This window comes from Ictalurus punctatus, chromosome 6 (assembly GCF_001660625.3).
Source record: "Ictalurus punctatus breed USDA103 chromosome 6, Coco_2.0, whole genome shotgun sequence".
NCBI classification, from domain to species: domain Eukaryota; kingdom Metazoa; phylum Chordata; class Actinopteri; order Siluriformes; family Ictaluridae; genus Ictalurus; species Ictalurus punctatus.
In genome coordinates, this window is record NC_030421.2 from 22,169,704 (window position 1) to 22,230,651 (window position 60,948).

At 38.4% G+C, this 60,948-nt stretch overlaps 2 protein-coding genes across 4 annotated transcripts; one reads left to right on the plus strand and one right to left on the minus strand.

The window, feature by feature from the left end:
• Nucleotides 1–16,314: 16,314 nt before the first annotated feature.
• On the plus strand, nucleotides 16,315–25,615 carry serp2 (stress-associated endoplasmic reticulum protein family member 2). Its single transcript, XM_017470397.3, has 3 exons — nucleotides 16,315–19,396; nucleotides 22,406–22,478; nucleotides 23,583–25,615. The coding sequence occupies exons 1-3, from the start codon at nucleotides 19,313–19,315 to the stop codon at nucleotides 23,621–23,623; spliced, it is 198 nt and encodes a 65-aa protein (XP_017325886.1). The 5' UTR covers nucleotides 16,315–19,312; the 3' UTR covers nucleotides 23,624–25,615.
• On the minus strand, nucleotides 24,563–59,747 carry tsc22d1 (TSC22 domain family, member 1). Of its 3 annotated transcripts, none has more exons than XM_017470396.3 (3): nucleotides 56,453–59,747; nucleotides 27,103–27,154; nucleotides 24,563–25,991 (listed from the first exon to the last, which is right to left on the minus strand). In XM_017470396.3, the coding sequence occupies exons 1-3, from the start codon at nucleotides 59,005–59,007 to the stop codon at nucleotides 25,731–25,733; spliced, it is 2,868 nt and encodes a 955-aa protein (XP_017325885.2). In that variant the 5' UTR covers nucleotides 59,008–59,747; the 3' UTR covers nucleotides 24,563–25,730. The 3 variants fall into 3 exon arrangements, with proteins under 3 accessions (XP_017325885.2, XP_053536989.1, XP_053536990.1); XM_053681014.1 differs by lacking the exon at nucleotides 56,453–59,747 and adding an exon at nucleotides 30,740–31,295; XM_053681015.1 differs by lacking the exon at nucleotides 56,453–59,747 and adding an exon at nucleotides 27,669–28,346.
• Nucleotides 59,748–60,948: the final 1,201 nt, after the last annotated feature.

Genomic DNA, 60,948 nt, shown 5'->3' on the forward strand with positions numbered 1-60,948 from the left:
ATATCCATTTTTTCTTCAGGCTTAGAAACATTACAAAGTACAGTTAAGATACAGTTTAACTTTTGTCAGTACATTTACATTTACTTCAGATGAATGTACTACTGTCTATTTCTATATACAGTCAAGGGAAAAAGAAAGTATACCCCCCATCATGGATGTCGACTCCACCATCCGTTTGAGGATGCCCCACAGATGCTCAATAGGGTTTAGGTCTGGAGACATGCTTGGCCAGTCCATCACCTTCACCCTCAGTTTCTTTAGCAAAGCAGTGGTCATCTTGGAATTGTGTTCGGGGTCATTGATGCTAGTGCTGAGACAAGCCATGCTCATCAAAGGACACTGGCAGAGTGCACCCAGGGCAAGCTTATCAACAAAACAACAACAGAAAAATTAACTAGTGCGATTGCTATATGGATCGCCACAGACTGCAGGCCCATCAACATAGTTCAGGAAGGGGGGTTCAAGACAACATTTAGATCGCTCCAGAGGACCCATCATACAAGCTACCGTCGAGGGGAACTATTGTTATGAGAATACATGAACTGTATGACAATGAAAAAGCTATGAAAGTGAGGCAGTTGGCAGAAGGTACTTTTATTGCACTTACTGGAGAACACTGGACATCAGTAAGTATCCATAACTACCTCGGTGTAACAGCACACATAATCGATGACAATTGGAATCTGCACTCATTCACTTTAGGCGTGTTAAAAACAGAAGAAAGGCATTTTGCCAACACATGCGCTAGCCAGTTTCTCAAAGCTGCAAATGAGTGGGAGATAACGAGCAAGGTCACAATTATAGGAACAGACAGACTTGCAATATGATTGCCGCTGCAAGGAGTCTACCATTTGAGCATGTGCCGTGTGTGTCACACATGATTCAAAGGGTGATCACCGTGGCTCTACAGGACAACATATTTGACAGCATTTTAGCCAAGTGCTGTAAAATAGTCGGACACTTCAGACACAGTCCCACAAACACAGCAGAGCTGAAAGTTCAGCAAGCCTCTTGTGGACTAATAGAGTAGTCCCTCATCCATGATGTACTGACGCACTGGAATTCAACTCCTGAAATGATAAGTCAGATTCAACACAACAAAGATAGACTGAAAGCAATGCTGGCACAGCAGAAGCACAACTTAGAAATGCTAACCTCAGCTGAATATGACAGAATATGGAGCCGTGCAGGTAATCTAATTTCTTCTCCAATTTTACTGATAAAAATAAGTCATTTGTAAGTCATCTAGACATAATTTAAGGCTTATACCCTAAATAGATGCCATCTGAATGAAAACTGTAGTCATTAAGTCAATTGTCTGGTGCTATGTTTGCACTGTAGGTACATTACTGAGCTCCTAGGTGGTGGAAAGTATGTATCCTGCTCCATGGTGCTACCTGCACTATGTCATCTCCTGTGTACAGTAGAGGTCTCTGATGTTGACCCTGCCTACATAGCGCGCTTCAAGGCAGCATTCACAAAGGACCTCAATGGGTGAAAGGAGAACTCAAACCTGTGGTGGTTAAAGGTAGCAACTCCTCTAGATCCTAGGTTCAAGGACCTTAGGTGCTTGACCAGAGCAGAGAGGGGAAAGGTGTGGCAAAAGCTGAGTGAGATGATGAAGGATAGAGATGAAGGATTTTCAATTTATTTGTATAGCGCTTTTTACAATAGATATTGTCTCAAAGCAATAAACCTGCACCACAGAACTCTGGAGAAAAAGTGGAGCCAGAGCCACCAAAGAAGAAGATGGTCAGAGTCTGATGAAGATGTACTGTCCACAGATAAATCTCTAGAGAGGTACAAGGCAGAGCCCTGTGTCAGCAGAGAAATATGTCCACTACAGTGGTGGTTGTCACAAGCAGGTTCATATGGTAAAAGCTGGCCCATATTGCAAAAAGGTACTTGGCTACACCTGCCTCAACACTGTCATGTGAGAGACTGTTCTCTTTGGCAGGCCACAGAAGAAGAAGAAGAGGTCAGATTAGAGTAGACTGTATGATTGGTTGACAGGAGGTATGTTGCACAGATGCACACTGACTGAAGTAATTATCTTTAACCAAGAATGTAGAGACTGTTCACTCTGTCTCTTCACAGACATTGTGGCATTCCATTTCTAAAATAGGACTACTTAGTATTGCATTCATTTGAGTTGATGTTACTATTCAAAAAATTCACAGGTAAGCTATTCGTGACTTTGTAGCAGGCATTACTTTGTAACAGTTGTTGGTTTCTGCTAAAAATGTCTGCAGTTCATATGGATGCCTCAACAAATTAAGAGATTATTATGGAACACTGTTAAATAAATGTTAATGGTTAAGATAATAAAACTGAAGAATCTGTTTCATTTAAACCAGTTTGTCATGCATTTATTTATTTCAACACTGCATCCTACAAGTAAATCCTGGTATTTTAAATTTGCGATTAAACGTGATTAATCACAGCCCATGACTGTGATTAACTGGATAAAATTTTAAATCGATTAACAGCACTACATATATATATATATATATATATATACACACACACACACACACACACACACACACACACACACACACACACACACACACACACACACACACACATATATATATATATATATATATATATATATATATATATATATATATATATATATATATATATATATATAGTGTGTGTGTGTGTGTGTGTGTGTGTGTGTGTGTGTGTATATATATATATATATATGTAGTGCATTTATATATATATGAGGCATTTATTTGTGATTTCCCAATTTTCCTTTATAACGTTAGATCTTTCCTCTGTCTTTTAGGAGATTTCAGTATTACACAGTAGTGCTTGAAAGTTTGTGAACCCTATATATATATATATATATATATATATATATATATATATATATAGTGTGTGTGTGTGTGTGTGTGTGTGTGTGTGTGTGTGTGTGTGTGTGTGTGTGTGTGTGTGTATACATATAGACAATTAATGATAAAGTAGACAAGTGTACTGTAACTGGGTGTCTATCTAACCTGTAATAATGCTTGAAAGTTAAACCTATATATAAGCATTGCATATAAATGCACAAATACATGGTTGATTAAAAAAATATTTTCACTTCAAATGACTCGGTCTCTGAAGACTGGTTTAAAGTTTCTTTGCATTCTAACAGGAAGTAGGCAGGGGAGGCAACAGCAGCCAATTGTTTTGGATGCAGCTTTCTCCTCCGACTTGGAGCACAGGCAGGAAGTGCCAGTGTGGTGCAGGTGATCCCTGCTACGGAGCTGAATAGGTCGTTTGTTGGTCAAGTCTCAGTGCTGGCTCGCTCTCACTCCTGCCCTAATGCAAGCCTACAGAACTAATGAGTGTTAACAAGTAGAGAGTTTTTCTTCACACTTTGCAGGTTGACTAGTGCTGGGTAAGGCTGCAACCACACTGGGGGGGACCAAACCATTTGGTGGGGGTGGGGTCACAAATGTAGTGGTCCTTTTTAGTTCTGTATGTAATAAAGGCCCAAATATTTATATATACATTATTTATATATACAGTGCAAGCCCTTTATATTTAGGACCACAATAACTACAGTAAGGTCAGTGTGTATTACAATACAAAAATACGTTTTATGTTTTATGAGTTTTATGAATCATTTTTTAAGATAAGTGAATTTACTGAAAGGCTACTAGTAAAGCCAGGTAACCATGTTCATTATATTCAATCACAATATGCACACAATCATTGTACATCTTCTGCCTGATATACTGAAAATGGCTCAGTTAATGTTTCTCGTCTCATCACATTGACAATAACACATTACATTACATGAATCGGGTAAATGTTTGCATCCCTGGATATTACTGTCGGTCGTTTAACTTTTCTGTCGTAAAACAGTTGTCAGATATTAAACTTTAGCTAGTTAGCTTACATAAAGGGCCGGTTCTAGACATTTGGAGGCCCTAGGCAAAATTTATGTTGGAAGCCCCACGCTCCCCTCCTACTGTCCACCTTTCCCTTCCACTATTCGGGATAACGAACAGTTTTGCCTAGTCTATACAGTAAAATGAAAAGAAAAAAAAAATACAAGACAACATTACATTGCCAACAAATAATTACAGATGAACACTTCCTGCACACCACTTCAGTAAATGAACATCAGTGCCTTTAACGTTTTTTCAATATCGTTTTTATCAGTATGGACAGGATTTCCCCCTCTTACTGAACCAATTTAGACTATAGGTCTAGTCATATTATGTGTTGCAGTGCAATACCTTAAATATTCCCTATATACACAAATCAACTGCTAGTTGAAGTGAAAGAGACAAACTACTAAGCAGAAAGAATAGTTAATTTCTTCATAAAATTGTAGACTTATTTTTAAATAAATATAACAGTATTCATGTTGCCCTGGTGCTGGTTATGAGGAGAAGGACTTTTTTTTGTTAGCATGGCAGCACTGACCCATATTCCAGCATGGACTCCTGTGAGGGAACGATTAAGATCTGTTTTTTCTCTCTGGTTTTCACTCTGCATTCCAAACCAGGCCATTGAAAGCAATGCTGAGAAGTCATCCCTCCCAGCATCACAGTCAGTGGCATATCCACTTCAAATATTTTTGTTCACGTGCAGAATGCACACACATGCAAATACAGTGTGTGTGCTCTGTTGTGTGTGTGTGTGTGTGTGTGTGTGTGTGTGTGTGTGTGTTTGTGTGTGTGTGTGTATGTGTGTGTTTGTGTGTGTTTGTTTGTGTGTGTGTGTGTGTGTGTGTGTGTGTGTGTGTGTGTGTGTGTGTGTGTCTGTTTAAACAGCCTATTTAGTTTAGCTGTGCAGGAATTTGTCTCTGTGATAGATTACCCTCAGAACACACTTCTCTTCTCTTCATACCACATTTGAGGATGAGCCCATGTGACAACACCAGATATAATATATATATATATATATATATATATATATATATATATATATATATATATATATAGATAGATAGATATAGATATATATAGATATAGATATAGATATATAGCGCACTTAAAAAAAACAACAACAAAAAACAAAGGCCTAAAAAGAAACTTGTGATCTTGAGTGAAGTCCAAAATATAGTACTCTGACCTGTGCTCTCAAAGAATTACAATGATATTCTGGTGTGATACAATATCAGAGTATAGTTTACAATTGGCTGCTGATATTCTTTAAGAAGTCTAATACATGATATTACAACACATTTTGGGGGGGTTTCAGTCATCACCAAACTTTAAAAGTGGTTGGCGATGAAAAAGTGATGAAAAAGGTGATAAAAGTGGTTGGTGATACTTAAAGCTGGTTCAGGTTTCTGTTACCCTGGTACACTCCACCACAGTTCCTCACAATAGCTTCAACAAAGCTATTTTGTGTCTGTAAACAAAACAGCTGTGTCTGCACAGCTGGGACTTCATTACTAAGCTCAGTAATAAGCCTGGTCTTGTTTGTCCAAATAGAGCAGTCTCAGTTGTAAACAGTGTTGGGAAAGTTACTCAAAAAGATTACTTATTAGTACTTTAAAATTGTAATCTGATTACATTACTGGTTAATGCATGTAAAAAGTAATCAGATTACTAATTATTTTACTTTCATGTTACTTTCAAACCTACAAAAATACACTATAAAATGAAACGCATAGTTCCTTTAGTAATTTTAGTGTGCGTTAATGTATGACATGATCAGAAAAAATTGGATTTATCATAAAACCTCGGGTGTTGTCACTGTTTGTAGGACTACCAGACCAATAAATTATAAAACTTTTCTAACTAGGCTTTCTAACTAGTTTGGTGTCACTAGCCAAGGGGAGGCACAATTAAGCTATGGGTTTAGCTGCTACAGTGCCATGCAAAGTACATTATCTTTCCTTATGCTCTGCGCATATCCTGTTCATGTAAACTGGAACTCATAAAGACATTTACACGCCTTTTTTTCCTGCTCAGTGTCAGAGGATGTTCCTGTTTCAGTTTCAACCCCTTTACTGGTTAAAAATAAATAAATAAATCAGCATCTATCCATTTTTTCCTCACACTAGCTGTGAGCTAGTGTTTGGCAGAATTGAGATGTCAGCCGATAAGACACGAGTGTTTCCACGTATTTTCCTGTAAATCCTGTCTGATTGGTCTCACCTCCGTTCACTGAAGATATAAAAGCACAACACCGCCGTCATCTTTTACTGACGTTCAGTTACGTACAGTGACAAACTACAAAAAGGTTATGCCCCTGGCAGCCACACAAACGTGATTTATTTTAAAAATGCATTTTTACTTAATATTGTTTTCTTAACAATGAATTTGTAATGCAAGTAACAGTTTTATTGACATCAGTAACTAATCAAATGATATAAATTTAACATATGATGTGTTACATTACTGTGTTATCAGAAAAATGTATTAGTTTACAGTAACACGTTTTATTTTGTAGCGTGTTATACCCAACTCTGAGTGTAAAATAGAAATCCTGTCCTCAATGATACTCTCACAGACAGATAGCACTGCGAACTGAACACTACAAAACTATATATTAGCATGTGAAAATATCTTGAATACAATTGAATTTAACTAATATTTCTCATTATAAAATTAGGTGAAAGCAAATGTAAGATTACTAATCTAATTTCAAGACATTTCCTTCATATGTCAAGCTTGAAATTGTCTTGTTTTATTGGCAGATGGAGCATTTATTTCTAGAAAGAAGAACAATTATTTGCAAAAAGAAACAATTTCAAGACTGCAAAAAAAGTCTAGAAATAGGCTTAGAAATATTATATTTGTTTTAGAAAGATCAGATAGATAAATAAATAGATAAAAAATCAACTGTATTCAAGATATTTTAACTTTCACTCACAAACTGTATTTTAATATGTTTTGAGATACATTTGCAGTAAAATATCTTTGCATCTTTGGAAGTGTAGGTACATAAGTCATAACTTAATTTACCGTGTGGTTAATTGTGAACTGTGAGGTAAATGATTGAATATAAAATCCTATTACAGTCCATTATTATGGCTTAAAGACTAGTGATAATGAGCCGTAACTACTGTTTTCGATGTAGTAAACATATTTAGGATTCTCAGAATGTTGTTCCCAGAAGAGGGGTGAGGGAAGCCCTGCATGCTGGAGTATCATGCAGTACCAGGAATATTCTCTCTACCTTTATTAATTAGCTAAAAGATCACGGTAACTGATCCAGCCTACGGGCTATAGCTTTACATCACCTTCTAGAAAGCTCCTAGGTAGTCCGGCTATTCCTGGGTTTACCTGTTTTTCCTCATACAGATTGGTTCACTTTTACTGTTACATGGGATTTGTGCTATTTGTGCTAAGTCACTGTCAGCAGGAACATTGCAAAGATGAAATTGTGGTGATTGAAACATTGTAACTTCCCACGCCAAAGCATTCATTACTCCATCAGATCAGTAACAGCATCAGATGACACATAGGAGAACAGTAAAGGGTGTGACGGAGCAGGCTAGAAGCAAAACAAACCTAATCTGTTGGCCTTGTATTCTCCTCTTATGCCAGCCTGACTCAGGTGTCACTGCTCTCTGTTTTGCAAATCTCTCAGTTGCATCTCCACATGGATGTCACGACATGGTACATGCTTGCAGGAATATGTGGCTATTTGTTAAACTCTATATATGTCTGAGGTAAATATTATAAAGGAATACAAGCTTGACTGAGAGTTGAAATACAGTTGAAATGTTGTGAATCTCTTCTGCTTGGTATTTTGAATGGAAAGTGTACTTCTGTCAGTCTCTGAGAGCACTGAGGAGAATCTCTCTCTCCCCAGCTCAGTGTAAGCCAAGACTCCTTAAAGGAGTGTTGATTGTCTGGAGTGTACTTGCCAGCTATAAAGTAGAATAGACGTTCTCTGCATTCCTGAGCCAGAGAGGTTATGAGCTGTAGGTTGCTGTCAGTGTGGATGACAGCTCTCACGTGCTGCTGTGAATCCTACTTGCCACCTTGTCCATATCTGAGTGACATTTCACTCACACCCAGATGGGGAATGTCCTATTCGTACATTACATCATCGGGCAGATGTAGAATAGAAACAGAAGGGACACAGATGCAGCATCATGCAGCATCTAGTAAAGTACATCAAAGTGTGACTTACTGAGACAAGAATTAGTGAGACAAAGATTTATAGAGTTATACTGTGGGACACCCAAAGCAGTCTCAGTTCTCAAAAGCAAACTATGCCACCAACCAAGTCGTCCTCAATACACAAAACCCAAAGTAGATAAACAAGAAACTGCATGGGTGTTATCTCACTACCATTGCAGCTTGTATCTGCTGGCACAGCCTGCCGTGTCTATTTATAATGTGTTGTTTATCTTTATAGCTCACCACAATTCTTTCATCCCCACTGGGTCCCATTATTCCCCCTCACCCACCCACAAAGGAGTTTGTTCATGGAGACTATGACTAACTATGTCAGCAATGCACCTGTGGATGAACACAATCCCTGCTCTGCAGATGACGTCACAGGGATCAGATACCTTTTCCTGGAAACACGGCTCATGGTGTTAAACTTTCAGTTGAAACTTCACGGACTGGTCCTGTACATCATTAAGGTCCTCTTCTCATTAAGGAACATTTCTTTCCCCAGGTAGTATAGGAGACAGGAATACAGAACTGAGTTCAGTGGGATATCCTACTCACTTTTCTCTCTTGCCTTTTTTTTGCTGGATTGAAAAGATGTTAGTGCTTCTATATCCAATGGCCTAGAAAGAAAAAAAAAGAATAACTGTGGTGCATAAATATGATTCACAGTAGCCGTGGGAGATGGGCTTAGATGGTGTTAAGTTAGATAAGTAGGACGCTGCACTGCTTTTTCCTCTCTTCGTTTTCATGTAGTTGGCAGGGACCTCAGTATGTGTTTGGTCTGTCATAAAGTGTGCTAGTTTCTGTGGCCTGGTCAACAGTAAGGCACTAAGACTGGCAGCATCAGTAGATGGACTTTGGCTCATTCAGACAGGTTAGCGCCCCAGCTCACACATCTGCCATTTTATGTGGCCTAGTTCTGGCCTTCTAACACGTCTTTGGAGTCAGTGGAAACCTGACTTGCATGTTTTGTGTTGATCTTGGCTCTGTGAGAAACACCAAGCCTTCCTTTGAAAAGCACTCAGCATTAACGGATGCTGGGACACTGAAAGGAAGCAATTTTCTCAGCTGTTTATCCAAATAAGAGGGACAAATGTCCCTTGATTGTGGTACACCTCCTTGGGGAAGACCCAAGTATGCAAATGTTTATGTTTTGCCATGAAACATACTATTGTAACATCACCTACCACACCCTTTTGCAATTGCATGGTCTAGTGAAAAAATATACAGCGTCTGGTGAAAAGCAATGTCAACATATAGAGTCAAAACAACCTGTATTGCTGTGACTGGATCATAGTGCAAAAATAACCTGACATTTTTATGAGGCTTCTGTTACTTGTGCCTTCTTTTTTAAAGGAAAGAGATCTAAATTTAGATCTTCCTATCTTGATAAATAATAGCATTTAATTGTAGATAATTTAAATTATTAACACCACAGTGTCATATATTTTCTCTGATAATTTGACATTTATAGTGACAAATACAATACCTGTTTATTGTCAGCATGGTGGTGAAGTGAATAGCATTTCCACTTCACAACTCCAGGGCTCCTGATTTGATCCTGAGCTCTTGCTACTGCATGTATGTCTCTGGCATGTTCTCCGTCTGTTAAGATGGGTTTCCTTTGGGTTCACCAGTTTCCTCCCACCTCTCAAAAGCATGCGTGTGGGTGGAATGGCTATGCTAAATTGCCCCTAGGTAGGAATGAGTGCACACCCAGACTTTGTGTGTGCGATGCCTGGCATTTAATTCAGGGTGTATTCCCACCTTGTGGCTGGGATAGGATAACTACAGTGAATATGACCAACATAAGCAGTTACTGAAGATGAATGAGTGAATACATGTTTACATAAGTATAAGACAAAAAAAAAAATCCATTTTAGAATCTAAATGCACATCGATGCCTCAGTACATAACTGTTCAGAATACATAATTCTCATGAATTCAGTGTGCCCTCTCACTGATTATTACTGCTGTGCTCAGTGGGTTTTGTGGGATGAAGTAGAATGAAGAAAATTGCTAGTCACTAGCTTGCCAAAAACCTAGTAGTGAAGCAACTGCAGTTGAGAAACATGGAAAATCAGTACACTGATGCAGCTCTGCCTCTGTTTCTCTCTGCTACATCCATCCCTGTGATGAGCATACCACAGCCTGGCATATTCTCTCAAAACAAAACCTCCTGTTAGTTAATTTGCTCCCTATATGACACCTATCAAAACAACTTCACTCAATTACTCACAGAGTGACTGTGTCTGGAATCCGAATTTCCATCGTTACAAATAACTTCAGTTAAAGGTGAAACTCCTCCACCCAGTGCTCAGGGAAACACTCCTATACAGTACACTGTGTGTTGTGTGGTTGCTATAGGGTTAAGTTCTAACCCAAAAACATCTCTGGACTACATACTGTGAGTGCCTGGATTTCTTTTGCTTTTAAATACTAATTGCAGTTCAGCTTTATGTTCAGACTTGCTTTGCATGCCCAGACCAAATCCACTAACAGGCCTTTCGTTTCTCGTGCTGTAATATATTAAAGCACATATTTAATAACAAGTACCACAACTTGTTGGTTTTGAAAAAGTTGGCAGACATCACATTGGATGTCAAAGTTTTTTTTTAATTATTATTTGGTGCGGTTCTATATTATACTGATCCAGCAAGTTCCCAAGAAGGGCGTGACTGCATACTAGCGTGTGAACTCTGCTCTGTTCCTTCAATCCACAAACACAAGAGTCAATCAATAATGCAAAACCTTTGAGTGACATGTGGCTCTTTTTTCATGCCTTCAAGTGTCTCTATGTCGTCTATGGCAATGACTGAGCACTTGGCTATGCGTGAAACCACACAATTACACTCTCTAGGTGGACCAGCGAATCAGAGCAGCCTGCCTATGATAGCAAATACACAAGTACCGACAACTATTCTATAATAGACCTATGTATGATTGTGTGAAATAATTGTCCTAATTGAACAGGGTTTGGAATGAAAGACATGTAAGTAACACTTTGGGTGAAAATCCATTTTAAATAATATATCCAAACTCAAAAGATTAATACAGCCAGGTCTAAGTAAGGCCAAGATTAGTTTAGCCTATCCTGTAAAGTTTGTCAAATGGCACCTACATCCCACTTCCAAGCCACTGATACATGCTGTATGTGGAGATATTATTAGAACATGATCTGATGGTCTATCTCCTGGGTTTTAAGATCAATATCATCACGTTTCTGAGATCACATTACATTTATGGTATTTGGAAGACACCCTTATCCAGAACGACTTACAGTTATCTTATTTATACAACTGAGCAATTGAGGGTTAAAGGCCTTACCAGGCCCAACAGTGGTAGCTTGGCAGTGCTGGGGCTTGAACACCTTCTGATCAGAAACCCAAAGCCTTTAACCACTGAGCCACCACTGCCCCACAAAAACAAAAACAAAAAAGCTATTGGTTTATTGAAAGAGAGCTATTTGTCTCTGATAAACCCAAACTCATAAAAGAACAGTGTTTTATCATAAACATTCATTTAAGGAGACTCTTCTAAGAGGTTGTCTTCTGACTCAATACATCAGAGTACTTAGCCAAAGACAGATGTTTATCAGACAATCCACTAACTCAAGCGGTGTCAGGTCTGAAACTAACTCTACAACTGAAAAGTGGCACTTCCACAAATATAGCACCACATACATGCAAAGGTTCCTGCAGAGATCTCATGCTCAGCTCAAGCTTGGGGACTAATTTATTCCTACCACATGGCTCAAAGGACTATATTCATTTTCTCTTGCTCACACTAGCGTATACCTCACAGTCATGCTGTGGAATCCGAGAAACATGTGTCTTCATTCACACATGCTGTGTTTTTTCTCCTCCAGTATACAGATCTGTCTGGCCTTGTGGGATTAAGGGGACGCAAAATGTCTGGAGGCTGCAAAGCATACCTGAGATAAAACTATACAGCACCATGACTGCTGCAAAACAAGAAGCTAAAAAAAACAGACAAGCTTTTATGATGCAATAAGACATACCCTACCCTTTAGTACTCTTTAGTAAACTAGTAAACTATTTTACATTAAATAGATCTGTGTGGCTATCTTACATTACTGAGTCTTAAAGCACAACTATATTTAAAATATCATGCAGCCTGTCTCAGCTGTCTCATTAAAAAGCAGGCTCTTTAAAACTATAGATATACCTATTAGGTCATTTTGCCTTTGTCACCATGTTGTAAAATTAAATGTCTTTGAACAAAATGTAGCATTAAAAAGCTAAGCTGAGCTGAGCTGTAGCAAGACATTTCAGGAGCAAAACATATATATATTTTTTTAGTTACTAAAGTAACCCATGCTATCTTGTGCATGCATTGTTCAGTATTATTTAATGTTTAACTATCTAATTTTCATTATAAACATTAGCTAGCTATGTTAGCTTGATGGATTATACCACATACAAGTCAAGTGTCAAGTCAAGTGGGTTTTTATTGTCATTCCTCTACACAGCTTGTATACATTGGAACGAAATGACGTTTCTTCAGGTCCATGGTGCAATATGGAACAGTATGCAAGACTACATAAAGTGGAAATACACAAATGTGAGATGAGTGGAAAACAATAAATACACAGAACAATAAATACACAGGACAACAGACACAAACATGGACTGTAACTGTAGGCTATTGTGTAATGTAGCAGCACAAGTATAACAGCAATACTGGCAGCAAAAACGAGTTCCATAATATAAAGTGACTGATGCAGCTTTGTAAAGTGCAGTGTGCAGTGGTACCTGGGTAAATGGATTGCTGAGTCTTACTGGTTTAGGTGTTTGACTAGCCCAGGTGAGCGTTCGGAGGTAGCAGGGTGTTGAGTAATCTGACTGGGTCTGAAACTGTTGCAGAAACTGCTCATGTACCTTCTGCCAGATGGCAGGAGGGTGAACAGTCCATGACAAGGGTTTGTGTGGTCATCCGCAACACTGGTGGCTTTGCGGATACAGCGGTTGTTGAAGGAGGTGTCGATGGTGGGTAGAGAGACCTGATGATCTTTTCAGCTGTCCTCACAATTCGCTGTAGGGCCTTGCAATCAGAGTCTGTGCAGTTCCCGTACCACACAGTGAGACAGCTGGTCAGGATGCTCTCTATCATCCCTCTGTAGAAGGAGGTGAGGATGGGAGGGTGAAGCTTGGCTCTCTTCAGCCTCCACAGGAAGTGGGCATGCTTCTGGGCCTTCTTGACTAGATAGGTGGTGTTGAGAGTCCAGGAGAGGTCCTCAGTCATATGCACACCAAGATACTTGGAGCTTTTGACTCTCTCCGCATTTGTTTCATTGATGTGCAGTGGCGTGTGCTCTACTTGGGTTCTCCTGAAGTTCACAATCATCTCTTTAGTTTTATCAACATTAAGAGATTGATTGTTGTCTCTACACCATTCTGTGAGCTGGTTCACCTCCTCCCTGTAGGCTGACTCATTATTGTTACTGATGAGGCCCACAACTGTAATGTCATCAGCAAAGTTGATGATGTGATTAGTATTGAACTTGGCAGCACAGTCATGAGTCAGCAGGGTAAACAGCAGTGGACTGACACACAGCCCTGTTGACACCTGTGTTCAATGTGGAGGTGCTGGAGGTGGAGTTGCGGATCTTGAAGGACTGGGGTCTTCTGGTCAGAAAGTCCAGAATCCTTATGAAATTGTCCTTTTTATCTAGGTGGGTCAGAGACAGATGGATGGTAGATATGGCATCCTCTGTTGAGCACTTGAGATGGTATGCATACTGAAATGGGTCCAGTGTGGTGGGAAGACTGCTCTTTATGTGTTTCATGACTAGCCACTTGAAGCACTTCATGATGATAGATGTGAGTGCAACAGGCTGGTAGTCAATCAGGCAGGACACAGATGATTTCTTTGGCACAGGGATGATGGTGGTTGTCTTGAAGCACACAGGGACAACTACTTCAAACAAATACTTGAGTTATAACATGTGATGCCTTATAGTAAAATCTTATAGTCCTCTCTGGAAAAAAAAGATTTACAAGTTGATTTTCTCACATATGTATATATATCCCAGCTTTCCAGGAGACCTTCAATTATGATATCATTTATTGGAAATCAAGCCATACGTAAAATGGTGGTTAATTGAATGTGATCTACTCAACAAGTCCTGAGCTAGCCCAGCCATACATACATAGACACAAGACATAATGGAAAGCCTTATAGGATAATGTTCTTTATGACACTTTAAAACATTAACTGTATTGCTTCTAACGAAATATAACTAACAACAACAACAACAACAACAACAACAAAAACATATGGCTCTAAGGATTCTTGACCAGGCATTTCCTGCCTTTTCTCTTACTGGAATCGGGTGATTGAAATTCCACGTGTTGGTGTCTTTTGTACTGCGTCAAATGAAAGTTTACTAAATTCAGTTGACTTTTGGGCCACACTATTATAATAACATTCTTACAAAAGGTAGAACTTAATGGAGGAGTGGTTGCATATTTAGTTAACAAAGCATGTGCACAGGCAGACATGCCTATTTACTTCTAACTTTACATCTTATCCACACCAATCAGTATTCCACAAAGAAATCAACTCCTCTCTCAGACTGCCCACCCGTTATTCGACTCTCTTAGTCCTCTCAGACCTATAATTTCCCAGACAGCAGGTACACAATAGCCCCCTAGATGGCACAGCTGGTCACAAAGACTCAAATGGTGCTGGGAACAGAGCTGTGACAGACTTCTAAGGTTCAATGTGTTCCAGAGGGACAGGTCTATACTATCCCTCCACAAAGCGTTCAGTGAAACAGTGCCAAGCTTACAAAGCTCCTACACCAGCTACAGAGAGCAAGAAGTGTGGGAGAGACGTGAGAAGTGAAGAGATACTCCAGAGATGAGCAGAAGCACTTTAGCCCACAACCTAATATATGCCTGAGCTTTACATGTCCAAATCCCAGAAGGCTGAGCAGGAAGTAAGTTTGTGCTTAATTTAGCAAGATGAGGGAGGTACATGTCTCACAGTATGCTCTCAACTTCAAAAATGCCCATTGTTGCTGTGATTACTGCTAGTTTAAGAGGATGACAAGCTGTCACATCATGTCCTACAGCAGAACAGAAAACTTCACATTTATTTGCAATCATAATCCAATCACTGGTTCTCTTATTCTTTGTGATCTTTGACATTTTTTTTTATAGTAATATCTTTACCTGTTTTAACAGTTTTAATTTCAGTGGCTGGAACATTACTCTTCCCTATTTCTATTGTCACTTGGTAAACTCAGTAAACCTGAATTAATGATGCATTCTGAACAGTTTAGAATATAATAGGATATAATAAAGAATCTTAACAATATGCTTGGTGCACTGATGTTTAAATCTGATTTAGGTCTTCATGCACGTGTACTGTTTAACATGTACTGTTTAGATGTTTATTTTAAATCATGGCACGTTGACCTGCACACCAAACATCCATCTATTCATAATATTTTTTCAGTTTTGGCAAGCTGTAAATTTAAAAAGCCTTATTCCTTTTGTTTACCCACTTGAATTTGCAGGTGTCACATATTTCTTGCTGAGGACACAGACTTCCCTCACAGAGACATAATTAGGGAAGTCATGTAGGAGTAAACAGATTTGAATCTAGGTCTGACCTTTCTGGCCCAAAAGCAATGTTGTTAAAATATCCATGAAAATTTGCCATTAACTCACAGTAGGCGGAATTTCAGTCAGGTGACTAGTTCATGCTGCAAGATAGTACACTAAATGAAATGAAAATTAACTGCGCTCAGCAGAATTATTATGTTTTGTTGCTCCCTAACAGAGAATATTGCTGAGATTTACAAAAAGGTAAAATTATCTTATTTTGATGCTTGTGCTTGGCTCTGAGATAGAGGGCTACTGTGCAGAGTGCAGCTGTGAGGCTGAGAGGAGTGGGAGCAGAGGTGGGAAAGGGATGCTCGTCTGTTTACAGTGAGCTTTTGAACCCTGTGTGGAGGTCACACTGGCTAAAGGACACTTATGCACTCAAGCTTCTTCGTGTCTGATTGAGTTTGTACTTTGCTGAGAACTGTACTTTGCTGACATGCAACAGTGAGACAACAATATATATATATATATATATATATATATATATATATATATATATATATATATATATATATATATATATATATATATATATAGATATACAGATATATAGATATATAGATATATATAGATATATGGTTTGAGTATTTCTGAAACTGATTTCCTGAGATTCTATAGTTTGCACAAAATGGTGCAAAAAACAAAAAATATTGAGTAAGTGACAGTTCTGTGGGTGGGAGCACCTTGTTGATAAGAGAGTTCAGAGGAAAATGGCCAGATTGGTTTGAGCTGCCAGGAAGGACATAATAACTCATATAATCACTTTTTACAACTTTGGTAAGCAGAAAAGCATCTCAACATGCACAAAACATCAAACTTTGAGGTAGTTGGGCTACAACAGCAGAAGACCACATTAGGTTCCACTCTTGTCAGCCAAGAACAGGAATTTGAGGCTATCATGGGCACAGGAGCACCCAAACTGAACAGCTGAAGAATAGGAAAAAAAAATCACCTGGTCTTTTTCCAGTCTTATACTGGAAGTATATGCCCATTATAGCCTCAGATTCTTGTTTTTGTCCATAACATTCCATGTTTTGGATCATGAGCAGATTCATTCTTCATCCACTTTTAACGCTTTGGCTGAGGTTAATCTTGGTTCCAGAACATTTGTGGCTCATCTCTGTATTTCTTCTTTATTGGAGCATTCCAATCTGACCTTCTGATTCTTACTGCGCATGAGTAGTTTACATCTTGAGGTATGGCCTCTAATTTCTGTACTTGAAGTCTTCTTCGAATTCTGGATTGTGATACCCTCACCCCTGCTCTGTGAAGGTTGGGGATGTCATTAATTGTTATTTTTGGGTTTTTCTTCACAGCTCTCACAATATTTCCATCATCAACTGCTATTGTTTTCCTTGGCTGACCTGTTCCATGTCTGGTTGTTAGTACACCAGTGGTTTCTTTCTTTTTCAGGACATTCTAAATTGATGTATTGGATATGCCCAATGCTTGTGCAACGGCTCTGATGGATTTTCCCTCTTTTCTCAGCTTCAAAATTGCTTGCTTTTCTCCCATACACAGCTCTCTGGTCTTCATGTTGGTTTATACTTTTTAACAACAAATTCAATCTTCACTGATGAAACCTAGGGCTCAAACCAAGAGAAGATATTCAGAGCTATTAATTATTTAAACAGACAATTTATCAGGGCACATCTGGGCAGCAAGAAACACCGATCAGTCACATGTTCCAATATTTTTGATCACTTAAATGAATGGGTGGGTTCAACAAAAGATGCCATGTTCTAAGTTGTTTAACACATCTATATGTAAATATAAGGAAATGAAAGATGAGATTCTGATCTATCATCTCATGTTTATCTTATGATCTCAAACCCAAATGTCTTCAATGTATAGCGAAAACAACAGAATTGGTTTTATTGTTCCAATACTTTCAGAAGAGATTGTATATACCTATGGCCGCAGCTTGAAGCTTAAGGTGAAATATTGCATTTTAAATTGCCTATATTTACATTTTCAAAACTCTACTGCACAATGGAATTGGTTGTGGGTAGTTTATATATGTATATATATTTTATAGTATGCAGTTTACTTTACCGTATAGTTTATAGTCTATTTTATGTATTTGTTGTATTTATAGTCATTGCACTGATTGTCATTGTAGTTACTTATCCTCTTACATGTCACTCTTTCATGTTAATTGTAGCACCATGATTTTGGGGGAACTATATTTTGTTCCTAACATTACATCTGTCTGTGATGAGAGGAATGACAAATAAAATTCACTAAGCAGAATACAAATGAACAATAAACAAACAAACAAACGAATAAATAAATACATTGGTGTGCAGTGCTATCAGATTGGCCTGGTCTATCACATTAAACTGGTACACACTCCCCTACAGCACACCATGAATTGTTTGTTTGTAGGAATGCACTGATCCCACATTTTCCAATTTAAATAGAGCATCAATATTATCTCTGATGAAAAATCCAGATGGATCTGACCATCTACCATCTGCCAACACAGGCTGAGCTGGTAGATCATCTTTGCCAGCTGCTAAGCACTGATATAAAGGAAACAGTTTCTGAATAATCACAGCTAATGCAACACTGTAGACAAATCGTTTTAAAGAAAATAACACAACAGTAAGGCAATTAGAAATCCCAATCATGTATTTATCAATTTAGTCAAGTAATAAGAAAGCTGGAAAATAACTTTCTAGCTGGTAAAGATCATCTTCCAGCTCATGGTCTGGCAGCTGCTAACTGCACAGACCTGGACTATTCAGCAGGGATTGCTCTGGATATTGGCTGATATTTATTATTGATCTGATAAGTTGTCTAAGACTCTTCTCTGCAAGCTTCTGTTGCCAATGAGTGCAAAACATCATACATGTTCATGTAATAAAGTATGTCAGAAAATCAGATTTAAAAATAAATAAATAAATACATTAAACAGAATCTGATCCAGTCCAAATATTAAATACTGTATTCTTACTTAAATACCATTAAAAAAAATTCACTCTACATAATGTGGGAAAATTTTCTTTTAAAAGCAGATTATAACTTATTTTTGTAATGGGAGCAATATAAATGTCTAACATTAGTACCCCAATATAGGAGAACCTCACCCAGACACCCTACTATATGCCAAGAGTAATGCTAAATTAAAGTTATAGTGTGCCCTTAATTCCAGGCTAACTAACTAACTAACTAGCTCAGTGGTCCATGAGGAGATGGCATAAACAAGTCATTCACTGACCCATTTATCCTGTTTCATCACATCATAACTAACAGCCGGATGGATAAAAGCTGAATGGATACGTCCTAAACCGCATACCGTGTTAAACATTAGGTTATATCAGAATCCTACGCCGTTATATGTTATGGAGGAAGCTATAGCTAATAATCAGGAGCTCCATGCAAGAAAAGAAGGAGCATATCAGCAGCGTCCTGCTCTCTCCCTCAGCCGTTATTTTGATGGAGGCGCCCTTCACTCCGTTATATTCCGGCTTTAAGGGAGCAGGTGCAGGGAAAAGAGGTTAAGCATCACCACGGATAATTAGCAAAACGACCTGATTTTAAAGCAGCGAGGCGTTTATTTTCCCGTGTGACAAGAAGATGGTCGCCAAACAGAGGATCCGAATGGCCAACGAGAAGCACAGCAAAAACATCACGCAGAGGGGCAACGTGGCGAAGACCCTGGTAAGACAGACACGTTTTTATCCTGCGGGAAATGAGAATTAACAACGAATATTTGTAAAAGCAGCTTTTCTAAACGAGCATACCCCCTCCCCCCTCACGAAGATGTCTGGATATATATATATAAATATATATATATATATTTTTCCCCTCTTGCCGTTATCTCTAGTCAGTCGTTTGCCACGTCAGCGGAGAAACAATACCCTCCTTATCAGTACCATCATTTTCTGTTGTGACTGTTTACTACTGTTAGCTTTCTATTATAATAGAAATCATTTCGACGATACACATGGGTTCCCGAGTAACCTACACCGTGTTCTTCCCTACCTGTAAAGCTATGTAAGCTATTCATTAGTCCTGGGTTAATTATGTATCCAGATGTCAGATTAAATTCTACGCTAATATATTATATTTCTCATCCAAAATAGGAGCCTGGGTTTCTGACAAAACCACCAACAGTATTTAAGCATCAACACTGTACTGGTGCAAACCTTTACATTCAGTATATTCAGGTGTGTTTATAATATGAAATAAACGGATGTGACATATACAAGCGTTTCACCAACTACTATAACGCCCAGTGGTCACACCCTCTCATACATGTGGCTATAAATAATTCCATATGTACATTAGGCCTACACATCTGGAACCACATCATGATTCAGGGCTGAGAATGCAGGATTGTCCCTTAAGACCTTTCTTTATTTGCTAAAGCATTTAATTGCCTTGTTGTCACTGGCTTTACCTCGACTGCTATATCACGTGAACTGCATGTCCCATCTTGTTTGAAGTCATGTCCAAAAGCAGTTAAATTTTGATGTACAGTATATGACTCCCATGTTGTCAAAAAAATCAAATGAGATGCATATGCAATCCATGTAATCCTTATTTAACTTTAAACTGCCCTTCTTAGGTTGAACGTTCAAAGGACAACAAGACAGTCCTTTGTCTCACAGGTATTTTTATGCTAGTCCTGTTTATAAATTAATAGCAGAGTGATTTATTATTGCTGTATGTGCTAAATACTGTACTTTTTTTTGCTTATAAATTAGTAGTTTTCCTTGTTGCGGTGTTGTGTTCTTGTCCACCCTAATCTATCCTCAATTTACTGTCTGTGTGGAGTTTCTTATGTTCTCTCATGTACATGTGGGTTTCCTCCCAATTCCCAAAAAACATGGCAATAAATGGATTGGCTAGACCATGTTGCATTAGATGTGTGTGTGTGTGTGTGTGTGTGTGTGTGTGTGTGATGTTCGCCGTTGACAGTGCTATATTCATCAACACCGAGGCCACCAATATCCTTTATGATATCGCTCACATCACCCAGCCATATAGCCTGAATATCAACCCGGACAAAACCAAAGTCCTGACAACGGATGGTTCACAGGCCACCAGTCACCTCGACAGAGTCCAAATCAAACAAGTGCAAGGATTCAAATATCTGGGATCAGGAGTCCACAGCAGAATTGGCCAGGCATCAGCAGCATTCACTTCGCTTAGGTGGTGCCTATGGAAAAAGGCTAATGTCTACATTAAGACCAAAATTCGCCATTTCTGATGCTGATCTTGCTAATTCTCTTGTAAGCATCAGAAACGTGGACTCTGCTGAAACCAGAGCTAAACAAACTTGAGGTTTTCAAAATGTGATGCCTGTAGCAGATCTTGGGTGTCTCCCTTCGTGATTGACTTCACAACAAGACCATCCGGATAAGATGCGACAACCAGCGTACAATCGAAGAGACAATTCAGTGGAGACGACTGAGGTGGTTCAGGCACATCTGCCGAATGAACGTCACTCGAATACCATATCAGCTTCTCTGGCGGGACTGACTAGTGGACTGAAAGGTGCAAATATCTGCGCCAAAGAAGACATGGTCTAAGCCAGGGGTGTCCAATCTTATCCGGAAAGGGCCGGTGTGGGTGCAGGTTTTCATTCCAACCAAGCAGAAGCCACACCTGAGTCTATTGAAAGCCAAGATCAACTGATTAAACAGGTGGAATCAGGTGCATCTCCTGCTGGGTTGGAATGAAAACCTGCACCCACACCAGCCCTTTCCGGATAAGATTGGACACCCCTGGTCTAAGCAATTCGGTCTCCATGACGCCAAGGCTATTGCCATGGATCGTATAGGCATCGTGAATGAAGTTCAAAATCCAGCATACCCATAGCAGTATACTGGCTCCAGAGGCAACCGTGTCCTTTTGCCAGCTAGGGACTAAAGAAGAAAAAGAAATGTGTGTGTGCATGGTGCCACTTGTGTCCCATCCAGGGTATATTCCTGCCTTGCACCCTGGGATAGGCTCCAGATACACTGCACCCCTGATAAAGTGGTTACTGAAGATGTATGAAGCACCTGCTACAACCTACCACTGAAGATGTATAAAGCACTTACTAGGTGATCTCACTATAAACACAATATTTTAATTGGGCAATTGACTAATGAAGTAAGATACTGGCACTTTCCAGTTACTGGAAATGGTTAGATAATGGAGAATAGTAATGTTATATAGACAATGTCTAATGTACCCTGGACCAATACAGTGAAAATGCCTCAGTTCCACAGACATTTTAGAGGTGAAGATAGTTGGACTCCAGGTTGTGCATGTAAGACATGCCATGTGCTATTTGGTTATGATCAACTCATCAATCAGTTGATTATGTGAATGTAATCAGGAGTATTCAGCTTTGGTGGTATGAAAGCATGCAGCCACACTGTTCCTTTGTGAATAAGACTGCAACCCCTGTTTCAAAGATGTTACAGTGTCTTAATTAGTTGCCTCATCTTGAGCCACTGGGATTATTGTGCAATCATTTAAACTTTAATGGCTAACTATGTGTGTTATTTGCTGGTCTTCTGTGTCAGTGAACTCATCAGAAGTATAACATTTTCAAAATGTATGGCTGTTTTGAACTGACAGTAATGAACGGGAATTGTATAATTCTTAGTACTTGTTAGTGCTACTTTTTGAAGTAAATGCAATGCAATTTCTTGTTTTCTGATTATCTTGCAGCGACCACAAGAGGAGAAATATCCAGTGGGACCATGGCTTTTGGCACTTTTCGTATTTGTTGTTTGTGGATCAGGTAACTCTTGTATTTACCCACATAAAAATAGGTGACACATTAAAGTAAAAAAAACAAAACAACCTGCCTTAAGGAAGTTTTGGGCCACCACAAGCTGCCAAAACAGCATTAGTGTCCCCTGGCACAGCTCTCTGGAAATGTCTGAGAGGGATGAACACCATTTTTCCAAAATATATTCCCAGAGTTGGTGTTTTGATGCTGGAGTGCGCTATCTAACCCCTCACCTCAAAATCTCCCATAGATTTTCAGTTGGGTTGAGATCTGTTGACTGTGAAGGCCATAGCATATGGTTTACATTATTTTCACCCCCATCAAACCATTCAGTGACCCCTTGTGCCCTTTGGATGGGTTATTGGCATCCTGGCAGAGATGACTCTTATCAGGATAGAAATAGACCCAAGTGATGCAACAGAAAAACGATTATAGCCAGGAGATCACAAGTTTGAATCCCAACGATGCCATAAGCATCCGTGGCCAGGATCCAAGGGAGCAAAATTTGCCATGCTTTCTGGGTGGGATGGATGGCATACTCTCCCCTGTCAGTCACAGTGACACTAGCCAATTGTGGGCATCTATGAGAGTGCACATAGTGAATAGTTCCTCTGAGTGTGTGCTATGCTGCCTTGTGACACACCATGAGCCGAAGGTTTGGTTGGCTAGCTTCCTGCTTCTTGGAGGAAGCAAGTGTTAGCCTTCATCCTCCCAAGTTTCTAGCTGTCGTATGATGGGGGAGAGCTGGCTGGTGGGTGAGAATTGGCAGGAGACTGAATTACGGAGAAAATGGTAGAAATACAAAAAAACAAGAAGGAAAAAGGAAAAAAAAAAGATCAATGCTTCATCATAGATTAAAAGCCAGAATAATTTATTGATTTGCAACGACCTTGCAAATCTCAAGGGACAAGTGGAGACACACCTTCTAGTAAAATTTCCCACACAGCATATCAGAGCCAATGATTTTACCTTTAATTTGTCACTCATCTGTATTGATCCAAATTTCAATGCCATATGGATATGAGGGAGAAACAAATACTGTACTTTAGTTGTAGATCTCAAAACTCTATATCCCAGGCTCTAACCACTGACAATCTGTTTTTTCCTTCTTAGCCATCTTTCAAATCATTCAGAGCATCCGAATGGGAATATGAATCCTGCACCTCCTCTACACATCCATGAGATCTGCGCCTATTAGGCGCAGTAGTAAGGAAAACTGGAGGCTGCAATAGTGATCGTCAGCTCTACGCGAAGGAGCCAAGTCCTGTGCACAGTATATGACATTGCCATTCACTTGTTTACAGTGTACCTGGATGACAGGAACAAGTGCTTTTCTACTGAACCATTGTGGCCGGCTTTGCCACCCTCATGTCCGATTTGTGCAATAGAATGTGTGCTTTTGTAACCATTAATGTTGTGCGACATTTTGTTTGTATATGTTGTTTATTCTATTAGTGTCGTGTATGACGATTTTGAAAATAAATTCTACACATTTGGGAAATGTCTGTTTTAGCTTTTGGAAATATACAAAGCCTGATATCATGCAGAAGGTAAGAAGAGAGAACATTTAATTATAAAGTAAATAATAGAATTATAAGCACGATAGTGAGAACACTTTATATCCCCTTCTTTGTTTTGTACAGCTCACAGTCACTATAAGGATTGTCCATTTGAAATAATGAAGTGCCAGTTTGGTTATCTGATTGCAGTCAGGTTTTAGATCTACTTTACTAGAAGCCCAATACATGATGATTCGTAAGAAAGAAATTCTAAGTGGTTTGAAATGTCAGGGCTATATCAATCTTGCTCCCGTTCTTGCAAGGACACCTGACCTAAAAGATGGGCAGAAGGGACAAAAAAACAGGCAAAACAAGTAAATTGTAGAGATACTGAAGTAACTGGTTTTGTGTGAAGCAGCCTTGAGATAACAGATTATTAATCCTTAAGTTAGATGACACAGTAGTTTACTGCACCTTTTCTTCTTGGTCTCGCATGCATGCATACATACATACATGCATAGACACACACACACACATACACACACATACATACATACACACACAACTACTTAAAATAACACAAATGTTCTCAGCCAAGGTTCCTTAAACATTTTATTGAGAGTTGTGAAGTGCAATTGAACTATTTTACACCTTATCACCGGTTTTGAGAGACATGCACGCAACGTAAGCATACAACTTATATATAAAATGCAGCAATAATGCATATTAGTTATTAATGATATTCAGAATAACTAAGTTGAAGGTTTGATCTCCAGAGTACTTCACTGTCAAAAACAGAAACAAATCACATGGGTGCAATATACTTCAAATAACTTCAAGTGAACAAGGTATACAGTAGGTGTTAACACAGCCAGGAAGTTGAGTAGTTGTCTTTTGTCCTGTAAATATCCTAAGACTGAAACCTCCGTTCTTGTATAACAGCATAGAAAAAGTCAAATATCTCAGGCAAACCAACAACCCTGTCTTTAGTTTGTACAACCTAAATAGTGTCTCTTAGTTTTTCTCACAATATCACTATTTTACAGATTACTTACACTAAATATACAAGGATATACAGGAGCCCACATTCATTCTTCCATCCATTCTCTCAGCTCAACATCTTTTTCCCCAGATTCTTTTGAGTCACTGCAGTGAAACAGCAGCTTTTATGTCGCAACAGATCGAATAAGGAATTCAATGTTAAATACTGAAAATCAATACCTCCCTCCTAGGCAACTTTACTCCCTTCATTCACCCAGGTATAATGATGACCCTAATGCAAACAATTGAGACACCATCTCGTACACCTTCCACATAGTTGATGGTGCACTGATTAGTTGTTCAACAAAGAATTTTCACATTTGTCATCATTAAAGTGCTTGCTTTTTGGAGTCTTCAAAAAAGACTGATCAGCATTTCCACTACAAAAGTGAGGTATGGAAACACCATTACAAAGCCAGAGTTACCACTGAAAAATGACATCGCTTAAAATCCTTTAGACACAGGCACAGTGATTTGAGTTGTGTCCGCTTCGAATTTTCTTTCTCCCAACAGTCACAATCCATGGAATTTGGCAATATCCAACATGTCAGCAAACTACTGGACTGTCAGCAGTGTGTACAGCAATGCAGTGTAGCCTTTGTCAGGTTCTTAGACTTTAAATATGTGCAAACTTTGACATAATCCTCTTGTGAAAGAGGCATACGTGTTCTATAAGTGAATTTTGCCTTAGCTCAGTTGACCACTCATTCCTCTTGACATGTTACACTGAGGGTCCAGAGTTCTGTGAAGGGAGCTGCTGCCCCGTCATCGCTGACTGCTGTGTTCCCTGCGTGGACGATTGTGGAGAGCCACTCTGAACCTGGGCCTGAAACTGTGCCAGCTGCTCCGGACTGGCTAAATTCTTCAGTAGGTTGTTTTCCTGTTCCAGTTGAGAGTTTCTTTCTATCAATTCTTTGATTTGCTCTTTCAGCACCTCCACTTCCTCTCGAACAGCATACATCAAGTGACTCTTCACTAGATCCTGAAAACAAAGAATACACAGCATATACAAGCTGAGATAGAAGCAGAAAATACAAGCATTCAGAGTTAAGCATAATGTGAGGATTAAAAACCCACGGTCAACACAAGGGAATCAAGTAAGATTTGTATAAGCCTGAATTATCACAGCATTATTTACAGTACTGGTCATGGATTTAATGAAGGTTTCGGTCATGCACCTAATTTTTGTCATGATCAGTCTTCATGTTGATGACTGGAAATATTTATTTAAAAATAAAGTTTAAAAAAAAACAAAAAAAAAACTGAATTGCAATGATTAAGTTCATTTCTAGCAGCATTCATGAGCCAATCTGATGCAATGCTGAGGAAAGCAATGGGCATATGCTCGGTTAGGGAATACCTGCATTCAGCACTACATGCGCTTGCTACACTCCGCGTCACTGAGGGAACAAAATGGCCGTCCCACACAGAGCTCAGCCAATCAGAGGCAGAGATATTTATAACCGCCTGTAAAAGCTTTGTCCTTTGCCTAGCAACAGTAACGAGGCACAGGCTCGCGTGAGGCCGAGTACTGCTCCTGATCACAGTTTCATGCAGGAAATATGACTCCACATTCAAAACGCTAGCACAGGCATGAGTATTATTTAGGTTTCTGGAGACCTCGGTATTGAAAATTAGTATTCGGTGAAAATATTAACAACTCGTAACGTGAAATACCACTGTTCGTTTATTATTTGCGTTATAATTACAAAGGGTGAAAGCTACAAAGATCTAACTGTAGCAACTCTAAACAAGAAGAGGAGCAGGGGAAAAAAAAAAAAAAAAAACACATTAGAGCTGCACTATTTCTAACATCTGTTGTAACTAACACAATAACGGAATGAACTGAAGAATTAAGGGAGCTGAAGCGACACTGCAAAACCGCCATAAGCCAAAGCGTTTGCCTGTGCTGTGCACCACTGTGTCCATTTAGTCATTATGTAATTCACTGGACAGTTAGGGGATGCTGATGCAGCTCTGTCATCAGCTCTGTCCTCACTCATTACTATTCGCTTTACTGGTCAAATCCACTCTTATTCTGTCGCTAACATGGCCTCTTTATGTATAGCAAGAAAAGAAACCCACACACTTACCATTGCTTGCTCGATTTTGTTGTCTATGGCCACAACACTGGCACCTGAAGAACTGAAAAATAAATCCAAGACACAGCCATGATTAATCAGAGTGTAAAAATAAATAAATAAAAAAAACACACCAAAAAAAAAAAACAGCAAGGTACATAAGATTAAATACGTAGGCAAAATACATTTGTACATTCAATTAAATGCGCAAAACATTCTATTACAAAAAATTAAAACCGCTTTTTGAAACAAATAACTCGTTAAAAACGACACTATTTTGGAAGAGCAGAAACATGTCCAGATTTACAGAGCAGTCCTCTATGCAGCATCTTTTTCTCCGAGAACTGGATCGAGTGTAAATAAGCAAGCAGATTTCAGACGTTATTAAAACGGCATTACTACCCATAGGCATGGTAACAAACAAATATTCTGTGTTTTAAATCTATATTAAAGAGCTATGGATAGGACCACTGACTAATTACAGAAAACAGAGCATTTCTAGCCATACTATTGTGTGCTGACGGTTCTTGCTCTAAAACGCATAGGCTTGTCTTTTTCTTTTTTCCCCCTTTTTTTACCTATTGTCGAGCCTCACGGAGGAGGTTTCGGTTCCCAGCAGCGATGACAGAAAAGATATTGAAAAATTTCTTAGCTGGCATACACCAAGATCCATCGCCACCGAATAGCATTGAGAATTCATGCTATTTCGTCCATATACACCAACACGGAAGCGAGAAAAATGTAACTCTTAAGCGATGCGCGAGTGTTATATAGTCTCGCCGAGGTTCACATTGAATCGGCGGGTGAGAAAAGTCGACCTTCGCAAAGAAAGGCTGGTTATCAGCAGAGCGAACATCCACCTCCGCCGCACAAAGGATCTCCAAGGTCAGCTCATCTCCGCTGTGCTGAAAAATCTGCAGCCTGCACTATTTGCATAATATATCCGAGAAAAACAGCGCAGCGCTGCACCCTATTGGTGGAGGAGGAACCAGATTTGACTAATCTATGTGGTAACGCCCCCACTCGAGCCTCGGCAGCGCCACCACGCATAATTTATTTAAAACGCCGCTTCCTAATAAGGAAATTCCGGCTTAACCAGAACAATGCATTTTGAACAGCAGTGTAAAAATATTCGTGCTAGACATAAACGACTGGATTTATTTAAATAGCCAGGCGTACACCAAAAACGATACCAACACTAAGAATTTACCTGATAAAATGAATATAAACTATCCACACATTATCTAAAATTTTCGCTTAAAAACAACCTTCACAACTAAAGTTCAATGGCACCAAACCCATACAGAGCTTGAAATGCTATCACAGATTCAGCATACACAGGCTGACACTTGTATGTAGTAAATGGGACAACAGCTGGCTGTCAAATAACATTTTCTAACAGGTCTAGGAAATAATATATACATATATACACATACACTATATATATATATATATATATATATATATATATATATATATATATATATATATATATATATACACATACATACATATACACACACACACACACATATATACACACACATTTATTTATATATATACACACATTTATTTATATATATATATATATATATATATATATATATATATATATATATATATATATACATACACACACACACACATTTATTTATTATAATATATATATATATATATATATATATATATTATAATAAATAAATGTGTGTGTATGTATGTGTGTGTGTGTATATATATATATATATATATATATATATATAAAAATAACACATTAGCTTTTTTCGATAGCCAAGAATGTGCCATTATTTTATTTAAGAAGCAAATTAGTTAACCACTTTCACACACGCTTCATTGTTCATACATGTACATGTTCTGTAGATGTCATGTCTGAAGAGAAAAACCAAAATAAATCAGCAAGGACAAGTTTTTAGTTGAAACCAGAGACCAGTTTAAAGTTATAGTTTGTGTAAGCTGTGCAGTAATTCAGGCAGGTATAAGATCCGAACCAGTCCTGTCCACAAATAACTGTCTTTCATTAGGAACCCCATGTAAAGAGCCTGCCAGGTGAGAGCCAACAGGCACAGTCACTTATGAAAAATTAAATGCTTTAACCAGAACGACACACCAAAAATCAAATTAAAGTTGTCTGATGAAAAGTAAGATACACTTCATTAGAATGTTCCTTTGGAAAGACCTGCTTGGTTGTTAGAGTATTTATACCATGTCACATGACCATCAAAAACTAGGTTCACAACACGAACCATAATTTAATTACATTATACACAATATGCATAGTACAGAAACAGTGTAAGCAGATTAGACTCTTTGTTCTGGATAAGATCTTATCGTAGCTGGTATTGTACTAAGACTTTGTATATTGTTTACACTAATAATTATTGATAGTTCAAAGCTATCGATCATGAAACCTAGCATAGGAGCCAGATTAATGAATTTGTTTTCCCTCCAGTATCAAGTGAATAGTGACAAGTTACAGGACAGTTGATGACTCAGATCAAAGATCACTTTACTAATACTAACCCATGAGTCCTGTGCAAGTCTGAACATTATACTGCTGCTAATCTTCACTATGCAAAATCATAGTGTGTAGAGACTTTACTTTTATACTTAAAAAAATAAAATAAAATTATATATATAGCTAGCAATCCACTTTCTAACAGTAAACTGAAATGGTGAGTCAAAGGAACATCATCAGCAAATATGACTGATAAAATGTATTATTTACAAGTATACATTCTGCATACCAAGAATGCATATAGGGAAGGGAATAAATACCACTAATATAGGTCTCCGCTAGTTTGACCCCTAGATAGACCTGGAGACCTACTTCTAGGCTTCTACTTTAACCTGTGTGGAAGCTCCAAATGGCAGAAAAGAAAACATTTTGCCATGGTCATATCATGGCCACATCAGATTACACTACACATTTAATATTTTAAAATACAACATATCTGCAATTATAGAATGTATAAGACTGCCTCAGGATTACAGTGGTAGACTAGTAAATCTCTTGGTTTCTAGTAAATATATACCAGTTATCCCAAATAAACACTGCAGCACAACAAACAAAAGGACAGATTCCAAGTAGCTCAATGAACAAAAAAGCTCATCCAGAGTTCTTACCTGGAAGAGGCTGTAAGCACTTATAGTGCCCAAATATACATCATCTCTCTGTGGCCTGACCTCAGTGCACAAATGCAGTCTCCCTTAAGCTAATGTCATTTAAACAACTTACAACACACCACTGCTCATTCATCCCAACAAGGTGACTTTAAGGCGACCTTACTGTTTTGGTCCAACGACAACACGGCAAAAAAGATAATGATCCAAATGACATCTTCCATCTTGCCAACACGGACAATAATCTTGACTATGAAAGCGTAGAACATTACAATACATGCATGCTTCAGAATACAACCACATTAATTATAATATGGTCCTGTATTATTACTGAACATTATGGGGACAGAGATAAAAATAGCATTTCCATTCAGGAAGGATTTCTATAGCTACTTTTCAAAATGAAATACAAAAAGACATTGCAGCACACAGCTATAAACAGATATGTCCACAGAAAGGCTTGAAAACAATGCTACACAAGGCATTTGCTCTTTTCATTTGTGAGCTTTACCTCTTCAGATGCTTTTCCAACTCCCTGAACAATAGCTTTATGGCCATTCTGTCCCGGCCCTGCACCTGGAGATCCGTTTCTCTCATTGATCCGTCAATCAGCAAACCTTCAATAACACAATTCAATCCACTATACTCCACAAGGCTCAAGTACATACACATGAGGACAATGAGCAGTCCAAGGGTTGTACATGCCTCTTCGATTGTCTCCACTGCGCTGCCTTTGTATGTCTAACAAGCAGAGTTGTGAGCGATTGACAGAAAACAAGAACGGGACAAGCCGTGATGTCATGTCACGTGACTCACTGTTACATAAACCATCAGCAGAGATTAAGACCTTCCCAATGATCGGTGTTTTTACAAACTGATGCTCTGGAGGCTGCTGCCCACACCATATCAGCAGCTACCCAAATCTCACGAAGCCCAACCCACTCTCTCCTCCTCCTCCTCTTTTCCCGCCAACGCAACACACATTTCTCTTCTCCAACTGCAGCTTTGTGGAGAGAGGGCCCCCTGCACTTCGGCCTGGACTTATCTTGTCACTTCTCATAAGCGTTGTAGGCCAGCAATGGCTTAAAGTGACCACGACTGATAAAGCATGTGCATGTCTCACAGGCTTAAGCTGCTCGCACTGAAATAATAGAGACCAACAATAGGAGGGACTGTACTGTACCTGTCCAAAGAACACTGAGTGGGTGCTTTGGGTGGTGGTGTGATGCAGCTGTGTTTAGTTGAGGCTCTATTCATTCAAATACATCAGCATCAACACAGACTCTGCTGCATGGCTCATACATCAAAATACTGCAAGTTTCTAGGGTCAATCAGGTGAATGTGTGTTCTGTACATTCTTCTTGGTGGAATTATGCATTAATATAAACATGCATTTTAACATTTTTAAGCTTTACTACGTTACTGTGATCCTGTACTTAAATAAATACAAATTAAAAATAAATAAATAAATAAATAAATAAATAAACCAGGAAAGCTTTTGTTAGGCATCACAAACAGGTTCAACTTATGACATCTGCTTTCTCAGCTATAAAAACACTTTCTTCTAAAAACACAGCTACAAAAAAAAAAAAAAAAAAAAAAAAAAAAAAAAAAAAAGAGGCACTTTCTAGCAAAAAGCAATCTTCCCAACATGGGTAGTAAAATTTATATGCTGCCTGTTAGGTTGTGTTATGTTATGGAACACAATGTGTGTATGTATGCAAACAAAGAAAATTATTCATCAATAAATTTAAATATATAATTATTACTTTAATCAAAACAGCAATGAAGCTTTTAGCTGCAAAACAGCCTGTTATATGAACACTGGTAAACATGCTCATCTAACATGAACACAGTGTGAACAAAATTGCTGGGACATTTGCGCAGAGTCAAAGATACATGCACTACTGCCTTCAAATTTGGCTAAAATAAAATACCCTAGAACCTAGCTGACCTTACACCACACAAACAATCTCAGAAGCCCAAAAGTGCTGTCTATCCAGGCAGATGGTTCCTGAATTCTAGGCTACAGATTTGACAGGCTATTTGAAAGTGTCTTATAAAACAATATCATGAATGCTGAATATCGACTAAATGGTATATCGAATAAATGATCATCAGCACATGCTTAGTTGTTACACAGACAAATAAATGCCACATTGCCACCCAGCATGAGAGTGTACGTCATTTTGCCATTTGGGCTGACAGCAGCAGGTTGCACAACAGAGCTCCATCCTGTATTCTCCAGCTCACACTCTCACAGTGCAACACACACAGAAAAGACTGGACAGCCTCAGCAAGTTTCACCCAATAAGCAAGAAAATGAGCAAAGAGAACTGCTTCAATGTGCATGTGAATTAAACACAAATGATTAAAAGACTAATGCCAGAGCTCTATGGGTTTCTAAAAATACTAGTAAATAACGAGTGCTACATTTTTATCCCAGGTAATTCATTTCAAAATCAGCTGACAATAACCGTTCACACATCTTTCATCCCTGATATCCCCTCTTAATCAGCAATTCATGTTTCATACAATACGTTCTCACTGTTGTGAATGAGAAGCTGAATTTTCCATTTGTATTGTCTTGGGGGTAATTTCTTGAAAAAGGACCACCCACAGGCTCTCTCTCACATACATGCATACATGCATACATGCATACATGCATACATACCCCCTTCTAAAGCTTGCTGTGCTCTAGTTTTTCAGGACGTGTGAAAAGCATCTCATGTGTTAGCCATTACATAACTGCTCATCTGTATACAGATGCAGCAAGTATAAGTAATGTGAAGTGAAATCTGGTGGGTATAGGATTCACTTGAAGCCAAAACCAGTCAGTAAAGAAGATCTGGAAGAAAGCAATGAAGTGAAAAAGGAAAAAGATGAAGAAAGTGTCTGCCAATACAACATGTGAACATTTCTTGCTACCAAATCCAACCAGACTCACACATTCCATCCCTATATGCAAAACCGGCACAGTCTATATAAAACTGACAGTTAAGGCCATTTGTGATGTACAAAGTGGGCATACAGTATTAATGAGTCTGGAACTGTATAAATTCTGTATAAAAATGTACTGTTATTAAGCCAAGACTCAAACAAAGGGAAGTACAGTGAAGGCTTTCCAATGAACCAGAACAGCATGAAGCGTGGTGAAGACAAGCTCCAGTTAACTGATGAAGTGACATAATAGAAGGGATTTCACTGACTTGGCTACCCCATGAAGGGGGTTGTACTGTACATGATGTTCTTAATTCAGATGGCCAGTCAAACACAAGCATTACTTCCACTTGAACCCTTCAAGTGATCATGTCAACCATATGTTGGCAAAACGGTCAACAGTCTGAACCAAAAAATATGAATGTACAGCATTTAACACAGCATAAAGTTATTCCACCACCTTTTCAAAGCAGTCAAAATGAGACCCCATTTAACAGCCTATTAAATAATTTAATAGACCATACCCAACAACAAAGAAAATAAAATTCCACCGAAACATTTTATTAAACCTTATATTGATGTAATAAGCTCAGACTTTATAGAATTGGATTATAACAGTGAGCTCAGAATCCAGACTTTACAGGCAAGTCTCAAAATAAAATACATTTAAGGCTTAAGCTATGGAGGAAGTATTGGGAAACACTGCTCTGCAAATCTTAACGGCATCCTTCGTTTCATACCTTGTTCTTTTTAAATTGTGCTTTCTCTGCGATGCGCATTTATTGTGTTGGATGAATGCAGAAGCTGACCAAAAGCTTCCAACTGGAAAAATCACTTGATCAAAAGCCAGGCTGGTGTGAAGGAGATATTTACAGTTTCCTAAACCCAAAAGGCATATAGCTCATTTGTTTTAGACTGAAGGTGACCACTGGGAACACAGGGATACCAGTAGTGACTGAGAATTGGGTGTCACCCCTGGCTCTCTTTCATCCAGAAGATAACATCAATAATGGAACAAACCCTTCACCCACCTTACCCACCCCAAATGTACAGTTTGGGAGTAAATCCTGTGGGAAAAAATACTGAATTACACTTATTTAATTATCAGTCAAACTTTTATCAGTCAAATTTTACACCGAAACCCCTCCAAATCTAGCAGCTGGCCCAGTTTAACATAATCTGCATGCTTTTTTAACATTGCTCCCCATCTCTTTCTGGTACCTTATTAGTACTATAGAGCGAGCTGCCTATTTTCCTACATTCTCTGAGCTCATTTCCCCGCCCTTTCTCTCTTTCTCTCCATCTGTCAGGTCAGATCATGACGACTGTTCCTCTCCCTATTGGTTTGCCCTAATTCCAAGAGGAACATTCACAGACAACAACCGGCAGGATCCAGTTTGCTTGGGAGCAACAATCCCTCTGTTGAAAGCGTCTGTGCATTGCAAGGGCATCTTAGTCTTGTGCTAGCCTGTACATGAAAGCACACCTGCAGCGTCTCAATCCCATCTGCCAGCAAAAATGCACTGTCAAACTGCAAGCACTTAAAAAAAAAAAAAAAAAAATACATGAGAATAAATGACACACCAGGACAATGTTACATCATACAAGGCACCAGTACATCTAATTACAATCCCAATTCCGAAAAAGTTAAGACAGTATGGACAATGTAAAAAATTTTAATCATTTCAAAAGTCACTTCAAAAGTCACTCCTGTACTATACTGAAAACACATTTGTTTTACTTTACTAATTTATTTTTGAAAATAGACACTCATTTCAAATCTGATAACTGCAACACACTCCAAAAAAGTTGGGACAGTCGACTGTATCACTGTGTAACATCAACTTTTCTTTTAACACTTAAGAAACCAGTTGATTAAGTTTAGCAAGTAGAATTTTCCCACATTAATCCATTAGGCATTTCTTCAGTTGCGAAACTGTATGGGACCTTCGTTACCTTATTTCGCGCTTCATAATTCTCAATCGGAGACAGGTCAGGACTGCAGGCAGGCCACGCTAGCACCCGCATTCTCTGCTTATGCAACCATGCGCTTGTAATTCGGGCAGAATGTGGTTTGGCGTTGTTCTGCTCTGGATAGCAGCATATGTTGCTCCGAAATGTGTAAATATCTTTCTACATTAATGGTGCCCTCACAGATGTGCAAGTTACCCATGCCATGGGCACTGACACACCCCCATGCCATGACAGATGCTGGCTTTTGGACCTGATGCTGATAACAGCTTGGATGGTCCTTTTTCTCTTTGGCCCAGAGAACACGATGGCTGTCTTGTCCAAAAACTATATGAAATGTTGACTCGTTGGAACACAAAACACGATTCCACTGTGCTACTGTCCATCTCGGATGAGACCGAGCCCAGAGAAGTTGGCGGTGCTTCTGTACAGTGTTGATGTATGGCTTCTGCTTTGCATAGTAAAGCCTTAACTTGCATCTGTAGATGCAGCAGCGAATGGTGCTGACTGACAAAAGGTTTACCAAAAGTATTCCCAAGCCCATGTCAGGATATCCATTACAGATTCATTACAGTTTTTAAAGAAAGTGATGTCTGAGGGATTGGAGATCACGAGCATTCAGAAGTGGTTTTTGGCCTTGCCTATTACGGGCCGAGATTTGACCAGATTCCTTGAATCTTTTAATTATATTGTGCACTGTAGAAGGTGAAATGCCCAAAATCCCACCAATTTGTCTTTGGGGAATGTTGTTCTCAAAATTTTGGATTATTCGCTGATGCATCTGTTGGCAGATTGGTGAGCCTTGACCCATCCTTGCTCTTTCAACTAGGCCTTTTATGGAGGCTCCTTATATACCATGATTAGACAATTGCCCCACCTGTATCACATTACCTTATTTCAACTCATTGCATCGCTATTAGTCCTAAATTGCCCCTGTCCCATCTTTTATGGAACCTGTTACATGCATCAACTTCAAAATAAACGTTTACCTTCAAAAAAACAAACTATGATTAGGTAAAATGTCAAATACCTTGTCTTCACACATTTTTTGTTTAAATACAAGTCAAAGTACATTTACAAATTACTCTTCTTTGTTTTTATTAACATTTTCCATACTGCCCCAACATTTTCAGAATTTGGGGTCTTACAATGAAAGGTACGGTGTGTTTAAATAGAAAATCTGAAAGGTTCATAGTGATTCACTGTGCTATGGACATGCAATTACCTGGATAAATCTACTGTACGGGCAGTAGAGCAATAAAAACAAAGTTGACATTTGTTTCCACATATAATCTTGTACAACCTCGAGTACTCTTTCAAGTGTTGTAAGAAAAGGACATTATTCACACTACAGAATCAAAACAAGACCTAAGGATTGATAAATCCCATTGAAACGATTAAGTAAAACATCTGAATCAAGGGCATATAGATGGAGCACAGAATTCAAGTTCACTTAGGAGGATCATCCTCAAAGTGAATCTCTTGGTCCAAAAGCTGTTTGCTCCCCATCTATGATGGAGAGCTCCTGAAAAATTCCAACAGCTTATGGCTCTGCTTAACTCATCCTGAACAGCTAGGTAATAAATATAAAGAAACCTTAGGGACATTTTGTACAAGTGAGGTTAAATAAAAACTATTACTTTTTGGTCGGGGTTAATACTAAACTCTCCATGCGCAGGACCATAAAGCATGGTCGACACACTCTCCTCATTAGCCCCTCTGCTTTTTGTCCTTTAGTTAGGGCAGGAACAGGCTGTGAGCCCTGAGCGAGCGGGCACACTGCCACTATCCGCACGCCTGGCAAGTGAATAGAGGTGTGCTGATGGAGAGAGCAGTGGGTATGCATAACTGAGGAATGCCTGAGTAAGAGAAGCAAAAACCTAAATGTCAGAACATTTATATGACCTCATTAATAAGAACCATTGTTAAGATACAAGCCATTTCCATATAATTAAGAAGTGGACATAAAAGGGAACAGTGTTATCAGTGTGTCCACTTAGTCCACCATCTGCAAAGGTGAAAACTGTAAATCACTTTCATTGGATACCCTCATGTGTAAGAACAGCTCTCTCAGCTTTCAAAATCAGGCGTTTGAGTCTAGACATCCCCATAAACAATGTGTTTGTCAAGTACTGGTGCTTTGATGGCTGATTTTTCTAGGTTATTGCATATGAAATATCAAGATTTTTTATTTATTTATTTTTTTAAAAATGTGGATATTCAAGTCAATATGGGCTGGAGACTTATTCCCCATTACTAATTAATGTCCCTTTGATCAATCCTCTGGGATTATATTTTAGCTAACAGGTAACCAAAGGAGTGACTTTAGTTAGGATTAAGGAACACCATTCGATTGAATCAGACCCACTAGACTTGTGCAAATCACTCTCCCTCTAATTTAACATCCAATGACAAAGTGCCCAGCATCTCTGATTATTGTTGGTTTCCATCAGACGTAAAGCTGATGCTTGCATCTTTACTGCGATCAAGACAACCTAAGCACCTAGTGCTTATTTTAGATATCCCAAAGCATCAGGAAACACAATTAAGCTCAGTTAATGGCCTTAGCAAAACTTAACACAAACAATTCAATCCATGCAGCAAGCAAATGAAGGAAAAAACTAAAACTACACAATCGAACTCGTTTCCTTGTGACCAACACAAACCCAGTAAATGTAAAGTCAATAGATAAACAATTAAGACACAGAAACAAAGAGATGGAGAGGATGGACAATTAGTTTGACACCAACAGATTTTAAAAACTACGATAAAAATGCTTCTAAACTCTTCAGCTGCATGGTCACTGGTTCAATCCTGAGCACAAGCCATTATCTGTGTGGGTTTCCTCAGAGTTCTCTGGTTTCCTCCAACCTCTAAAAAACACATGCATAAAGGTGGATTGGCTGCTCTAAATTGCCCCTAGGTGAATGTGTGCATGCATGGTACCCTGCGAGGGACTGGTGGCACATCCGGAGCGTGTTCCCACCTCAGTGTTCCCAAGATAAGCTCCAGATCATATCTACTTAAGGGACTTACAAAACCATATAACAGTTTAAAATTATATTAACCAACACCATCTTTGTGATAAGGATCATAAAAGTGAAAACTGAGAAAAAGGTAAAGAAAGAATTTGAAAGGGAACACATGGAGGAAATAATGTCTGATAAGGACTAACTTTTCCCCCCTCTTAAACATCTACAACACCACAGTAAGCAGTCAAACCCAGAGCAGAAAAGCTCTTACGCTCCCATAGAGAAATGACCTTACAACTAACAGTGAGTACGCACAGTATCAAAAAGAACATTCCCAGTGTTAAGGGCCAATGAACAGGTTAAATTAAAATGGACTGTTTATGACATTCATAAGTGAAACGGTGAGAATGCCACTGTGGTGACTACCAGATTATTTTCTGCACGTTCATGCCGCTGCTACTTCATCAGCACTTCCACGGTATCTACCACCTCACAGCTCTTGGCATTTCAGCACAGAATACAATGGCTGACGTCATCAGGGAGAAAAAAATAAAGATATTGTAGGCAAGTGGATACATCATCACACAGACCTTCCCCAATGCTCAATTTATTTCAGTCACCAAGCAATTAAATGTAAGTGTCTGGATGTTATTAGAGACGATAATGTACTCCATTCACCTACCACAAATGTCCCTAACTGACTGCCTGGTTACCACCTTCTAGCTACTTTATGTGAAAAGAACAGCTGGTTGAAATATGGATGTAATTCTTGTAAGTCATGTAAACATTTTTTTCTGCTGAACCAAAAGGTGTTTTAGGGAGTAGACAGAAACAGAGCCACAGATAATCCTGAGACAGCTGGCACAAAGAAGCACCCACACGCCCTATTCACTAGAGCTGTCATTTGCAGAATAACATTTAATGCCCACACAAACAAATATAAAGAGTAACTTGCATAAACAAGAGCTGCAGGGAAGTAAGAATCTCTGATGGTGCAAGTCTGCATCCTAGTGTACATTTGAGGTATTGCAAGGCCTGGAAATTTCTGCCCATCCTAACGCATTTTCAGGAAGCTTAAGCACGTTGCAACTGTGCAAACAGTTAAAAAGGAGTATATACGCTGAGCGTATATAGAAGTGACTTGCACAATATCCTTACATAATCAAAATATGAGTAAATAAGATTAGCGTGAACCTTTAATGGATAGAAATACAATAAACTGAAATTATTACAGAGCCTTCTGAAGACTAATTACATTTGTTTAAATAAACCCTTGTAAATAATGCAAATAATGGTGTCAAACCTTTTAAAACCTTTCCCTGCTGAATTAAAACACTTATAAATGGTAGTCTAAGACCAATTAAGGAAACATTACATTTCTTTAAAAAGTCTAATATACGCAACCATGTAATAAATACAGTTTTAGATTATTTACATTTATTCATTTAGCAGACGCTTTTATCCAAAGCAACTTACAAATGAGGAAACACAAGCAAAGTGAAATCAAGCGGAGAACAATACAAGTAGTGCTACCATACAAGATCTTTAATTGAGTTCAAGAAAAGCAAAGTGTGCAGAGTAGAGGTGCAAGAGCTAGTGTAGGTGTTTTTTTTGTTTTTTTTAGGATAATGTGGGGTTGGCATTTGAGGGGTTAGTTAGGTGTTCACAGAAAATGTGGGTTTTTTGCTGTTTTTTGAAGATAGTGCCAGATTCTGCTGTCCAAATTGAGGTTGGAAGTTCATTCCACCACTGAGGGACAGAGTACAAAGGTTCTGGAAAGGGACCTTGAGCCATGCTGACTAGGCACTACTAACTATTAGCGGTCGTTAACCGATTGCAGATTGCGTGAGGGAATGTAAGCCTTCAGGAGTGTTGAAGTAAGGAGGTGCTATTCCAGACAAGGTCTTTTATGTGAGCATCAAGGCCTTGAATTTGACATGGGCAGCTATAGGAAGCCAGTGGAGGGAGATGAAGAGGGGTGTGACATGGGTCCTTTTGGGCTGGTTGAAGAATTTAAGGATGAGAAAATGAATGTTTTACCAAAACTGCTGTGTAGGTTTATCCATCTTTGCTGGATAACACTGCAGCAGTACAGCAAAAATAATTCAAGGTACTCGCTTTCCCTAAGGTTTTATGGCATCTGTGCATGGTCAGATACTTTTCTGTTTACTATGAGCTACACTGACTTCTATAGAAATGTGTTGAAAATATGTGGTTATCACATACAGTACAGATGAGCCAGACAGAGATGGAGTTAATAAACGCTGGAGTGTTAATAGCTAAAAGCAACATTTAAGTTACAGAGTTCGGAATAAATAATGTTACAATAAACTTTTTAGAGCATGTCCAGGTGCATCATTATGAGACAGATGGCAGCTTACCAAAACACTTATAAGGCTGTGGAGGAGTTTGCCACCATAGATAACTAGGGATAATGAGAGATTGCAATGACAGGGAGATTTTTATCCCCAACACGTCAATATAAATATAATATAATCAATATAGTTTTAATACTACTCACTGATCACTGTGAACCACTGCCTCTAGGAAACGTATATGGTAATCATCTTCCTTTCTATTTAAAATATTTATGCAAAACAAATGACTAAGTTTCTGTTCTTTCAACCAAGTATTTAATTCATTGTTTAAATATTTTAAATAGCAGAATAACTATTACATTAAGCAAATGGCTGGATTCTCCTTGCATAAGAAAATATTTTTATTATTGGAAGATGCATACAAATGAATACAAGGCAGTTTTATGTCAGTATATACCGTCTAAACTCCCACACATTCTAGTTGGTAGTTCCATGTATCCTGCCTTCATTTAACACATGTCTAAAATGAACAGCTAGAATCTTGTATCAAATTGAATGCATTAATTATGTACCATTCTAGACCGTTTGAGTACTAACACAAGCCAATATCCCTACTACAGTACACGTTAGAATTTATAAACCACTCATGTAGCCTTTAAAACTACCAAAGACTGGTGACAAGTCTAAATCAATACATGTGTCTTGAAAGGATTTATAAAGTCAGGGGTTTTTTTTGGCGACACAAAAAGTTGAGAAAGCTTGTCCGTGTGTATTGTATTTAATCTGCCAGGTATACATATGATGAATAGGTGAACTCGCTGGTATGTGAACAGTTCCTCTCATGTTGCCATTGTATCCACAAGGGTGTACGTAGTCCAATATCTGGTTTCTAATTGGGTCAAACGTTAAAAGTTTATACTCTGAAAATATCAGTGCTAACATCAAAGTTCAATGTTTAAAAGCTCCTTAACTCTCTGCATATACAACTTCAATGTATAACCATTTGCAAAAAATCCCAAAACAAGCATCACCTACCGTTATCAATATTGTTTAGAACCTGCAACACCCCTTTAACTATTCAGTCCTTTTAAGTGCGTTTATTTTGTCACGACTTCATTTTATCATATGCCATCAAAGCAAGAAAAAAAACAGTGCCTTGATCAAACATGCCAAAATGTCATTTGTTTGTGTGATCATGCACTAGAGCAAATTATGGAATCATTCCTGATAAGAAAATAGTATGTTATTCTCACATAATAATGACCATTTTCAAAACTTTACGTTTATAGCAAAGACAAAGGAGACCTCCAATACTTTTTATAGTGGTTTTAGCTAGTTTTATAGCCATTTACCCTATAATCCTGTTTTTCGTCCCTATACTGCACTGTTGGTTGCAAAAACACCATAAATCCTATTGTGTTACATGACTGATATTAATGAGATTCAAAAGAATATATGATTTGCCCTGATTTGTGTTTTGCGCATCAAGTGAGGCTGATGTGTAATGGTACTCCCCCCTCCCACGTATCTTTGAAAAGAACATGCCACTGAATATTGATCATCAACAACCACAGTTCATGCAACACTAATGGGCACTGTATGGATTAAAACTCTGAGATTTAGGACAAAAGACAATTCTTTACTTCAGCCACATTTTACTTATATACAGTGAGGGAAAAAAGTATTTGATCCCCTGCTGATTTTGTACGTTTGCCCACTGACAAAGAAATGATCAGTCTATAATCTTAATGGTAGTTGTATTTGAACAGTGAGAGACAGAATAACAACAAAAAAATCCAGAAAAACGCATGTCAAAAATTTTATAAATTAATTTGCATTTTAATGAGGGAAAAAAGTATTTGACCCCCTCTCAATCAGAAAGATTTCTGGCTCCCAGGTGTCTTTTATACAGGTAACGAGCTGAGATTAGGAGCACACTCTTAAAGGGAGTGCTCCTAATATCAGTTTGTTACCTGTATAAAAGACACCTGTCCACAGAAGCAATCAATCAATCAGATTCCAAACTCTCCACCATGGCCAAGACCAAAGAGCTCTCCAAGGATGTCAGGGACAAGACTGTAGACCTACACAAGTCTGGAATGGGCTACAAGACCATTGCCAAGCAGCTTGGTGAGAAGGGGACAACAGTTGGTGCGATTATTCGCAAATGGAAGAAGCACAAAAGAACTGTCAATCTCCCTCGGCCTGGGGCTCAATGCAAGATCTCACCTCGTGGAGTTGCATTGATCATGAGAACAGTGAGGAATCAGCCCAGAACTACACGGGAGGATCTTGTCAATGATCTCAAGGCAGCTGGGACCATAGTCACCAAGAAAACAATTGGTAACACACTACGCCGTGAAGGACTGAAATCCTGCAGCGCGCGCAAGGTCCGCTGCTCAAGAAAGCACATATACATGCCCGTCTGAAGTTTGCCAGTGAACATCTGAATGATTCAGCGGATAACTGGGTGAAAGTGTTGAGGTCAGATGAGACCAAAATGGAGCTCTTTGGCATCAACTCAACTCGCCGTGTTTGGAGGAGGAGGAATGCTGCCTATGACCCCTGGAACACCATCCCCACCGTCAAACATGGAGGTGGAAACATTATGCTTTGGGGTTTTTTTTCTGCTAAGGGGACAGGACAACTTCACCGCATCAAAGGGACGATGGACGGGGCCATGTACCGTCAAATCTTGGGTGAAAACCTCCTTCCCTCAGACAGGGCATTGAAAATGGGTCGTGGATGGGTATTCCAGCATGACAATGACCCAAAACGCATGGCCAAGTCAACAAAGGAGTGGCTCAAGAAGAAGCACATTAAGGTCCTGGAGTGACCTAGGCAGTCTCCAGACCTAAATCCCATAGAAAATCTGTGGAGAGAGCTGAAGGTTCGAGTTGCCAAACGTCAGTCTCGAAACCTTAATGATTTGGAGAAGATCTGCAAAGAGGAGTGGGACAAAATCCCTCCTGAGATGTGTGCAAACCTGGTGGCCAACTACAAGAAACGTCTGACCTCTGTGATTGCCAACAAGGGTTTTTAAACCAAGTACTAAGTCATGTTTTGCAGAGGGGTCAAATACTTATTTCCCTCATTAAAATGCAAATCAATTTATAACATTTTTGACGTGCGTTTTTCTGGATTTTTTTGTTGTTATTCTGTCTCTCACTGTTCAAATAAATCTACCATTAAAATTATAGACTGATCATTTCTTTGTCAGTGGGCAAACGTACAAAATCAGCAGGGGATCAAATACTTTTTTCCCCCACTGTAGTTTAAACTGAAAGAAAATGAGGTTGCGTGTGAAAAAAAGAAAAAGCCTTCGGCTAAACTATAATACCAAAAATATCAATTCTCTATTCATAAAAAATAAACATTTAATTCAGGTTACACAGAGTTTTACACCTCAACTGCTGCACTATTTCACAGAAAGACAAATATGAGAGATGTTTCAGGTTATTTAATGCAATCTGAAACATCAGCTGGCAAAAAAAAAAAAAAAAAGCCATACAGCAGGGGGAGCCATATACCCACTTTTCAAACACACGCGAACGCCAGGGCAGGGGTAGGGAGATTTCCAAAGTTTTCTACTAATTTTATAGCGTTAATATATTTTACTTATAAGATCCAACTAATAAGCATCCAACTGGCAAGTGAAATTATTTTCCTCCTGCCAGGAGTTACATTAGCAAGTATGTTAGTACAGCTTTAACAACTAAGAACCAGGATCAATCACAAGCATGAACTTTGCTTCCAGCACTTTGCTAAAGGGTGTTTCATCATTTCAGTAGAGAATAGGATGAGTCATATTTTGTCATATGAAAACTATGCAGTGCGCCCCAAGCTCCCAGTGAGCAATTCTAGAGTCACGATGGTACACCTTTTCTATGAGATTTCAGTAGCACTACAGCAAAAGTAGAATTTGTCTCATTTGAGCCGATCAACAATTACCTCCACTTAAATTTTTCCTTAATATAATAGTCTTCCCACTAAAATGTTAGGAGCGTCAGTATTAAAAAAAAAAAAAAAAAAAAAAAAAAAAAAAAAAAAAAAAAGATGGTTGGGACCAGTTAATATGAGCTCATTTGATACTCGTAAATAACTAATGAGTGAGTTTTAACAATACTGCAAGTGAGAGTGGGCTACTGTGGACATTCACACATGAATGAAGTGAGGACAGAGTGAGAAAGACAACAGTAGTGCATGCTTGTCTGCATGACTCTCTATGTCTCTCATATTACCTGTACCCCTGGGTGGGTGAATAAATGGCCTGAGAGAGCAGAGAGGAAAGTTCTCAATCAATACTGCATGAATGTCACTGGATCCATGCTTGCTGCATGGATGCGTGGGGGGTTTGTTAAAGCATGATTGCTGATGCATCACAATAACTAATTACAGACACAGAAACTTGGAGATCAATTTAAAAAATTGTTTTAAAATCCAACACCACACTACTACAGAAAAACATACAATTAACACTCATAATCCCATATTCTGAATATTTGATCAAAGTTTTTGGATAGTTACATGCCAGAGCAAAATGGACATAAGCCTCATCAATGTAGTTTGTAAGCAAATACCAAATTGTCTGCGAGACACCATCAAAACAGACGAGCACTTCCACACACATACTACAGATGACCGTGAACAAAGTTTTAACCCAGCCATGTGAAGGTTTTTCCCAGGCTGCCCCCCACACACACAAAATCAGGTTCTTGACTAAACATACCCTTAATCACTAGCCTAAAATCAAACATGAAATTTTATATATATATATTTTTTTTTTAACATGTAATTGACTTTCATATTTCAGTAACTCAGCAACTCACAAAACCTGTTTCACACCCACTTGCCGCACACTCAGAAGCCTTGGAATAAAAAAAAAAAAAAGCACGCACACACACACTATAATTACTATAAGTTTTCCCACAATATCTGGAGATGTGCCAGCTGAGACTGCACAATAAATGGCAGCGGTCAGTGATAAAGCCAACATATAATCTACAGCTAATAAACTCTGTAATACTGGACAATTTTCAGCAAGAATTCAATATTAGAAGAAATGTGTGTTGATTCTCCTGATAAGCTCCTAGCCTTCAAACAGACCTGCCTGTGTGTGTGTGTGTGTGTGTGTGTGTATAAACAGCCAAGAGGGACATGACTAGGATTTACTGAGCTAAACCCAGCTTGTTGAGGGAGCTTAAGGCGCAGCACACTCCAACAAGCTCAGGCAGGAGCCTCCGTTAAATTCAGGCTTCAGAGGCCCCTAACTGAGAATGAGGGGAGCTCCTGTCAGCAATTCATCAACTGACTGATCAAAAAGTGTCTTTAAAGTCTCACTGAAGAAGAAAAAGAAGAGAAGAGGGGGGGAGAAAAAAGAGAGAGAAAAAAAAAAGAAAGAAAAACACCACCAACTTATAGATTTCAATGAAATGAAATAAACCCAATGCACTCTACTCATTACTGTATGTGCCACTTCTACCAGTATCTCTGAATAACTACTTGAGCCTTTCTCTCAAACAGTTAGTCAGAGACTAACTGACATGACAGAGCAACAAGGATTCCGGAACAATTTGGGAACATTAGCACTCATCCACTGACCCAAACAGAAACACAGCCACTGCTAAAAGAGGCAGAAGCCTCCGGCACTGTTAGCGAGGACAAATAAAAATCATTACTTCAGAACACAGACAAACAGAGCAAGCTCTGAAATACAGCTGAATTTAAAAGTTCTATATTAAGCATGGCCATTCAGTGTAGCACATGAATACAACATAATCCCATTTGAGTTCCTAATAGGTTTTTGAACACATCGTCCATTTATATTATTGCTGGGGTTGTTTGTTGTTTTTTAAAAAATATTATTTATTCATGTCATTACAGTTTGCCTTTTGTACTGTGTTTGCATTTAGTTTTGAAATTGTCTTTTTGTTATCACCTAGGCCACTTTGTCTTGTTTTTCAGGTTATTGCACATTTACCAGATGCTTTGTTTCACTATACCTTCAACTGTTTGGAGGACTTTTACATGCTCTGGTTAAGAGTGTCTGCTAAATGACTAAATGTAACGTTATGGTGATGGCAGCATTACAGAACAGTATCAATCTGAAGCATGCAACATCGCAAAGTGTTTATAATTCAAAAAGGCGAATTAACTTTAAGCTGAAAGAATAAATACCTGCCACAAAAGCACATGACTAAGAAATGCTATCCTAAATGCTAAAGGCTCTTGGAGAATCAGGGCAAGAAACACGTTGGCTGGGGATTGACTGCCACTGGATTTTAGGCTGCTGGTCGCTATAGCAGCTTGGGGGTGGCTCAGACAAGCAGGCAGACTGGTATAAAGGATTGGGCTGACTAGCATGTGGGGCAGGGATGGAGGACATTGACATGGCTGGCAGCCAGTTCTACTGAAACAATGACTCTGTGCTAATAGTTCACACAGTGGCATGCTGTAAGCTCAATGCAAGAACCAACTATGATTTAGTCTTACACATAGAGAGATTATCAGGCAGTAGTTTATTGCAATAATTCTCCACATTATTCCAAATGTAGCCAGGACAGGGTTTGTGTATTAAGTTCTTCCTTCTCTGGTCTTTCACTTAAGCTAGGCCAATGTAGCTAACAAGTAAAGGAAGTCTATAGGCTACAGTTAGCATTGTGCAAGCTGCACCCCTTGCCAGACAATATTAAAAAGATATGGTTTCTGATAAAATACTTAAAGTAAACTCAATTTTTTGTTTAGTTTTTTGTTTCACACCATGAAAGCATCAAACTAAGGCAGGTGGAACGGTAATAAAATGTACTTTAGTTTGAGGGTGGAATAACTCCAGCACTAAATTAAAGCCAAACATGCCTTAGCTAATCATCTACATTTGGGATAAGCAAAAAATTATTTAAACTGACTTATTCTAAAAACTCAAATGTGAGTTTTCCCCTAATGCAATTATTTTCAAGCTTTGAATACATTTACAGACTTTCAGCTGTTTGCAATGAACCAAACAAAAGCAATTGAAATAGTTCAATACAACGAATGCTTTCAACTAAAAATGTAACTTATAATGACTTCTCCAGTCTCAAAACGATTTAACCTCCTGAATAGAATCCCTGATAACAGCACAAATATGCAAAAAAGGTGTTGTCTCAAGCACACCTCATGCAAGTAATCAAGGGCTTCATTAGTTGCACCAGGTGTGCTTGAGCTGGAACACAAGAAATACCTGAACTGGCTAGGGGCAGAAAAAGGAAGCTATTAACGGTTACAACCAGATTTCTGAGAAGGCAGGTTGTGAAAAACCCTGGAGAGAAAGCAAAATATATATATATATTTTATATATATTTTATATATAAAATATATATATATAAAAAAATATATATATATTTTTTTATATATATATTTTATATATAAAATATATAAAAAAATATATATATATATTTTATATATATTTTATATATAAAATATATATATAAAAAAATATATATATATATTTTTTTATATATATATTTTATATATAAAATATATATAAAATATATATATATATTTTTTTATATATTTTATATATAAAATATATATATAAAAAAATATATATATATATTTTTTTTATATATATATTTTATATATAAAATATATATATAAAAAAATATATATATATATTTTTTTTATATATATATTTTATATATAAAATATATATAAAAAAAAAATATATATATATATTTTTATATATATATTTTATATATAAAATATATATAAAATATATATATATATTTTTTTTTATATATATATTTTATATATAAAATATATATAAAATATATATATATATTTTTTTTATATAAAATATATATATATATATATATATATATATATATATATATATATTTTATATAAAAAAAATATATATATATTTTATATATATTTTATATATAAAATATATATATAAAAAAATATATATATATATTTTTTTATATATATATTTTATATATAAAATATATATAAAATATATATATATATTTTATATATAAAATATATATAAAATATATATATAAAAATATATATATATATATTTTTTATATATATATTTTATATATAAAATATATATAAAATATATATAAAATATATATATATATTTTATATATAAAATATATATAAAATATATATATATTTTTTTTATATAAAATATATATATATATATATATATATATATATATATATATTTTATATAAAAAAAATATATATATATATTTTATATATATTTTATATATAAAATATATATATAAAAAAAAATATATATATATTTTATATATATTTTATATATAAAATATATATATAAAAATATATATATATATTTTTTTTATATATATATTTTATATATAAAATATATATATAAAAAAAATATATATATATATTTTTTTATATATATATTTTATATATAAAATATATATAAAATATATATAAAATATATATATATATTTTATATATAAAATATATATAAAATATATATATAAAAAATATATATATATATTTTTTATATATATATTTTATATATAATATATATATATATATATATATATATATATATATATATATATATATATAAAATTTATATTATTTATTTATTTATTTAGGTCACAACCCGCTAGGTTTGGGATGGGAAGGTTTTTTTTGTGTGCGCACTGTGCCATATTTTTGTGTGCAGGTCCCGCCTCCCGCCTCCCAGGATGACATCACTGAGCGGCTGCCATATCTGAAGAGGAAGAACATATATTCTATATTCACAATTCTATATTCTGACTGCTGTTCTGGGTTTTGGATTGTGATGTTGGTTGTTCCTGTATCTGGTTGTGTATACTCTTCACCAGTGTATACACGTTCGCTTAGTTCACTGGTGGTAGGGGTGTGACTGACATTTCTTTAGGGAGAGGGTCTTTTTGTCTCTGTTTTTGGCTTAGGGAGTTAAGGAAGTATTTGACTTTTCTTTATTTGCTTTTTAGGTAAGCTAGCTACCTGACAATAGAATCCTTTTGTTTATTATTTTGGCTTTGGCCCACCCTGAAGTTATGCCTGGTTCGGTTCTTTGTAGAGTTGTATGTATGTAATTCTATGTTTTACAATACAACAAAATTTTTATTTTAACAACCTTGTTGTGTTGTTATTCCTGGCTCCCTCATTTTTTTAAATTTTTTTTTTTAAAAAAGGTCAAATTCCATTGGATCCCGAGCTGGTTACTCTGTGCGGCTTAACCTAGACTGGGCTGTAACAAAAATAAATAAATAAATAATTTTAGAACTGTAAGACATAATCATGACGGTTAAAACAAAGTGAAATATCTTTTGTTTTAACCTTCATGATGTCTTACAGATCAAAAATCCAGTAGGCACAAGCTCAATTTATTACCATGATATATAATTAGTTTGTCTGCAGAAGGCATGTATTTTTTATGAGTGTAAAAGCCCACAAAACCATTCATATGAAACACCTGTATGTAAAAGTAAATCTAGGTTAAGATTAAGAGTGGTGCATCCTCTAGAAATTTACATAAGACAATGTTAAAGTTTTGAGGAAAGCCAAATAATTAAACTTATTAAATTAAACTTGCTGGGGTGCGGGCATGGTTTTGTGCAGCACCAACCATTGTATTCTCACTGACCTCATTTCACACAGCTCAGCCTGATGGACAAGGAGGGGAAATCTCATTGTGGGGCAACAGAGCATGAGCAACACATAGGTACATGCTCAAGGTTGTACACTTCAGCTAGAGATTTCCTGCTCTATCTAAAATCCCAGTCAAACAACATTCCAATTCTGCTGACTCACATGCAGTCCAGCCCGAGCAAAGCCAAGAATAAAAGGTACCAACGCTTCAGATGATAGCAACAGTTATACAGCCTATTCATATAAATGCAGACACCTAGAGTCAATGCATTCCGTAAAAATGACCACTAAATGAATCAGTGGCTAACTTTTTTAACTTTGTTTTGGGAGTAGCCCTGTTCTTAACAGTCTCTGGTCAAATATTTCAATTTCATATTTCTCTTATCAGTCACCTATTCCCAACACATGGCAACGCGTGAAAGTTTGTCAGAACACACTGACATGTCTGAAATAAGTGCTGAATGAGACATTCTGATTTACGTCAGTGTTGAGCAAGATGGAAGGGAAACTAATCACATGTGTCAGGTCACATTCAGAGCTGTACAATTCATCTCTCAACATGTATAGAGAGATCAACGCAAGACTCAGCTTGGAAAACTGCCAATATGTGCACAGGAATGTATTTACCTTAACGAAAGCAACACTACTATATCTATAATAAAATACTAGCAACAGTCTTAATGCACTATAGAATATAGGTTGTTTTTAAATTAAGCAAGTTTGATCATCTGTTCATTTGAAATAAACAGTTCAAAATCCAAATGTACAAAATTGTATACATTTTGTTTTCAATTAATCTAAACAGGTTGTTACTACATAGTGCCTTTCTGGTGCTTTGTTAAGGGTTTTTCTTTCTTTTTACACTCCAGGAATCTGAGAGCCAAGTGAATTGTAATTTCTCAATACTTTTATGCATATATTACCAAGTTAAACAGCATGTTCTCATTCTAGTTCTCAGTAGACAGCAATACAGTTTCTGCTTATGAGCATCCATGTCTCCCGTTCATACAGGGAAAAAATGCCAACAATCTTTATCTATAAACATACAGCGCATATGCATGTGTTTTCTGAAGGATGCCAAAATAATCTGGTTAAAGCAGCTTTACTCAGTCTTTTCAAAGACAATTCCTTGTCCTGCATTTTTTGTAATAGTAATAATAATAAATGTTTCATTTACATAGCACCTTTATAGAGCTCAAGGATGCTTTACAATAGTAATACGATAATACATGAAAAATCATGGACAAACACAAAATGAAAATAACACTAAGAAAACAAATGTTTTAAGTTGAGATTTGAACTCGGAGATGAATGTGATGCTGTGAAGAGCCAGAGTAAGTGAATTCCAGATCTTGGGTGCTTCAACACTGAAAGATCTGCCACTCATAGTAGAGAGACGATATCTAGGGTCAGAGAGGGGTCCGAGCCCAGAGGACCTGAGCAAGCGGGTCGAGTTGTAGGGGATAAGCAGTTCACTAAGATATGAAGGTGCCAAACCCTGAAGTGATTTAAATGTAAGCAGGATTATTTTATATTTTATGCAAAACAAAACTGGTAGCCAATGCAGTTCAGACAGGATTGGAGTAATGCGAGCTGAGCGCTTGGTATGTGTAAGAAGTCTAGTGGCAGAGTTTCGAATATATTGCAACCTAGCAATAGAATTATCAGGTACAGCAATGAGGAGTGCATTGCAATAGTCAAGGCATCGGGATATAAATGCATGAACCAGTGTTTAAGCGTCTTTAAGGCTAATGAAGGGACTGAGGCGAGCAATGCGATGAAGGTGAAAGAATCCACTTTTAGAAACGGAGTTTAGATGAGCTTCAAAGGTGAGGGAGGGATCAAAGATGATGCCTAAATTTTTACTGTACTAGATGGTTAGTGAGATGAGAGTACTATAAATCTCACAAGTAATAAGGATATTTTTTGTAAGTGTTGGTGTTCCAATAATAATGATCTCAGCTTTGTCCATGTTCAGTTTTAAAAAGTTGGAGTTAAGCCATCCTTTTATTTCATTTACACATGCTGATAGTGGACTGGTCTGGAGAGTGGGAGCAGATCTACAAGCTGTATAGATTTGAATGTCATCTGCATAACTTAGTGGTAACAAACCGTGGTGGCGATTAAGTTGACCCAAAAAAACTACACAAGTTTAGCTCTGCTGCGACTCGTTTTGAAGAAATGTAGTATGGAATATGTAAATACTTTGCATTCGAGGCGGATGACAACAAACATATAATTGATGCTGTGAAGCCGGTGTGTAACCGATGCTATCGTTCATTTCAAACAAAGCGAGGAAACACCTGGAGTTTGCCGAAGCACCTGAAAGATGGTCCTGTATCATCTTTGTTTGAGGCAGCTGGCATTGTAGCTGTGAAACCAGCTAACGTTATGCTCCATGTAATGTTAGCAATAGCCAGTTATTTATTAGCGATGCTAACGCAATGCAAGGTTATAAACTACCTCTGAATGGGCCACCATGCATCGCCATTCAGCCCGTGTCCTGTCAGCTAAATGTAGCCTAATGACACTAGTAATTATTCAAATGTTAAGGCTTTTAATAAGTCTTTTTGGCCTGCAACCATATCAGTGAATTTAAACTAATGCTTGCATTCAGAGTATAAAGGGGGGTGTGTGTGTCTGTGTGCGTGTGTCTGTCTGTCTGTGTGTGTCTGTGTGTGTGTGTGTGTGTGTGTGTCCGTACGCACGTTTAGGACTGCTGCACCTCCACTGATTGTCAGACAGTGTTTGATAACTAAAATCTCTCTCTCTGCCAGAGGAGGATGTCCTCCAGGAGAGTTTTTAAATGCAATTTTCATACCACACCGTGGTATCGACTTTGGTATTGTGTACTTTTGGTGGTATCGGTACCGACTACACATTTTTGGTGTCGTGACATCCCTATGACAGACAGTGTCAAAGGTGGAACTAAGATCAAGTAATGGAAGAATTGAAAGAGAACTGGAATCGCTAGAAAGTAATAGGTCATTGACAACCCTTACAAGGGCAGTTTCAGTACTATGCAGAGGACGAAATCCAGATTGAAAGGGGTTAAAAGAGGTTATTTTGAGAAAGGAAAGACTGGAGCTGGGAGGCAACAGTACTTTCCAGTATTTTGGAAATGAACGCTAAGTTAGAGAAAATTAGAAAGAACAGTAGGGCACAAGTTAGGTTTTTTAAGAACTAGAGTCACTGCTGCAGTTTTAAGTGGTAGAGGGAGAGAAGCAGAAGCTAAAGATCAGTTTATGAAGTGAGAAATGGGTGCAGAAAGGACAGAATGACAGCATTTTAGGAGAAATGTACGAGCAGCATCAAAGGGGGCAAGATGAAGAACAGGATTTCAGTATTAGGTCACTGACAGAAGAGGTGTTTGTAGGAGTAAAAAAAAAACCTAAAAGAAGAACACATTGCCTACACAGCACTGGCAGACAGCATACAACTTTTCCTAGTAATAATTCAGGAAAGAGCAACAGAGCTCTTCAGATGCATGAACATCATGAGCTGGAGGTTGCAGATCCATGCCAGCATTTTCTGGCCTGATAACACTGTAGTGCATCCCCAGTGCAGGCACAGGGCTTCACAATAAAATTAGAAATGCTATTGTGCTACACAGCAGCTCTCCGTTCATGCAAATGGCCTAGGCGTGCTAAACATTTCCACAATTGTGCTTGTTCAAAAAGAAAGTAATGTGGTAACAAACTAAGGCATAATTAAGCATTAACTGTGAAATAGAGTATGTCTGAGTATGTTGGAAGGCACCCATGCGACCATCTGCACATGACGCCCCTGCATATTTTCATATACAGAAGTGTAAACCAGCCCCAAAAAGCTATTTCTAGCTTAGGTAACTAGCAGACACTACGGATACCGTCCCTCTTTTCCGGATTCTAAGCAGTCTGGTCCAACAATTGAACAAGTAAATGAGAATGGCAGATCACAGACGAACACCATCTCAAAGTAGTATTAATTTCAAAAGAAAACAAGTAATTATTTATTCAAATCACCTAGCCTTAGTTGGTTGTTATAATAGCTAGTGAATAAAACGTTTGCTCAAAATCAGGACCAAACAAGGCAGAGATAAAACAACCTATCCTTGCAAGTAGTCAAATGTGCAAGTCTTGCAAACCTTTTCCTCTTTACGATCTTGCAAACACAATGAGTTTTCATTTCTGTTTTTTTTATTTTTTTTTTAAAAAAAAGGATATTCTGATCCTAATGACAAACATGCAAGAAACTCAGAGGCTGCTTCTACAAAGAGCCTTCTTACAAGAAATGCACTTCAAATGAATATTACAGATTTGCAATACATACGACAGCAGGTCTTTCTAGTATAAATACCAGGACTAAACTTCCAGTTAACTCAACTGGGTAGAACTGAGAGCAACACACAGCACTGTCACTTTAAGAGTACAGCCCGTTGAATGTGAGACCCAGCTGTATCGCAGCATAAGTCATGCACCTTATCTGTTCTGGCCTGAACTGGCAGAATGAAAGCATTTCCTCTTCCCTGCCATTCCACAGGGACAATTAATTGGAGAGATAATCTACTTGATCTCCACACAATGAGCGTTTCATTGAGACTCTCGTGCACAATTTGAACAACTGCCAAGGGCAAGTTATGTTTAAAAAATAAAAAGCAAACATGAGAATCATCTTCCTAATAGGTCTGCCAATCGACATCATGACCTAAGAAAATTACAAAACATTATTAGTGCAGACTGGGATCAAAAGTATTGTTGGGGATACAAAAAAACAAGAGAGGTGCAGAAAGCTCTCGCTTAAACAGCAACAAGGTGGTGAAAATGTCACAATACGCATGTGGAAATGGATAAGATGAGTCAGTCACCATACAGGTTTTGATTATGTCAAATTTCATTCTTCACATAATGTTCACCTTTAATTGTAGAATAGTTGAAGGCATAATAAGGACTGCATGTTGGGACAATACACAGAAAACATGGCATCTGTGGCCACATGAAATTATCTTATGGGCCTGAGGTAACACACATTTTTCTCTGTTTGCTTATTAATCTTGTTGTTTCATCCCTGTCACTTCCACAGCACCTTACTTAGCAACAAGATGCTTCAGGCAGGCAGTTATTCAATTCCTTATTAGTCAGATAGTCACACCCAACATTAAGTAATGCAGGCTTCTTATGTTTTGTTAAAGTGGACAAACTAACTCCAAAAGAAAACTAACATGGCTATTGTTAAAATAACAATTAAATTAAACACCACCTTGTCCAAATTTAGCATACAAGCAAGCCATCTGTGGTACTATTATAATGTGCAAATACTGTCTTTACAGGCATTCTTGAGTTAATAAAGGTACCTGCGTAATGGAGCTGAAAAAAAGCTGGACTCTAATTTGCAGAAAGTCGTGTGGCTATATGTAACAGTTGCTCTCAGTTAGACAGGCAACCTTAGCATTCTTTGAAATATCAAACATGATGGCTTTGATAGAAGAAGGCAGTATAAACATGAAAGTTAAGCTTTGAAACCCGATCTGTTTGAGTAGCATGTACAGATGAAGAGGGGAGACAGCTGGACAGACTGAAGGACTAAAGCGCTGCTGCATCACTCTCTTTAAGTAGAAATGATGCATCAGCAGTGAGTCAAAGGCCATTGTGGGTCATGTAGAAAATGTAATGAAATAGATCAACATGTTGATAAAAGGTTAAAGAATTTCATTATTTAAAAAAATTTAATGCCACATAATGTCATACATTGAATAGCCTACACAATGATATGCAAGCGATTCAGATTGGGACTTTCTTTTAAATACAACTATAGAGATATTCCCCACTCCCAAGTGTACAACCTAAACATACAACTAATTTTAGACATCACGAAACTGACTAGCTAGTTGAAATCACATTAAGCAGTAATATCTTGCCTTAATAGGCTGCTGATACAAAATAATTAAGGTTGATAACTTTCCTAGTTTGCACATATAATAGAATTTATATTGTAAATTATTTTGAGTAATTGGATATAGAAAACTGATTTTTATTTATGTTATATAATTATTGATAGGTAATGTTCTTTTTTTTTGATGCAAGAAGTCTTAAAACATCTGAAAAACTTGGGAAAAACTTCAGACTGGTATAACACTGCAACCCTCAAGGCTTTTACAGCTTATAACTGTGCGCAAAGTCAAAGGACTGCATGACACTTAATATTTGGGCACAGTTACAAGCAACATTCAATACTGCAGTAGCACAAAGTAAAATATATATATTTTGTAAAACAAAAACAAGCATTCATTATTATTGTGCAGTAGAATTTGCACATAGGCAATAATACAACCATATTCAAATTAGCATCACAATAGTTTGAAAGTCAGATTCATTCAACTGCCTATTTGACACTTACCCATCATCTTCTCCATCTACAGGCAAGTTCTTCAGCAGACTGGCTGAGGCAGTTAAGGCACCGACTCCACCACTCTCCTCAGGAGCAAAAGAGGTGCCACTTTGTGAGGCACATTCACCAGTTGCTAGCTTTGGAAATGTGAGCAGGGACGGGTGCTGAATTAAAAACCTTTGAGCATCCTCCAGCTGTGTGGCCATCAGCGATGGCAGGGTGGCATAAAGGGCACTAACAGCAGGCTGAGCCCCACCATCCTTGGAGCTATTCTGGACCAAGCTGGCCTGAGGATCACTCTGGATGCTGAGAGGCACATTAGATGTGGGCAGACTTGATGTAACAGGGACAAACTGGGCCCCTATGCCTTGGCTGCTGAGTGGCGCCTGCTGCTCCACAGAGAGTTGTGTTGGGAGCTGAGGCCCTTTTGGAGGCTGTTGTACAGCTCCAGGCCCTGTAGACTGTACCAGCTGTGGCATGACACCACCAGTTGGGGCTTGGACCAGCTGTGGCGTCTGCTGGGGTTGCAGTATACCTTGAGTAACTGACTGAGCCACAGAGGCAGGTATGTTGCCCACAGGTGGCTGAGAGGCTGGCATCACCTGCCCATTGCCAGTTAAGGTCACAGGGGTCATGGAGGTTGACAGGTGGGGCAGGGCTTGTGTTGATCCTGGAGCTGCAACCTGGATCATCTGCTGAGATTGGGTGAAATCAGCTGGCCGACTACCTCCTTGGCTTAGCGAGGTGATGTGCACGGGGGCTACCTGGGCTGCTGCAGCTGGCTGTGGAGCAGGAGGGTAGGCCATCTGCTGCTGAGTGACTCCAGGCACATTCTGAGCTGCAGACAGCTGTACTGTCTGGGCATACGTCAGCTGTTGTGGGGGCACGGCAGGAGATGGATGGACAGTCGTTGTCTGCAAGCCTCCCAAGTTGACTGGAGCCTGCTGCTGATTGCTACCTGGCACTGAGGTGGCAGTGTTGACCACCTTGTGTGGATGCATCTGAGGCTTAGCGACATTAGCAGGCATGGAGTACTCTGGCATGTGAGCAGGTGGTGGAAAACTCTGCTGTACAGCTGAGGAGCCACCAACTTCCCCACTGGCTACACCTTCAGAGTAGTGGCTTAGAGTGCTGACTGAGCTGCTTACAGAGCTGACACTAACAGACTCTGAGTTGTCAGGGATAAACTGGCGGATGCTCTCCACTGTTCGGGTGCTAGGTGCATTTTCAGAGGACCCAGAACCTGGACCCTCTTTGTCGTAATACTCTGTGCATGTCCATCTACCTTTCTTGAATGGTTCTGAAGTAGAGTCCAATTTAACTACTCGGAAACGTGAGCTGGTGGTATGAGGAGCAGGCATTGGGGTCTGCTGAGGATGAGTGTTTGAGGCAGGGACAGCAGAAGAAGGTTGATTTATGTCAGTTATACCCATATGACTGCCACTTGATGACCCTATACCAGCAAAAGTGGCAGAGCCAGTAGTCATAGCACTACTTACACCGCTGCTTTGCTGACGCATTAAGTTTACATTTTGGTTATTAGTATTATTCAAGCCAGTGGAAAGAGCCACACCGCTACTGTTTGTACTTATGCCAGCCAAACCAGGCACACTGGAGTTTAAATGATTAACATTGCTTGCTAAGGGCTTAACACTAACCGTAGCACCTGATGCTGCAGAAGCCATTCCGGCAGACATTCCTGGGGTAGCAGCAATCAAGGGCTGACCAACACTGACTGTGCCAACAGTGGAATTATCCACCATTCCTCCCACATTTGAAGGCATTTTCTGGTCTATGATTGGTAAAGCGCCAGGGTTTGGTATGACAGCAGACATGACATGACCAAGTGGTATCCCAGCTTGTGTACCACCCGAGGCTGATGAAGCAGAATGGGTATTTCCAGAGGGAGCGGAGTGAAGCTGGTGGTGGTGATGGGTGTGATGATGGTGAACTGCACCATTAACCATAGCGCCATGAGTTTGGGGGAGTAACGGTGGTTGGTTTGGGGACACAGCTCCTGGAGTTTCTGCATCATGAAGATTATTTAGAGTGTCTTCGGAAGAGCTCCTCTCAGGTCCTGCCGCATCATTAGCCCGGGACAAGGACACATCCAAAATCTCAGAAGAGGACAGGTCCTCGGTGTGGGACTCATCCAAGTCATCACAACTCTCGGTGTCTTCTGTAATGCTGTTATTTGTGCTGACAGAGATCTGCGCCGGTGTAACGCTGGTGATCTGAAAGCCACTCTTCTTTTTTATCTGTGCCCCTGATGAGGGCACACCTGCGGGCAAGAGCGAGGACTGCGAGTGGATGTTGAGGCTGTGGGGTGGAGGGTGCTGACTCCCGAGTGAGGACCCGGCAGTGGGCAGGGGCGGAATCAACGCCGAAGGTTTATAGTCGTCTGACGGCATCAAGTTGCTGCTAAGGTTGGCACCCCCTGATGATGGAATCAACGCAGAGGAAGATCCACCGGCAGGGTTAGCGGAACCCCGTCTGGGACAATTCGCCGCCTGCGCCATTTTTCGAGCGCTCGCTGAATCTGCTGCCAACTCAGGGTGATGCATTTCTACGGGTGGTCTCTGGCAGAGTTGTAAATACAGACTAGAAGAACTGCCGTGTTGACAGGCCCTTTTTTAGCAAGAGTTTCACCTCGCCCGAGTAGTTTCCACATACAACTAATGTCCACTTTCACAAACAACAGCCAGGTTTCGATAACTCCACTTTTGCTCTGTATGTTTTAACAATGTCCACGGCCAGGTCGCGCGCTAATATGCTAGCTAGCGTGCTAAGTTAAAAACAGTCGTCGTTGAGTAATGCTAGCTCACAATGTAGCCAACAGCGTTTTGTTGGGCTGTTTTGTCAGATACGTGTGTTCGAAGCTTGTCAATTTAACATGCCTCGTCTGTTATCTGTGCCTAAATAATACCGACAATAAAAATGAAACGTCGCAATTAATATCAGACAACGTAGGCTACAGCTGCATGCATCGACACTGTATTCTATCAGCTACAGCTAACAGACTGTGAGTCGCATTTTGTATATAACGTCATATGAAGCGTCAAATCATACAACCCCTCAACGATGGCAGGTCGGCAGACTGTATTCACAACAAGTTAACGAAATCGCAAGACTTGTTTATTCCATTTCTCCGCCTCTTTGTTTTAATCCAGCGTTTAGTTAGACCAGTTGCTGTCTTCTTCCCCAGCTATCGCCTTGTAATGTAGCCGTGCTAGTGCTAGCCGCCTGTGACGAGACCGAAAGGGGGAGGAGAACTCGGTAACATGGCGAACGCGCATGTCTGTTTACGTCGCTACCGGCCAGACATAAAGCCAGTCTGAACTGAAGGCTGAATCCCGAATAGAGTCCATAATTCTTCCACAAGTGCACTACACCAGGCATGTTATAATGGCTTCGACTCTATGTAGTGTACTACGTGTTAAAAAGGAAGGGGGTTGGGAAACAGCCAAAGGCGGAAAGTGTCAAATATAGCTGTGAGAGCTAGAAAAAAATAACAAAGAACAAAGTATTAACCGAAATAAGAGAAGTGACTTTTCTGTAACTCCGAGATTAATGTGCAGCCGTGACATTGAGTATAACTGAACCTTTTCGCAATTCATATTACGATGTGAGGTAAAAGTACTACGTCAGCGGGGAGCTGTATCTCGGGGCGTTGGTCTCTTGTCTCTTGACCGTTTCCGATCGATGTTAATTAAAAAACCCTTTGGCGAGTGTTGCTCTGGTTTAGACACACCTTAACCTGATATTTTAACCAGACACTTGGTCAGAAATGATGGTTTATCACATGGGTTATCAGACTTTGTGCTGCCAGAGAGCCCATTAAGTGTTGAATGAATGAATGAATAAATAAATAAATAAACAAACAGTCAGACAGACAGAAAAATAGATAGATAGATTGATCCATAAGTCCCCTTCAGCATAATAATATTGTGTCTGTTTAATTTATTTAACAGATTGTTAATAAATTGCACACACTTTTATTCAAATTGTCATTCAAACTGACATTATATTTGTATGCCTGTTTGCTGAGGATTGGATAAAGAACTCAGTAATAAATATAAATAATGGTGCTGATAATTGTGGCTTGTGAATTCTACCACTGTAACAAAGGTAATAAATAAATAAATAAATAAATAAACATGATGGACTGTGTTTTATAAACCCCCAGATTCCCACTTAGAGAACCACAGGATTAAGCGGAATTTTTTTCAGACTTCAACTGATAACATATTGAGAAAGAATCATTGAACATATTTCTTGCATAAACAGTGCCCATTGTTGATTGGCTGGCTCAGCAATTTAACAAACATGCTTTGGAAAACATGTTGACATAGTTCAGAAACTTGCACTGTTCTCACAAAAGCACTACAGTGAAAGTGGTGCTAGATTTTTCCACATGCAAAAAAAAAAAAAGAGTAACCAGACACATGGTTGGTAAACAATAATTGATTGTTCCTTGCCTCTGCTTGGAATGGGAGTAAACATGT

What these genes read in the sequence shown, in the direction of transcription:
- tsc22d1 (XM_017470396.3), bottom strand. Translation starts at nt 59,007, where the DNA reads ATGCATCACCCTGAGTTGGCAGCAGATTCAGCGAGCGCTCGAAAAATG. An exon ending in GTAGATGGAGAAGATGATGG is followed by an intron (nt 27,155 to 56,452) that starts GTAAGTGTCAAA and finishes TTTATTTTTCAG; the next exon opens with TTCTTCAGGTGCCAGTGTTG. An exon ending in ACAAAATCGAGCAAGCAATG is followed by an intron (nt 25,992 to 27,102) that starts GTAAGTGTGTGG and finishes CTTTGTTTTCAG; the next exon opens with GATCTAGTGAAGAGTCACTT.
- serp2 (XM_017470397.3), top strand. Translation starts at nt 19,313, where the DNA reads ATGGTCGCCAAACAGAGGATCCGAATGGCCAACGAGAAGCACAGCAAA. An exon ending in GCAACGTGGCGAAGACCCTG is followed by an intron (nt 19,397 to 22,405) that starts GTAAGACAGACA and finishes ATTATCTTGCAG; the next exon opens with CGACCACAAGAGGAGAAATA. An exon ending in ATTTGTTGTTTGTGGATCAG is followed by an intron (nt 22,479 to 23,582) that starts GTAACTCTTGTA and finishes TTTCCTTCTTAG; the next exon opens with CCATCTTTCAAATCATTCAG.